General features: G+C 50.3%; 2 protein-coding genes across 2 annotated transcripts; both read right to left on the bottom strand.

The window, feature by feature from the left end:
• Positions 1–25,536: 25,536 nt before the first annotated feature.
• SRXN1 (sulfiredoxin 1) lies at positions 25,537–32,627 on the bottom strand. Its single transcript, XM_061437143.1, has 2 exons — positions 32,203–32,627; positions 25,537–27,876 (listed from the first exon to the last, which is right to left on the bottom strand). Exons 1-2 carry the CDS (start codon positions 32,413–32,415, stop codon positions 27,673–27,675), a joined length of 417 nt encoding a protein of 138 aa, XP_061293127.1. The 5' UTR covers positions 32,416–32,627; the 3' UTR covers positions 25,537–27,672.
• Positions 32,628–43,457: 10,830 nt separating this feature from the next.
• SCRT2 (scratch family transcriptional repressor 2) lies at positions 43,458–57,997 on the bottom strand. The gene is made up of 2 exons (XM_061437142.1): positions 57,054–57,997; positions 43,458–46,137 (listed from the first exon to the last, which is right to left on the bottom strand). The coding sequence occupies exons 1-2, from the start codon at positions 57,184–57,186 to the stop codon at positions 45,353–45,355; spliced, it is 918 nt and encodes a 305-aa protein (XP_061293126.1). The 5' UTR covers positions 57,187–57,997; the 3' UTR covers positions 43,458–45,352.
• Between the last annotated feature and the right edge of the window lie 12,581 nt (positions 57,998–70,578).

Below are 70,578 nucleotides of genomic sequence, written 5' to 3'. Positions count from 1 at the left end.
TCATTTTGGTGTTACAAATAAATTTTAGGGAGCAGGCCAATTCACGAATACGGAATCTCCAAATAATAAGGATTGACTGTATTATTTGACAGGCTCAGGGTTTGCAGTCCTGATTGATAATTGTAGAAAGTAAGGCATTGAGCAAGTGAAGACGAGTCCCAAGAGCCTTGATTTTGTCATGTAGTCAAGTGTGGGTGATGATACCTACCCTGTCGGGTTTGTGGAGGGGAGGAGGTAGTCATAATAACAACTATCATTTATTGAAGGCTACATGCTAAACACTTTACATATCTGATCTCACTGATTCCTCACAACACTCCTATGAGACAGATCCTATCATGAAGCCCATTTTACAGATGAGGAAACTCTGACCTAGCAAGGTGAAGGGACTTAGTCCAAGATCTTGCAAACTGGAACAGGCAAAGCTTGATCTCAAACCCATTTCTGTTCACATCCAATGCCCATGTACTCAACCACCTCACTCCAGACTTCTCATGAGCCTGTGTTTACAAGATGCTGGCATGTGGCATGCTCATGGCAAGTGGATGCTTTGCGGATGATCCTAAAGGGGCTTTGGGGTCTTTGAGGCAGTTCTGCAAAGGGAGGAGGGGAAGCTGAGCCCCAGGGCAGGGTAAGAGCCGCTGAGGAAGGAAGGGAGCCAATGGGGTGGGCAGGCAGGGCAGTCAGCTAGGAAGATCGTGAATCAGACCCTGTGGTCCCCTCCCACAGAGGGTTAAAGCAGCCCAGGCTCCTTCCAGCAGAGCGGAAATCACATTTTGAGAGCTGAGCAGAGCTCCAGAGGGAAGTTTTCTTCTCCATTTGTCTGTTGCGGCTGGCCCATAAAATCTGCCGGAACTCTGTGCTGGACTGAGGAATTCCTGCTGAATGGAGATGCAGAGAAAGGAGCAGAGGGGAGCCCTTACCAGGCCAGCAGTCACGCCCCCTCTTCAAGGCCTCACCTCTAGATCAGGTGATCCCCTTTGGAGGCCTCACAAGATTTCTTGGATGGGGCACATACAGGGAAGAAGTGACACCCCCTGTCTCAAGTGAACTTGTGGGGTCGGGGGGATGTGAGGAGTAAGAGCAGACAGGGAGGGGTCATAGGTCAGGCTGTGGTAAGTCAGTGGGGGTGTGGTCCATGTCCTCCTCTTGGACGCTGGGTGGCACTGGGCAAATCTCTGCCCATTTCCTCTTCTGATCCCCAGACAGCCTAAGCCGCTCACCTTTACCTGTGGCTTCCCAGTCAGAGCTGACAGTTTGAGGGTTGTTGTTGTTGTTGTTGTTGTTTTCCATCTAGAAGGCTCCTTGCTACATTTTCTCCCTTGAAGATAGCACAATTATTATCACACCTATTTTACAATAAACGGAGGCTCAGAGAGGCAAGGTGTTCTGCCCAATGTCACCGACTAGGAACGGCAACCTGGAACTCAAACCCAGACTCCATCTCTCAAACATTCACGCTCCTGCCTCTCAATGTGAGCATCCCTAATTCTCCCTGTCCTGGGATGCCCGATGTCATTTCTCTTGGTTGATCCTCTCACTTTTTAAGACTCAGCTCATCCATTGCATCCTCCAGGAAGCCTGCCCTGATTGGCCAAGCTGGACTGGAGCTCCTCTGGCTGCCTCTACCCCGAGAGGTAACTGTTTTGGTCACAGGGCTATGAACCCTGGGTGAGCAAAACCACTTCTGATATGGCTGTCCTCTGTGCCTTCTGCATCAGCCAACAAAAGAAACTTTCAATTTGCATGCAGATGCTAAGTGTTCGTGGTGGTTTTAACACATGGCCCCATTGAGAGGTCGGGTCCACGTCCTTTCTTCTTGAGTCTGGGTGGGTTTGTGACTGCTTTAAACAATAGATCATGGCAGAAGTGACTCTATGTGACTGTGGAGGCTAGGTCATGAAAGGCAAGGCAGCTTCAGCTTGTTTACTGGAACACCCTGAGCTGTTGAGTAAGAAGTCCAAATGCTCTGAGACCTCCATACTGTGAGGAAGCCCAGGCCACATGGGGAGGTCACATGTAGGTATTCCTGCTGGCAGTCCTGGTCTTCAAGTCATTCCAGTCCAGGGACCTCCAGATGATTCCAGCCCTCAGTTGTTAATTCCTATTGATCTCTGAGTCTACCCAGTTGAGGCTCAAGATACCACTTCACAGAGACAAGCTATCCCCACCACACCAGCTCTGAATTCATAAGTATCACCAAATAGTAGTTGCTTTAAGCAGTTTGGGGGGAGTTTGTTCTGTAGCGGTGGTAACTGGAATAGTGCTTTCATTTCTTGCCAGGATTACTGCAACAGTCTCACGAGCAGCCTGGTTCCTTCCTCTCCCCTCTGCCATGTGCCCTCACATAACAGCCAGACAAGTCCTATAAAGCACAGATGAGACCCTTCTCACCCCACCCCTCACCCCTGCTCAAAACCCTTGCTTGGCTCCCAGCTCGCTCAGAGCAAAAGCTGAACGCATACAATGACCCACCGGCCCCAGGTGATCTGTTCCCTCTCCTACCCTCTCACCCCTCTGTCCTAACTCCTACCCTCTTCCCTCACTGACTCCTCTGCAGCCACACTGGCCTCTTGCCTTATACACAAGACCTCCACCTCAGGGCCCTTGCACATGCTGTGGACAGTGCTCCACTGCCTGGAACACCTGGAACACTTCCTCCAGGTGTTGCCTGGTTCAGGTCTCTGTTCAGATGTCACCTTCTTGGCGCTGCTGAGCTGCTAAGTCACTTCAGTCGTGTCTGACTCTGTGCGACCCCATAGATGGCAGTCCACCAGGCTCTGCCGTCCCTGGGATTCTCCAGGCAAGAACACTGGAGTGGGTTGCCATTTCCTTCTCCAGTGCATGAAAGTGAAAAGTAAAAGTGAAGTCGCTCAATCGTGTCTGACTCTTTGCGACCCCATGGACTGCAGCCTACCAGGCTCCTCCGTCCATGGGATTTTCCAGGTGAGAGTACTGGAGTGGGGTGCCATTGCCTTCTCCAACCTTCTTGGTGAGGCCTGCCTTATTTAACACCATGACCCTCCCTCCCCACTCCCAAACCACTTGCCTTGCTCTCTTTTTTATTTTGCCATGATCCTTATAATTACCAAACATGTTACATCTATAATATTCTTTAATTTAATTAATTAATTTTTTTAACACCAAAACATTTGTATTGGGGTATAGCTGATTAACAATGTTAAGATAGTTTCGGGTGAAAAGCAAAGGGACTCAGCCATACATAAACACATATCCATTCTCCTCCAACACCACTGACCCCCCCATGCCATCCAGGCTGGCACATAACATTGAGCAGAGTTCCATGTGCTATAAAATAGGTTTCTGTTGGTTATCCTCTCTAAATATAGCAAACATGCTATATATTTTACTTAGTGTGTTTTGTATTTACCATATTTTCTCCACCCCAGAATATTAACACTACAGAGCAGGGATCACTGTTTATTCATGAATGTATCTATCCCCCTTGCATAAAATAGTAGTTGCCACTTAAGAGTGGTTTGCTGAGTGAATGAATGCGCTGCCGAAGCCCAGATAGGGGGCTGTCTGGGTGGGGAGGCAGACAGGTCTCAGGAAAGCGCAGGGGTGGAGAGGCCAGCCTGAGTCAGTGCGGTCAGGCAGGGGATGTACCATGGAAGTGACAGCTTGCTGCTCCTCTGGGGAGTCCTGAGGATGGGCAAGGCTTTGAAGATGCACACATGGGCCGTCTCCTGGGCCTCCCTCCTTCCTGGTCTGGTGTGTCTCCGGTCCTGCCAGTAAACAGGATTTCTGGGCAACTGCCTGAGAGCCCTGCCCCACACCCCAGAGGCCTTGACTTGCTCCTTCCTGAGCTATAAATCGGGTCCCTTCCAGCTGTGACATCCTGGATGCTGCTGGGGGAGGTGAGGCAGGCAGATTGTTTGGAAAGAGCTGTGCGTGGCCTTGAGCAAGGGCACTGCTCCTCAACATTCTTATCAGCAAAATGGGAACGAGAGGAGGAGGATGGACTTCAGGGCACGACTGTGATGTCCAATGAGATGAAGGTGTGAAAGTCCCTGCTAAACTGAGGTGCTCCAAGGACTCATGGTGGGCAGTGGCACAGGGGCCAAATCCCAGCTCCACTGCTGAGCTCAGTCTCTTCACCCGTAAAAGGGGGTTAAGTGAGTCATTAACTTCTAGGGTTGTTGAGAGATTCAAAATGCAGAGGAAATTCTTAGCACTTAGGAGACGTGTAATAGTTGTTAGCTGTTATTGATGGTAATTATTCTAATAATGATAGAGATTGGAATGTTATTGAAAAGCCATCTGGGAGTCAAGAAGCCTTGTTTCACACCCCAGAGAGGACCATGGACTTGACACAGCACAACTTCAGTCATGCAACCTTGTGTCCATCCTGGGTATAGGGTGTGGGGGGTTCATATCCAAGCCTCACTACTCCCCAGCTATGGACGTATAGACATGTTATTTAATTGCTTTAGGCCTCAGTTTCCTCATCTGAGAAAGGAGAATAATTATAGTACGTGCCTCTTATAGTGACCATGAGGATCAAGTGAGTTAAAATGTGCCCAGTATCTGGCCCTGCACGGGGCAAGCAGCAAGCAGACCATATGCAACAGTGCTGTTCTGTTCACTCCACCGATGGGTAAACTGAGGCTCAGCCAGGAGAGCACACTTGGTCCAAGACGTCAGTTGTGATGTTCACTGGGGCTGAGATGGGACCAGCTTCAGTAGAGCATTAGAAACCACAACCAGTGAACTCATTGTTTGTGAGCTCTCCCCTTTTATCTCAAGGATTTTTCCCGCTAAGTGGGAGTCTATGCCAATAATGTTAGAAGAATGGATAAGGGAAAAACTCAACACTGAGAAAAATCTCATCCATGCACTTCTTTCCAGAGAGCTGGGGAAACACTTAGGACTGGTATTAAAAGGTCTTGGGTTCCAGTTTGAGATGTGCCAAGCAAGGTAATGGGCAGTCCTTGAAGGTTCTTGAGCAAGGGAGGATTTAACTTAAAGGCTATGTATCTGGGGGGCTTTCCAGGTGACTCAGTGGTAAATAATCCTCCTGCCAATGCAGGAAACACAGGTTCCATCCCTGGGTTGGGAATATGCCCTGGAGAATGAAATAGCAACCCACTCCAGTACTCTTGCCTGGGAGATCTCATGGACAGAGGAAAGTGGTGGGCTACAGTCCATAGGGTCACAAAAGATTCAGACATGACTTAGCGACTAAACACCAACAATGTGTATCTGGGAATACATTTGGGTTGATTCCAGTTCCTGAGGTCTGTACATTGCTGGTGGTGAGTGAATTGGCACAAATCTCTGTGGAGGATGGTTGAACTCCACAAATATCCCAGATATGTTTGTAGAGCTCTTCCTCAATGCCAGGTACTGAGCAGAGCTGATGATCTGCCACTGCCCCGTGCTTGTGATCTGGAGAGGAGACAGACAATAAAGGAACATACAACTCCCCATACTACATGTTGGAGGAAGAACTGCTATGAAGAAACCAACACAGGATAAAGAGAAGAGCTTGACTGGGAGGGGTGGTGTTCGAGGCACAGATTGAGTAGGGAGGAGCCATGGAGACCTGCAGGGAGAGAGCATTTTGGGTAGAGGGAACATTGACTGCAAAGGCCCTAGGATGGGAGCATGCCTGGGAAGTTCAAACTCCTGCCAGGAGCCAGGGGTGCGAACATGCCAGGTGGGTTAAAAACCCGGTGGGGCAGAGAAGGAGAACGTGGAAGGCACCAGGTGAGAGAGATCACCGGGGCGGACACACAGCGTGTCAGAGTCATCGAGAGAATGTATTACTCTGAGTAATATGCGAGATCAGCAGAGGCTTCTGAGCAGAGGAGGGGCAGGATCTGACTCAGGTTTTAAGGGAATGCATCTGGCTGCCTGTGGAGAATGCACTGTGGGGGCTGGAATGGAAGCTGGAGCCCAGGGTCACCAGGAGGGTGACTGGTACCCGGGTGGTGAGGGCAGAGGTGGTGAGAAGTGCCCTGGATTTGTTATGAAGAAATGGAGCTCAGAGTTGATTGAAGGATTGGCAATATCTGTCAAAATTGCAAATGCACATATCCTTTGACTAGCACGTCTGCCTCTGGGACTTTTTCCTACATTCACACTTGCTTATGGGGAAATGACCCATATGCAAGAATGCTAGCTGCATGTAAAGGAAGAACTGAACAGGCTGGATTCAGCCAAGTGTGGGTGGGGATGTGGAGATAGTGCTGGGGAAGTGGGGGCTGGAGCTGCCATCTGGAGAACAATCTGTTGTGTTAAATATATATATCAGAATGTGTAAAAGATGGCCACCACTTCTCTGACACTGTTCCCATAGAGAGGTGAGGTCTATGCACCTGCTCTCTGAATCTGGGCTGGCGCACGGCTGTCTCGACCAACAATTATGGCAGAAGGGATGCTGTGTCAGTTTCTAGGCCCAGATCTTAAAAGACTAGCAGCTTCCAATCATTCTTGGAATGATTTCTTGGGGAGAAATCAGCTGCCAAGAAAGAAATCCAACCACTGTGAGACTGCCATGCTGCAAGGAAGTTCAGGTAGCTATGGAGAAGTGTCCTTTAGGGTGAGATGCCAAGGGTGGGGAAGCAGAGAAAAAGAAAGACAGAGAGAGCGCAGCCAGGCACATCAAGGCTGCAGACACGAGTGAAGATGCCATCTTGGAAGGGAACCTTCAGCCCCAGCTGTCTCAGCTGACACTACATGGTTCAGAGCTGAGCTCCCTAGCCAAGCCCTTTGTGAATTCTTGACCTGCAAAATCAAGACAAAACAGTGTTGTTTTACGCCTCTCAGTTGAGGGCAAATTTTTGTCGTACAAAAGATAACCAGAATACATATAACCAATGAACCAGTAATTATACACCTATTTGTCCACACAAAATTCTCATGCCAGCCCATCCAAGGACATAGCAGTGCTGTTATGGTGGTAGACTTAGAGACTACCCAGTGCTCATCACTGGAAAAGTAAGAGAGAAGAATGAGTGTGGTGGATGCAAACCAAGGAGTCTTGGTCAGCAATTAGAAGTCACAGGTCAAGTCACAAACTATATCAGTATTAAACAGGGAATCAGTACTGGAGCACAAATAAATTAACAATGCAGAAAACACAGTAACACAGAAAGCAACATCACACATACAAGCACACTGTGTTCATTATGTTCTACAAGGAGACTTACACCCCAAAGAACACACATGGAACCCAACAGAAAGGGTCTATGGAGGTCCCAAAAGTGGGAAGGGGAGGTAGGATAAAAAGGAATAGAGGGAGAGAAATAAAACACAGGAGGGTCATGCAGGGGCCAACACTGACCATCAGCCATGAACTGAGGAGTGGTTTTCTTTGTTGTTTGTTTAACTTAGGTCTCTACATTTGAAGCTTAAAATGTAGTAATAAAGGTAAACAAACTAAATGTCTATAAATAGGAGTTGGTTGAATAAGTTACAGTACCTTCACGTGACAACAAAATCATGAAAAAGAATGGAGAAGCTTGCTATGTATTAGTTAAATTTGTAAGAATCGCCAACATACCCTGGCAAGGAGAAAAAGTGATGTAGAAGGGTGTGTATAATACACCTCCACTGGCGGGGGCAGGGGCGGGGGGGAGGAATAAAAATGTATGTATTTGTGTTTATGTTTACAAACAAATGGGGTCTCTGTGTAAGAATGTCACAAAAACTAATACTAGTGGATGCTTCTGGGGAAAAGAGCCAGGTGTCAGGGGACAGAAGTGAATGGGAGACCTCAGAAGAGCTGGTACCCAGGAGGTGTGTTCAGAGAAAGAATCATCGCCCGCACTGGAGTCATCTTCTCCAGGCAGGCTTGCCTGGTGCAGGGGCTCAGAGGGAAAGCAGACCCCATCCTGACCTGCTCAGGGTTCTGACTCTGCCGCATCCATGACAGGACCTTGGCCAACAAGACTCTGCATGGTTGGGGGGCACTGCTCACCGGTTGCCGGCCTTGCCTTCCTTACCACTCACCCATCACAGCTCCCCTTCTCTACTCCCCATCTCCTGCTGTGTTTTTAAACACTTAAATAAATACAAAGGCTAATATAACAAAGCTCCACGTTCTTATCACCCAGTTGAAGGAAGAAAATATCCAACATAATTGAGTATAGTGGTTTTTTGTTTTTTGGGTTTTTTGCACGTGGTGTGTAGAACCTATAATTCCCTGAGCAGGGTTCAAACCCATGCCCCCAGCAGTGAAAGCGCTGCGTCTTAACCACTGAACCACCAAGGGAAGCCCTAAGAGAGTGTAGTGGTTTTAAAATACATCCACAGATCCTTTGAAACACCTTGCTTCAAAGGGGGGCCCTAGTTTCCCTTACCTTTGAGTATTGGGTGGGGCTTAGTGACTCCCTTCTGATGAAGAGAATGGGGTGGAAGTAATATTTAAGGCTAGGTCCTAAAAAGGATATGGCTTCAGCCCAGATGTCTGTCAGTGCTCACTTTTGGAGTCCAGTCCCCATGCTGTGATGGGGTTCAGGTCACATGGAGAGGAACTGAGTCCCTCTGCTCTCCCTCCCCTGCATGCCCAGCAAACAAGCAGCACCAACCTGCCAGCCATGTGCACGAGCCACTTTGTCAGCAGCTTCTCCAGCCCCAGTCAGGTCTTCAGATGACTGCGGCTCCGCTTGACACCCGAATGCCAACTCTTGAGGACCAAAACCACCAGCTAAACCACCCCTGACCTGCAAAAGCTGTGAGAAATAATGATAAATGAAATAATAAATGACTATTGTAGCTTTAAAACATCATGTTGTGGGTTATTTGTTACGCAGAATAGATTGCTAGTACAGAAGGCCCCTGATATCCTTTCCCAACAACAGTCTCCCTCTCCAACCAAAAGAAACTCCTCTGTTGGTATTTATTATTCTCAGGAATGTTTTAACTTTTACTGTGTCGATACAAATCATTATACAATGTATAGGACTGTATTTCACTCTCAAAAGTGTATAGACGTGCCCATGATGTAAAACATACATTTGTATTTATGATATGTATCCTGTCTCACTTGCCTTCTTCTCTTCCATGGCATGTTTTGGGGCTTCCCAGGAGGTGCAGTGGTAAAGAATCTGCCTGCCAATGCAGGAGACACAGAAGACGCAAGTTTGATCCATGGGTCAGGAAGATCTCCTGGAGTAGGAAACGGCAACTCATGCCAGTATTCTTGCTAGATTTTTCCCATGGACAGAGGAGCCTGGCAGGTGGAGTCCATGGGGTTGAAAAGAGTCAGACGTGACTAAGCACCCCAGGCACGCTTTCGGGATACATCTGTGTTGAGGCAGGCAGCTGCAGGTCCTTGTGGCTGCTGTACAGCGTCCCAGTGTATTAATAAACCACAGTGTATTATCCAGAACTCCTTGTTGGTGGACATTCAGGTCATTTCTGGGTTTTGCTATTACAAACAACATTCTCGGTAACATCTAGTTACCCTCTACTCTTCTTCATGTGGGAACTTCTTGTTTGAAATCTCAGCTGTGATGTCACCTTGCTGATCACCCCTCCTAGCTGTTGGGTTCTTTAGGGCTCCCCAAAGCTGGTCTCTATTGGTGCTCCCTTGACTTTTCCTTCCAGTATCTAGTGTGCTTGGTCAGCTGTCAGGCCTTTGGTCCTTTCCCTGAACTGGATAGTAGCTCCATGAGGAGGGCTTTCCTCCCAGTTTCCCCTCTTTCTGCCCACCCCCACCACACACCCAGCATAGGGCCTGAAGCACAGTAGATCATCAACAAAAATGTGCTATATTAGAAACAGCTGAGAATAGCTTCCTCACTTCGGGCCTCAATTTCTCCATCTGCATGGTAAAAATGTTAAATCAATTTTGGGGCGACTTTCATTCAGCTTTTGAGAGGGGCCTCTGTGGCCACCGCAAGGTAGAGAGGAGAGAGCTTCAGCTTTCGCAGAGCCCCCATTCTTTCCTCATGTCCTAGCTTGGTCTCCACGGGAGATTTGGTTTGCAAGGGAATAGCTACCATTTACTGAGCCCCTGCTATTTATCCGTGACAGGCATGTTCTAAGCCGGCACAGGATTTTTCTCATTTCAGCTACTCATTAGCGCTTGGAAGTAGACACTATTACTCTCCCCTTGCTACAGAGGAAAACTGAGGCAAAGAGAGGCTAACTAACTTGTCATGGGATTAGCAAATGAGGGATTGAGATTTGGGCCAGAAGAGACTAGCTCCAGAGCCGATTGTCTAACCACTAACCCACCCTGCCAGCTTTAGAGAAGGGTAGGGGCAGAGGAGGAAGAAGGAGAAGGGCAGGGCAGAGAGGAAGGTAAACACAAGGCTGACAGTCACCCTTTTGAAGCCTCCGCCACCGAGAGTATCCTGGTGTCCCCAGTCATTTCCCCAGCCCCCTGTCTCTCAGCCCTGATGGCTTTAAAACATCCTGCCTCCCCCCATTTGGCTCCCTGGCCCAGATCCAAGCCTCAGCAGGGTCCTGCTGTGCTTCAGCAGCTCATAGCTCTTCCCCCGCATCTCCTTCCAGGTGTCTGGACACTAAACCCCAGAAGTTGGGGTCTGGAGTCACAGCCCAGCTCCAGCAACAGGACAGGGGGGTCTTTCCAAATCAGTTCCTATTCAATTGGTCAGTCGTTTCCAACTCTGCGACCCCATGGACTGCTGCATGCCAGGCTTCCTTGTCCTTCACCATTTCCCAGAGCTTGCTCAAATTCATGTCCATTGAGTCCATGATGCCATCCAACCATCTCATCCTTTGTCGTCCCTTTCTCCTCCTGCCCTCAAACTTCCCCAGCATCAGGGTCTTTTCTAATGAGTCAGTATCTTGTACTTTCCCAGGAATGTCAGAGGAGGGAAGTATGGTGAAATTAAAAGGGCATCTGACTTCCCTGATAGCTCAGACAGTAAAGCATCTGCCTACAATATGGGAGACTCAGGTTCGATCCCTGGGTCGGGAAGATTCTCTGGAGAAGGAAATGGCAACCCACTCCAGTACTCTTGACTGGAAAATCCCATGGACAGAGGAGCGTGGTAGGCTACAGTCCACAGGGTTGCAAAGAGTCAGACACAACTGAGCGACTTCATTTTCTTTCTTTCTGTCTCTCTGGACACCTGGGCCCCAGGGTGAGTTGTGGAGTTGGGGTGATGCAGCTCATAGCTGTCTCAGTCTCAGGGGATTCTGGTCCAGAATTGGCAGCAGGGTGGGGGGGCGGGCCCTGGATCTGGATGGTACCTGCTCCCTGGCAGCCAGCATCCCCAGGGACTAGGACGGAGGCGCCTGAATGTGAGTCCTGAAGGGTCCCTGGCAACTTAGGATTCTGGTGTTCTTTTGCAGGACTTCTGAGCTTGTCAGCCTAGCTGTCTTCCATCTCTTTCTCCCTTCTTCAATTTATTTTCAAACTGTATGTGGTTCCAGGCATCGACCCTTCCTTTTATTCATTCAACAAATCTTTACCAAGGACCTACTGTGTGCCAAGCACTGGGGAAACAGCCATAAGTGAGCAAAACTGACAAATATTCTGACCCCTATGGAATGTGCTCTCTCTTTGCAACAGAAAATAGGAAAAATAAGTAAGTCAGGAGAAAAATTAAGAAGAGAAGAAGGTAGCAACTTTTGGGAAGGGAAATAAGAGGGAGAGGTAGTGGCAGGGGAGAAAGAGGAGGAAGAAGAAGGGGAAAGTACTTTATTTTTCCTTTTTTAATTAAAAATTTTTAATTTTATTAAAATTAAAAAAATGTAATGCAACTTTTAAGGGTTACACTCCATTTACAGTTATTACAAAATATTGGCTATGTCCCCATGTTGTACAATACATCTTTGTAGTTTATCTTATACCCATTGTTCTGTGTCTCCCACTCCTCCCTGCCTATATTGGTGCTCCCACCCCTCCCCCACCCTGGGAAAAAGTCTTTAGCTGGCCTCCTGTGGTATAATCATAGTTATGCCAGGCACCCTCTTGTCCTGGCTTAGGTTGCCGGTGTGCCACAAATACTGAGCCTGAGCCTTAGAGGCTGTGAGCTGCAACTACTGAAGGCTGTGTGCCCGAGAGCCTGTGCTCTGCAACAAGAGGAGCCACTGCAATGAGAACCTGTGAGCCGCAACTAGAGAGGAGCCCCTTCGCGCCACAACTAGAGAAAAAGTCAGCAACAAACGCCCAGTGCAACCAACCATCCAGACAAATCCACTAAAGCCTCTCTCCTCGGTGAAATTTCTTCCTGCCTTCCACTCCTTTGGGCTCCCACAGCCCTTTGCAGCTCTCTTTTCTGGTTTGGTTGGCTTCCCTGCGAGTCTCCCTCAATGGCCAGTGAGCCTCTGAAGGGCAGAAGCTGGATGTGGCTCATCTCTTCTAGTCCTCATGCCAAACCCGGAGTCTGGTACGTGGTGGGCATTCCACAAGGGCAGGGATCATCCCATTTCACCTTTATAGCTTCAGGGGCTGGTTGAGAGGAAGTGCTTGATACATGCTGTTGGACAGATAAATGAATCAATGAATGCCTGATTGAAAGCGTGAGTAATGATATCAAGGCTACTTTTCCAATAGCAACAAAATCTCAGTGCTGGGAAAACAATCCAAAGCCTAGAATCCTGATTTCTAGGCCCTTCATTCCTAGATCTTTAGAATGTTGTTGAAGAAGAGTCCTTGTCATCACTTCTTCCAACTGGGTGAACTTGGGCAAATTGCTTCCCCCTGTGCCTGGGTGCCTTCATTTGCTCAAAAGAGGAAACAGTTACATCTTTCTCATGGGGTTGTTATGAGGATGAAATCTGACTGTGTGCGCCAAGCACTAAGCACAGCCTCTGGACACCCATGAGATGTTGGTTCTTCAAGTCTACACTTGACTTTTTATTTTGAAACAATTTCAGATTTACAGAAAGTTTGCAAAAATAGTGCAAAGAATTCCTGTATGCCCTGCATTCAGATTCCTCAAGTGTTAACATTTTACTACCCTTGCTTTATCCTTCTGTCTCTGCATGTATTTTGTCTAAACTGCTGGGAATGAATTGCAGACAGGACACCCTTTTATCTCTAAATGGTTTTATGTACATTTTCTTAAAAACAGATGCAAAAATTAGGAAATTAACATTGTAGGTAACTATTATCTACATTTAGACCTATTGAAATGTTGCCAATTATTCCACTCTTGCCCTTTAAAGCAAACAAACAAAAAACTTTTTTTCCTGACCCAACATCCAATCCAGGATATATGTTCTATTTCGTTTTTGTGCCTCTTTACTCTTTTTTTAAAATCTGGAACAGCTCCTTTTTCTTTGACTTTTGCGACCTTGACATTTTTGAATCTGTATAGGCTAATTGTCCCTTTATTTGGAATCTTTTTGATCTTTCCTTATGAATAGATTCAGATCAGGTGCTTCAGGCAAGAAGACCACAGAAGTGATGCTTTTACATCACTTATGGAGGGGCACACAATTTCACTTTGCCCAATTACTACTGATGTCCTCTTTGATCACTTGGTTAAGGTGGGGTCTGCCAGTTCGCCCACAGTAAAGTTACTCTTTTTCTCTTTGTCATTATCTGTGCGTGTGTGCCAAGTCGCTTCAGTCGTGTCTGACTCGCTCTGTCCATAGGATTCTCCAGGCAAGAATATTGGAGTGGGTTGCCATTTCTGTCTCCAGGGGATCTTCCCGATAGGGAGATACATTAAGACAATGAAGATATTCTGCTTCTCTTCATACTTCCTACCCACATACATCTTTTGCATTAAATGTAGTTCCTATTCGACTACAGAATACATAAACATGGACCAAGAATTCAACAGGACAAAGGAGTGTAAGGATGAGTCTCTCTCCCACCCCATCTCCAGACACCACCAGGTCTCCTTCATGAGCCATCCCTACTCCTGCTGCTTTTTGTGTCCTTCCAGAAGTGTTCTAGCAGGTTATACACTAGGCAGACTAATACACACAGGTCCCTCTTTGAGAGCTATATGCACCCGGAATGTAGCTGAATACACCATTGCTCTGCATCTTGCTTTATTTCACTTAACGTTTTGGAGATATATTTGCACATAAAGATCTCCTGCTGATTTTAGAACCTTATTTCCACCTGAGATACAATCCCTTCCCTTTCACAAATAAGGAAACCGAGGCCCAGAGTGGGGAAGGAACAGGTCCCCAAAGTTAGAAGGAGAAGGAGACTTGGAAAGCAACCTGGGTCCCAGGCACGAAAGAGTGGCTGGGTTTCCCCACTGGGGAACCAGGCCTTCCAGGGGCTGCCCCAGATGAGACACCAGGGCCAGGCTCAGGCCCCTGTTCTCCTTCTGAGCTCTCGTTCGGGACTTCTCTGTAGCTCCCTGCTGGGCCGGGCCTTGGGAGCCCCACTGATCCTCTGACAGCCCAAGACAGATCGTCGGCGAGTGTGTGTTCAGGTGCAGGCCGAGCACATGGAGGCCAGATGAGAACGGGTTGGGGGGGTCAGGGGCCCACTTGGGTGGGGGAGAGGCCTGGGAGGAGAGGAGAGAAGGTCCCACAGACACCTGCCTCCTCTCTCCCTCCCCCATTATCCTGCCCTCCTTGGGGCTACTGCTCCCCCAGCCTCTTCTCGCCAGGCAGGGCCATCCGGCAGGGACAGGGACAGGCCTCACCCAAGTCCTCTCCCCTCCTTCTGGCCTGGGAGGCTTGGCTGTAGTGAAGTGGGATATGGAGTGAGCCCGGTTTGGTCCAATCGCAGCTCAGGCTCCTCTATGAAAGACAATAGCACCTCCTGAGCTTCAGTTTCCTTGGGACAAGGAGGAGCAAACATGCTTCACATGGTCCAGTAGGCAGTGAAGCAGGCTGGTGATTGTCTCCACGACCTCCCATCAGCCTCTCAAAACTCCCACTGCTCGTCCCTCTCTAGTTATGGAAGCCCCCACCCATCTTCCCCAACTCACCTTCCTTCCCCAGAAGGAATGTAGAACTGAGCTGGGCCTGCTGACCCAAGAAGGCTCCTGGCCTTCAAGTCCCCTGGGGTCGCTGTGTCTTTGCACTGTGAGGAGCCCAGTCACAGCTGTGAACAGGTCTCTGTCTCTGGGCTCGGGTGATGGGCACTCACTCCGTGGTGAGGTGGCTCCTCAGCCCTGCCTGCTCTCCCTTCTTCATAGAAATCTGCCCCCCTGTGGCTACCAGATGACAGTGTGGACCCCAGAGTGGAGGGGCCTGTCTAGCTGACCTGTGACCACCCTGTCCAGAAGCCCTGTAGATGGCACATGCAGCCCAAGTGGGTACCTGGTAGTGTGCAGTGTGCAAGGAGGTGGGGGGCTCGGGAGGCCAGACTGGGGGTAGAAATGGGCTCAGAGAGAGGGATGGGGGAAGAGGAGTGGGGCTTAGTGAGAGAAGAGGGTCTTCAAGGGAGATGTGAGAGCAGAGACAGGAACAAGGATTCAGTGAAATACACTGGGACTTGGTGAGAGGGGCTGTTGGTGACAGGGACTCAGAGAGAGGCCTGGGGCACAGAGAAGAGGCTGGTGGGACAGAAGGAGAGGGTGCTGTAGACTCAGAGAGGAGAATGGGCCTAGGGCGAAGAAGACTCAGGCAGGAGGCCAGGGGACATAGGGGAGCATCAGTCTGGGGAGGAGTGGGTGCCCACCGTCCCCCTGAAGCTCAGGGAGGAGGAGGCTGGGTCCATGGAGCATAGCCCCAGAACAAAGCCCGTGGGAGCAGTCAACTGAAGCTTCTTCCCAGCTGACAGACCCTGAGCTAATTGTCTTTAATGAGCAGCTGGGCCCGGTTTCCTGGGATTTGCATTTGCAGATATTCGGGGCAGCAGCACCTCTGTGGATGGCAGCCAGACTGGCCTTCCAGGGGGTGATTATTCCGGCAGCTGAGGTAAGATCTCAGGAAGGGCCTCCCCTGCCTTGTGCAGGGCTGGGGAAGGCGTTGATTTGCCCCCCTCTCATCCCCTGCAGATTAGGGGATATTGGAGGGCAAAGTCCACTGGAGGCAGGGGGCTGGCATCAATTATCCATCTTGGCCAGGGCCAGAGGTGTGGGTCCTGGGGAGGGGACCAGGGTTTTAGCGCTTGCAAATCTCAGGACATTAGGCTTGGAACCCCTTAGATCCTGAAGTAGCCACCATTGCAGAAACAAGAGAAAGAGCCAGAGAGAGTAGGGTGCTGTGTAAGGTCACACAGTACAACAGAAACACTTGGGAGCCTGTCTGTGCCAGACCCTATCTGAAGTACGTTCCTGAATCTCACTAGCAACTCCATGAAGTGCTGGTAAAACCAGTGGTCGCTATTAGTAACCCCATTTTACAGATGAGGAGACAGAGGCACTGAGCCCTCACATAGCCCAGAGGCCCCACAGCTGGGATCTGAACCCAGTCATCTGGCTGGTCCCTGCAGGGTAGGGTAGTGGGGCTCGGTCCTTGGCTCCCCCTGGCCATGGGGCTGACAGCGTCTCTCTCCCCCTCATTCCCCTCTCGGCAGGGATGCCAGTATGTTTTGTGCCCCCGGCAGGGTTGGGAGGTGAGACTTAAGTATAAATAAATAAACAGGGAGCAGATGGTGGGGGGGGGGGGCGGTGGGCAGGGGTAGGGCCAGGGCCTCCTACTCTTCCCTGGGAAAACACTACTGGGCCAGAGCAAATGGATTCCAGACTTAGGGCCTAGGGGCCCCCTCCCCAGCCCTGCTCTCTGGTCTCCCAGTCTGGGACCTGGCTGAGCCCTTGGGATAAACGGTGGGCTGGGGCTCCGAGTTCTAGGCTCTGCCCATCCCTCATTTCCTCTCTTCTTCCTATGTGACCTTGAGAAAGTTACCTGTCTGTGTCCCTGTTTCCTGACCTGTCAAATGAATGGAAGATGGTGGTCAAGTTTCTGCTCAAGGGCCACCTTCTCAGGGCAGCCTTCCTTGATTGCCCTAGGAAGACATTGTTGGAGCAACAGCTTAGAGAATCAAGGAGAATGTGACTGTTTGTGTCTTTTAACCCACAATGATCCATGCAACAGGTATTTGCTCACAGTCCACAAGGTGTTGGCCACTACGCTATCCTCAAGGCTAAGAGTGTCTTTCCTAGCCCCAGCAGCTGGCTCAGTATGGCTGCTAACACTTGTTTTGTAAATAAATGAATGAGTGGGTGGATGAAAGGGGAGATAAGGAGCTGCCATGTTTCCCGAATATGGAATCTGTATCAGTGGGGTCATTGTGGGAGTAGACCAAAGATGATGTGGGTGAATAACAAGGTATTAAAAAAACAAATACACCATGAAAAAGTCATTCTTTTTTCAGTATCTTCCAGATTTTCCAATAGGCCAAAGAGAAAGTCTCCAACGATACTGTTAACATCTTTTGAACACCCGTGGATCACGTGTGTGCTCTCCCAGTCTCTTTTGCTCTCTCTCTCACCTGGACAAAGCTGATCTTGGACCCAGAACTTCTACAGACAATGGTATCCAGCTAGAATTTGAGAATATTGTTTTGTTTCCATTTTGCTCATTTTGGTCAGTTACTTTTTATTTGTGGTAAGGGATTCTGATTTTTTTTTTTTTCTGTTTGGATATTACTGGTGGGAGTACAAAGTGGCCCTGGAGAAGCTATGGAGAAGTGTTGGCATTTTCTGATAAAGTGATTGTCTGGGACCAGGCTGGTGCTGGGGGCCTGATGTTACAAGGGAACTTGTGACGGTAATGGAATGTTCTGTTTTGACTGAGGTAGTGGTTATGTGGGTGTGTATATTTGTTAAAATATGTTGCACTGTGCACCTAAATAGATGCATTTTATTCTGTATAGATTTTACCTCAATAAAGTTGATTTTAAAACACATATTTAAATTTTAGTCAGCCTCCCAAGGCTGACTGAAGACATTATGTACATAACATATATATTAAGATATTAAACACAGATGCCCTGTGGGTGTGGCCAAGTCATGAAGGTTGTCCATCACACAGCAGTTTGGGAAACATGGAAAGCAAGACACGTGTAAGTCAAAGTCGCTCAGTCGTGTCTGACTCTTTGCGACCCCATGGACTATACAATCCATGGAATTCTCCAGGCCAGAATACTGAAATGGGTAGCTGTTACCTTCTCCAGGGGATCTTCCGAAGCCAGGTCTCCCGCATTGCAGGTGGCTTCTTTACTAGCTGAGCCACAAGGGAAACCCAAGAATACTGGAGTGGATGGCCTATTCCTTCTCCAGCAGATCTTCCCAACCCAGGAATTGAACCAGGGTCTCCTGCATTGCAGGTGGATCCTTTACCAACTGAGTGGAGTCAATGAATAAATGGATAGATAAAAGAGAATAAATGAATGGGTAAATGAGCAAGTAAATGAATAGCTACCCCATTGATAGTAATCCTACACAGCCCCAACATACCAGGGGCTATCCTATCTCAACTTGCATAGCCCCTGTGATGGGGAGCTCACTACCCAATGACATAGCCTTTTCTAATGTCCAAATGTTAGGACTATGTGAAAGACTTTTCCTCACATTAAATTGGTCTTCCTGGTGACCCCTTGCCCTCTATGGCTCCACAAACACATCTGCTTCCCTATCTGGGGACAATACAAATGCCCCTCCCCCAGTCTGCTCTTCTCTGGGCTCTTCACCCCAGATGCTTAGTTGCTCTAAGCTAAACCACTAGGTTCAGCTTAAAGAGCTTACATCATAGCAGTGCAGCAAGATACAGAACAAGTACACAGGTAAATAAAACAATTACAAGCCATGAAGGAAAAAAAATGGTGAGAATATTGGGGAATCTACGGGGGAGATGAAGCAGCAAGGGAAGCCTCTCTAAGGATTTGATATTTGAACTGAGTCCTAGAGAATGTGCGGGAGCCAGAAGAACCAGAGGAAGAGCATTCCAAACAGAGTCCATAACAAGTGCAAAGGCCCTGAGGTCAGAAAGCAATTGGAAACTGTGAGGCAGCCAGCCTGGCTGGAGTGGGATGAGGTGAGGAAGGGCAGGTCATTCATGGCATTGATGGCGAGGAACCTGGAATTGTTTTCTAGATTCGATCCTCAAATACTGTTAAGCAAAGGTAGGCTGCAGCCCATGGGGTCGCGAAGAGTCGGACATGACTGAGTGACTTCACTTTCACTTTTCACTTTCATGCATTGGAGAAGGAAATGGCAACCCACTCCAGTGTTCTTGCCTGGAGAGTCCCAGGGATGGCGGAGCCGGGTGGGCTGCCATCTATGGGGTCGCACAGAGTCGGACACGACTGAAGTGACTTAGCAGCAGCAGCAGCAGCAGCAATAAATGTGTACTGACTTAAAATTAACTGAAGACTCTTCTAGTTCCAGTAATTCAGCACATTCATAGTGATAATAATATGCCTTCACGTGACAAGGAATGGCCTTCAGAACGGGCCTGACTAGGTTTGCCTCTAGGCTCTGCCTCAGCCCTGCTGTGTGACTGTGGGCAAGGGGCCTCATCCCTTCGAGCCTCAGCTTCCTCATCTGCAAAGTGGGAATCATAAGTGTGTCCACTGCATGTGGTGGTTGTGAGGATTAAATGCCTTTATACTCGGGAAGCATTTAAATAACATAACAAGTGCTTTTGTCTGTTAAATAAAACAAAAAAAGGTGAGGACACAGAGAGCAAGATGACTAATCTTTTTTCAGTATCTTTGAGTCCAGGAGAAAGTCCTGAATTGGTGGGGGTGGGAGAGAGAGGGAAGGAAAGAGGGGAAGGAGGGTGGAGAGGAAGGCGGGGAGGGGGAGAGAGAAGTTGAACAAAGTAACAGTGTTATGTTTATACTGTTCACATTGATCATCACATAGTTTTATGTCACCTGCTACTGATTTTCCATTTAGTCCAACTATCTCCAGTTTCTTAAAAAATTTTTTTGTTGTTTAAGTAAAACAAAAGCAAATAGATTTAACAATTCAAAAACAGTGGTTCCTATAGGTGATACTGAGCCCTCCTGTCCCAAGTGGCCCAAATTGTGGAGGAGGCTCTTGATGGGATTTTAGGAAACATGTTTCTAACTTCACCTCCTCTTTGCACTCTTGAGGAACTGGAAGCCCTAATGTCTGTTTCATGCTTGGCTGAGTCCTCCAGGGCACTGGGGACAAAGTGGTTTCACCCCAGGGATTCTGTCTACATTCTGGCCTGCAGTGAAGTTTCTGAAAAGGGCTGGTGGACTCTTAAATCTGGGGGTCACTAGAGTCCTCTCTCCTACCCTCATCCCTCAGATCCAGTTCCATCCATTGGAAAATTCTTGGGCTCTATCTTCAAATTACATCTGGATTCTGGTCACTTCTCTCCACCCTGATCCAACCCACTGACCAGAACCTGGGGCCCTGGTGACAGCAACAGGCTCCCCTTCACCCCCTTTCCAACCCTGCTTGACTCAGCAGCCAGAGACACCAGGTCCCTCCTCTGCTCCAAGCCTCACATGGCTCCCAGTCAAAGTGCCAGGCTGACAGTGCCCACCTCTCCCACCTCATCAGCTGCCCAGCCCAGTCTTGTCCCATCCAGGCTGCCCCTCCCACACTGGCCACCCTGCTGTTTCCTGGACAATCCAAGGGGCTCTCACCTCAGGGCTTTTGCACGTGCTGTTCCTTCTGACAGCCATAGGGCTTCTTTCCTCTCTGTTCAGGTTGATGTCCCCTCCTTGGAGAAGCCTAACGCCTTAATGAAACTGACGTTTCCCATCTCCTTCTTTCTCCTTCCCCTGCTTTTCCCTCGCAGCACTTAACACTATCAGATACTGCAGTTTACATGTCATACATGTTCCACGTGTGTTTCTTGCTCATCTCCTGCGAGTGGACTTCAAGAGGATGAGAGTTTCCATCTGTTTTGTACTCTAATATTCTCAGCACGTGGAGCAGTGTCTGGTGCCCCATAGGTCCCCGGAAGAAGGAACATCCAGGGAGTGTGTGAGGGCTGGGGCAGCCACTCCCAGCCCCTCCTGGCTCCTTGGTCCCCTCTCTGGACATGGCATCCCCACCTCCCTGCCCTCACCTCCTCAGCCCTCAAGGGCAGCACAAGATACGGAAGCTTATCTCTCAGGGGAAAGGTTTCCAGCTGCAGGCAGACACTCCTCCCTCCCCCACGAGCCCAGCAGTAACCAGCAAGAGCATCGCCCTCTTTGAAGAGTCCTCTAAAGACAGAGGGTTTGGGGACAGACCCATGTGGTGCTCCTGAGCAAGCCAGGGAGCAAGCCATTCCCAGCCCTGCGTCCTCAGTTGGAAGGAGGTAAGACCAATAAGAGTGAACAGCTCTTGGGGAGCTATTTTGCAGACAGAGAAACTGAGGCACAGGAGTTGAATGCGTCTTCAGGAAAGCTGGGGCCAGGGTTCCTTTCTCTGTGAAAGAGGGGTGATAATCATCCCTCCTAAATTTGTGGTGAGGATTAAATGAGTTCATTGGCTCAGACAGTGAAGAATCCACTTGCAATGTGGGAGACCTGGGTTCCATCCCCTGAAGAAGGAAATGACAACTCACTCCAGTATTCTTGCCTGGAGAATCCCAAGAACAGAGGAGTCCGGTGGGTTACAGTCCATGAGGTCGCAGAGAGTCAGACACGACTGAGCGACTAAGCGCAGCACAAAGCCTTTGCACTTAGGGTCTGGCACAAAATAGGTGTTCAAGAAATGCTGGCTACTGTTGCTGTTGTTCTGAGAGGTGACCGTGCTCACGAAGGTTCCATGGCCAGCAGGTGGCAAAGACAAGATGCAAACCTATGTCTGTGAAAGCGACTCCCCCTCACAATCACAAAATACTTAACAATAATAGTAATGGCAACAATAACAATAATAGTAACGCAGTCACCTAGACTTTCCACCCGGTGTGGCAGCACTCAGCTTGTCAGCGGGCAGCACCTGCCTGGAGCCTACAGCCGGGACCACTGGGGCTGGTGCCTCGCCCTCCCGCTCCCTTCTCGGGGACAGGTGGGCGGCCCTCGCCACCTCCCGCTGGGGGCGCCCCCGCCCATCCCGCCGCCCGGGGAGCCCCACCAGGCGGGCGGGGGAGGCGAGAGCAGCTCCGGGGGCTCTGCGAGGAGCCGCGCGGGCCTGGAAGACATTACACGGCTGTCGGCCGGGGGGCGTCGCGCGGAGTTCCGGAGGGGGTCCCGGCGGCGGCGCGCCGGGGGAGGGGACGGCCCCACCACAAAGCGCGCTTTGTTCTGCGCTCCCCCCGGGAGCTGGAACCAATGGATTGGCGGCAGCTGAGGTCATCTGTCAGGCAGCGCCGGGGGTCAGGCCCGGGGAAGGGGCCGCCGGGGAGGGCGGGGCGGATGGGCGGGCGGGGATGGGGCGGGGGTCCCTGTGTGCGGTCGTAACCCGGCTCCCCCCGCTTCGGGTCTCAGTTTACCCCTCTGTCCAACAGGGAAGATCATTCCCTCTCTGTCCAGTTCTTGGGATGGCTGCATCAAGTATGGAGGTGCTGACGGTGGAGCCTTTCTGTAATGAGCATCCGCTATGTTCCTGCTCTGTGGAAGAGCTAGAGGTGGGATTCGAACCCCAAAGGCTGCCTGCGAACACTGGAGCAAATATGGTTTGGGTGGGAGGCAGGGAGGAACGCCTTGTGGTGTCCTTATCTGGCCCAAGGGACTCAAGGCCTCTCTCTGGTTCCCAGCTTTGACCCTGGATGCCAGACTTGGCCTACTTCTCACCCTGGCTGACAAGTGGAGCTACCCAGACCTACTCTAGAGAGCCTTTGGATCTGGTTCTCAGGGGACCCCAGGGTCCAAGATAGAGCAGGGCTGGACGCCCCCACGCCTCCAACATAGCTGTTTTTTTCTGACTGGAGACAGATCAGGGTCTGAGCACTTTTATCTACCCTCACAAAGCTGCTGCTGCTGCTAAGTCACTTCAGTCGTGTCCGACTCTGTGCGACCCCAGAGATGGCAGCCCACCAGGCTCCCCCATCCCTGGGATTCTCCAGGCAAGAACACTGGAGTGGGTTGCCATTGCCTCACAAAACTAGAGCCCATTTATTCATTTGTTCACACCCCTACCTGTGTGTGCCTCATTCATTCCTGGCCATGCAATGAAACAACTAGGATTCTAAACACTGGATCCAGGACCTGGGGGATAAGACCTTTAAATCCAGGCATCCTCAGAAATCCTCAGATTTGTGTGTGTTTCTGGAGAAGGAGCTCATGGCTGTTTTTCAGATTCTCAATTGTGTTCATCATCCAAAGCAGGTTAAGAAACACTGGCTGGAGTGCAGGGACAGAAAGCTGACCCCCACCCCTACTCCAAACTCAGGGAAAGGCACTTGGAACAGCCACTCTGGAGAGCAATTGGCCAACACCCATGCACAGGCCAGGCTGTGCCACTCCTGTGTACAAAGCTGACTGAGCACAGAGCACGATGGCAGAAAGCGTTTATAGTAGCAAATAACAGTAACCCCTCAGTCATTAACAGAATGACTAATACATGGTTATATGAAGACCCTGGAACACCAGACAGCAATGAAAAGAATAAGCTAGACCTATATGGACTTTACTCATTTAGCATTTTTATTGAACATTTATGTGTCAGGCAGCTTTTAAAAAATATTTATTTATTTTTGGCTCTGTCAGTTCTTGGTTGCGGCATCTCTAGTTGTGGCGAGGGGGCTTAGTTGCCTGTGGCATAGGGATTATAGTTCCATGACCAGGAATTGAACCTCAGTCCTCCACATTGTACTCCCAACCACTGGACCACCAGGGAAGCCCCTGTCAGGCAGTTCTCGGCATTGGGCTTACAGTCAAAGGACAGATGAAGTCCTGCCTCAAGAACTTACATTCTAGTGCATGAGACAGTCATAAACAGATGCAAAAGATAATTTCGGGAAGTGTGACAAATGCCATGAAGAAAATAAAACCGAGTGCGGTGACAGAATGATGGGAGAGGTGACACCTTAAACGGTGATAAGAAAGGCCCCTCTGAGAATCAACCAGGGGGTTTCTCTGGTGGCTCAGATGGTGAAGAATCTGCCTTCAATATGAGAGACCCAGGTTCAAACCCTGGAGCGGGAAGATCCCTCTTAGAAGGGAATAGCTACCCACTCCAGTATTCTTGCCTGGAGAATTCCATGGACAGAGAAGCCTGGTGGGTTACAGTCCATAAGGTTGCAAAGAGTCAGACACGACTGAGCGACTAACATTTTCACTTTGCTTTTTTCACTTTCAAGAAGCAACTAGAATGAGGGAGACTCTGGGAGAAGAATAAAGGCACTCATGGGGTGGAGGACTAAGGCACATCACTAGCGAAGAAATGTGACCTGCAAAATTAAGTAAAAAAGAAAAACATTGTATATTCACACACATACACCTTCTAAGTTAGAAAAAGGTCTGGAAGGGTATATGCCAAATTCATGAAGGTGTTTAACCCTACAAACAGAGAGGGCAAAGGGACAACCAGGACTAGGAGTCATGGTGGATATCAGCTTGTCTCTCATATTTTACTTTGTTAATATTAATTATTTAGCATTTTGCTATCTTAATGTTTAAAAGGTAAATATACACACATTTACCTTGTGAAAATAAAACATTTAAAAAGCCTACCATGGTGAAAGGGGTTCATCCCAGGGCAGTAAGGGAAATAGGAGGTCCCAAGTTCCCTGGAGCAGTGGTTTGTTTTGGGAGGGGACACATTTTTGGATCAGGGGGAGCCCAGAAGAGGTAGGGAGCTCAGCCTGGAGGATCTGGAAGCTTCTTGCAGGAGGTGAGTTTAGGATAAATTGGCCCAGCACACCCCGTGTAGAGACCCTAGTCTCCTATGACAGGCCTGGAGATGCCATGATGTGTGTGGGGCCAGAAAGCAAGATCCGACAAGGGTAAGTAAACCTGAAACTCCAAACTCCCAGCCAGGTCTCCTTCTCCTGCCTGAAGCCCTGGCTTCCCTGGGCAATCTATGGGCATCCCTCACAGTCAGACCTCTCCATCTTTCCCTCTTCCCACAGCAGTTATTCTGTAGGTCAGAGGCCCAACCCCGCTCGGGCAGCCAGAAAGCAGCGCCATCTGCTGGCCCAAGCGGGAAATGCAGCTCTTAGTCTCCACTGACAGCAACCAGGTTTGACGCTTCAAAACCCAGCACCTCTTCTTAAGAACCACCAGTCCCTCCCGCAACAAGTCTGCTCTGCAGCTTCCTCTCAGTTCCAAGTAGTACCCCTAGTGCTGCCTGCTTGGGCCTTATCTGTAGGAAGGGAAATCGTTCCAAGAAGGGGTAACCGCTCTGTTACTCAGTGGGTGCAGGTGTCTCACATGAGAAGCAGCAAGTCATGACAGCAGCTTATAAAGCATGTCCTCAGCTACCCTCCACCCCGCCCCCAAGTGCCTCTACAAACCTCAGGGGTAGACAGTCCATTAGACAACTTGGAAGAAGCCCCAGGAACGGGCTTGTCCAATGTCATATGGAGTGGGTGCACAAGCTAGTTCCAAACATGGATCTCCTGGGACCCAACTCTTTCTTCTCCACTGGAGGTGCAGGGCTGTCACCATACTTGAAAAGAAGCAACACAGTCTAGATCAGTGGTTCTCAGCTTGCGGTCCCTGATCAGCAGCGTCAACATCAGCTGGGAACTTGTTGGAAAAGCAAATTCTTAGGCTCCACCCTAGACCTTCTGAATTAGCAACTCTGGGGTGCAGTCTGATCATCTGTGATTCAGCAAACCCATTTTGTGAACCAGAACCATTGGTTTATCTCAATTACCCCTCTCTTTTTATTAAATAAACTTTTATTTGGCAGTGATTTTTGATTAACAGAAAAGTTGTGAATACAGTACAGTGTTCCCATATCCTCTGTACCCAGCCCACCCCAATATCAACATTTGGATAAATTAACTAACATCCAGACCTTCTTCAGATTTTCAGTTTTTCCATTAATGTCCTTTTGTTACTGTTGTTTCAAGTTCCAATCCAGGATATCACACTACATTTAGGACTATGTCCTTTTAAATTCCATTGGTCACCTCAGTCATCAATCCCTGGGACAGAGAATGGGTGGGAAAGCGGTTGTCTTCATTACTGAGCTGGAGAAAATGAAGTTTGAAAATGCCAAGTGGTGGAGTTCCCTCAGCAGTGCAGTAAGAGGAAGGTCCACCTCACTCTGCACCCTTCCTCTGCCTCTTTGCTTCCCCGCAGGACTACAGGATTTCAGAAGCTCCTTTGGAGTGTCCTACCTGGCCTACCCACCCACCCTAACCCACTAGAGTACAGATGTTGAGGGCCCTCCCAGAGTGGGCCCAGCCCTAGGAGAGCCCCATCCACCGCCCCTCACTTCTTCCCCTCGGCAGGGCCAGGACAGTGTTTAGTGACTTCAGCCTGGACAGAGCAAGGCCCCATGCACGAGAGAAAGAAACAAAGAAACACTGTTATTTGCTATCCAAAGTCATTTGTGATAGATAGAAAAAATGCCACAAATCATTTGTAGTTTCTCCACGAGGTATAGTCTGTTTCCCCAGCCCTTGAATATGAGCCAAACTTTTGATTTGCTTTGACCAAAAGGACTTAGCAGAAGTGACGTTACACCAATTCTGGCCTAGAACTCAAAAAAGCCTTGCAACTTCTCCTCTCTCTCCATCTTTCTCTCTCTTCCTGTCCCCCATGCACGTCCCACTTCTCTCTCTCTCTCTCTCTCTCTTCCTCTCTCTCAGCCCTGATGCCATCATGTGAATAAGCCTGAACTAACTGGTGGAGTGGCCACCTGGAGGAGAACCAAGTCACCCAGGCAACAGCCCACCTACTGCCCAGACAAGGGAGTCAGGCTATTTGAAACCATCCAGGCCATTTTGGGTGACAATTGATTTGCATACAACCCCATGAGTGACCTCAGGCAAGGTCAGCAGAACTGCCCAGATGAGTCCAGCCCAAATTGCTAACCCACAGAATTGTAGACAAATAAACAACTTGTATTTAGCTGCCAAGTTCAGGAATTGTTGGTTTCTCAGCAAAGGCTAACTGATACACAATTTCTCATCTCTCTCTTGGCAATGGGATTCCAGTATTTTTTAGGAGGCTGTGTGACAGTTCTAGGAGATGGGATATGATTGATCTACTCAACTGTGACAATTGTGTTCCTGCTGTCTTAGTTTTCTTTGCAGCTAGGGGTGGCTTCTGTACCTGGTTTGGGCCAAGGAGATCTAAGTAGAAATACACGGGGGAAGACAGCAGGAAACAGGCCTCTGAAAAAGTCCTGAATTTATGATAGAAGCTGATCGGTCCAGGTGGCTGGGCCCTTTCTCCTCCCTGACTCCCTTCTTCCTTGGACATAGCCACGATTGCTGGAGGTACAGCAGCCATCTTGTGACTGTGAAGTGATAAGCAATGAGGGAAAGGCTGAAAGGATCAGAGATGTGTGCCCTAACTTTGCTGAGTGGTTTAACCAGTACCATTAGCCAACAGTCTCCAGAATTCATGCTATGTGGAAAAGCAAACTTCTCTTTGTTTAAGTCACTGTAACCTAGGTTTTCCTTCACTTGCAGATGAATGAATTCACATGATACAAGGACAGAAATGCAGAAGGACCTTTGTCCTTGGGAATCTGGAGCCAGGGGCATATGACTCTCCAAATCCGTCTCCTTTCCCATTTCAGCCTCTCAATAATCTCTCAAGAGCAAACACAGGACCCCATTTTCCCCAAGGTGGGAAGTGGGACCCCACACTGTTCAGTCATGAGTCCAAGGTCTTAAAGCTAGCTAAGAGGTGCTTCACGCCAGACCCACCTGCCACGCACAAATGGAACGCACTCCTGCTACACCTTTGCACGGCCTAGTCCACTGGAGGCCAGGTGTCTTCCAGCTTCCTGGTAGTGGTGGCAAGTGCCAAAGAGGCTGCTACTGCAAGTCCGGCGTGGAAGCGCCCAGGTACACCCTTAGGTCCGAGAGGGTGGACTGGACAAGCTTGGCGGGGATGGTCTCTCGCTGCAGCTGCTGGTAGGCTGCATACCGGTGGCAGCCCCCAAAGGAGTAGAAGTAGTCACCGCCCTGGGCCCCTTTGATCCAGAGGACGTCGATCGGGGGAACGCTGTCTGGATTCTCCTGGCGGCAAGAGGACACAGGGTGAATGAGCGTGGCATGGTGTTGGACAGTTAACCTGGGCTGAACTCCTCCAGGTGCTCACGCTGGTTTGTGAAAGGCAACAGTTACATGGTCAGTTTTGTGAGCTGGCTGACCTTGGCAGCATGAAAATCAGTCATGGTAAGAGTATTTACACCAAGGAAATTGGCAGATACTACAAATCAGGGCTTCTTCCCACCCCCAGGTTGTTAACCATTTATCACACCACATGTATATTACCTGGCACTGTTCTAGACTCTGGGAATAAGGTACAGACACAGCCCCTGCCACCATGGGGCACATGGATGCTAGAGTGATAAATGCTAAGAAGACAATAACACAGGTTGTCATGACAACGATGGGAGTGACAATGAAGCAGAGACCTGAACACAGAGAACTCCCCTGGGGAAGACAGAGAGGTAGAATCTTTAGAGAAAGAGTCTGACTGCCAAGTTCAAATCTCAGCTCTGCTACTTAATTGCTCTGTGACCTTTGGCAATTCATATTTGTGCCTCAGTTGCCCCAGATGGGGATGAAGATGACACAACCACCTCATAGAACTGTTGGGTTTAATGAGTTAACAGACATACAGTGCTTCAAACAGCACTTGGCACATGGACTAGGCTCAGTAATGCACAGTGTGTATTACCCGTGGGAAGGGCGTTCCAGGTAGAGGGAATAGCAAATGCAAAATGCCTGAGGCGAGAACAAGCTCGCTGTATTGCAGGCATGGCAAAGAGGCCAGTGTAGCCAGAAGAGACTCAGGGGTCTGTGGAGCAGAAGAGGCCAGAAAGGTTTTATTGAGATAGAACTGATGTACAGCACGGTATAAGCAAAAGGTATAAATACAATGATTTGACTTAAAACATCATGAAATGATGACTACAATAAGTTCCGTGAACATCCATCATCTCATATACATACAAAACTAAAGAAATAAAAAACTTTTTTCCCTTGTGACTAAAGCATTAGTCTCTCAGTTGTGTTAGTCTCTCTCTTTGCAACCCCATGGACTGTAGCCCGCCAGGCTCCTCTGTCCATGGAATTCTCCAGGCAAGAATACTGGGTTACCATTCCCTTCTCCAGGGGATCTTCCCAACCAAGGAGTTGAACTCAGGCCTCCTGCATTGCAGGCAGATTCTTTACCATCTGAGCCACCAGGGAAGCCTCCTTGTGATGAAAGCTCTTAGGACTTACTCTCTAAACAACTTTCATACATAATGCACAACAGTGTTTACTATATTTATCATGTTGTACTTTATATCCCTGGTACTTACTTATCTTATAATAGAAGTTAGTGCCTTGTGACTGCCTGAGTACAATTTTCCTTCTCTTTACTCTCCCCCTCCCACCCCTACCTCTGGTAATCCCAAATCTGGCCTTTTTTCTATGAGTTTGTTTGTTTTTGAAGTATAATTGATGTACACCACTATGTTAGTTCCTGGTACACAACGCAGTGATTGGATATTTCTATACATTTCAAAATGATCATCATGATTGAGTCTAGTTACCATCCATCAACATACAAAGATATTACGTAGTTTTTGACTATCTTTCCCACACTGCACATTTCATACACGACTCATTTATTTTATTAATGGAAGTTTATACCTCTTAGGTCCTGGAGTGTTTTAAACAGGAGAGGGTGACATGATATGAGGGACATTCTAGAAAGGTGTGATGAGAAAGCAGCCTTGGTGAGGTGGACAAAGACAAAAGCAGGGAGGACAGAGGCGAGTCCCCAGCAGGTACTCAGCAGAGGAGGCTGTCCTGGGTTAGGGCATTCAGAGGACAGGGAGAGATGGACAGGTTAGCGACATGTTCAGGGGGCAGATCCCAGGGGAGGGGTGAATGTGAGGAGAAGAGGAAGAAGAAAATCTAAGCTGACTTCCTATTCAGGGCCTTAGTAGCCAGATGGAGAGTGGGTGGACCTCTACATAGGGATAGTCTGGGGCAGGGTGGGATGGAGTAGAGGGAGATGGAATTAAGTGAGTTGCTAGAAGGCCTTCCACACTGGCCCTAAAGCGGTCTCTTCTTAGGCTGCATTGATGGATTCGTTTTTCCATTTATCCCAGAAGTTATTATTAAGCAGTAAGGCCCAGCAGTTATGAGCTGGGGTTCTTGCACAAGGCAAACCTGAATTTAAATCCCAGCTACTCCACAGAGCAGCAGGAGGGGGGAGGGAGGTGGCTGGATAGGGAGGGAGGTGTAAGCAAGGGGCCTTGCCACTGGGCATTGTTCCTTATCTGTAAGATGGGAATAGATACCCTATAGGCTGTTGATGAAGTTGGGAAGCTGATATAAGTTAGGCGTGGAGCACAACCTGCCTGACAGTTCAGCAGCAAAGAGAGGCAGTTGTGCCAGGCAAGCCTTGTGCTGGGTGTCAGGGCTGTGATGATGGGTGGGCAGGATAACAGCCCCCAAAGATGTCCACATCCTAATCCCCGGAACCTGTGAATATGTTACTCCCAAGGGATAGGAACTTTCCAGATGGAATTAAGTTAAAGATCTTGAGATGGGGATATTATCCTGGGTTGTCCAGATGAGCCAAAAGTAATCACCAGAGACCTTAAACGTGGAACAGAGAGGAGCAAGAGGAGATCTAATATTGCTGGCTTCTGAGGTGGAGGAAAGAGGTCATGAGCCAAAATGTGGGTGGCCTCTAGAAGCTGGGAAAAACAAGGAAATGAATTCTCCCCCAGAGACTCCAGAAAAGAATGCAGCCCGGCTGATACCTTGACTTTAGCCCAGTGAGACTCGTTCTGGACTTCTGAACTATAGAACTATAAAGTAATAAAATCTTGGCTTTAAGTCACTAAGTTTCTGGAATTTGTTACAGTAGCCATAGAAAACTAATACATGCCATAAGCAAAGACAGGCCTGGTTTTTGCCTCCCAGAAGGTATGGTGCTGGTGTGGAAGACAGGTTTCTGAGGCCATTACACCCCAGTTGTACCGGATCAGAGGTGTGCTGACAGGTATGGAGGTGGCTGGGGGCCATCAGGAGGCCCCTAACCTTACAGGGGCTGTCAAGGAAGACACTGACACTGACAGAAGACTAAGAAGGAGTTAGAAACAGTAAAGAAGAGATGAAGGAGTGTCTCTGGCAGGGGGAAGCTTGTGCAAAGGCCCAGGGGTAGGAGAGAGTATCCCTGGACAGATCTATCACAAACAGCCAGGCACCGTGCCCGTGCTATGACCAGACAAAACCCCAGCTCCTTGGAGTTCAAATGAGATGGGGGAAGGGAGACAATAAAACACAAACACACAGATAACATAACTCAGGCGTTATCCTGAATTATGCTTTCAAGGTGAACTACTCAGGTTAATGGGAGACCTAGAGAAGCCAGGGCTGCTGGGAGGCAGGCACCTGACCCAAGCGAGGGACCAGTCCCTGCGGCTCTCTGGGAAGCAGTTCCAGACAGTGTAAGCAGCAGTGTAAACTCTAGGACTGAAAGACAACAGGCAAGCAGTAGAGAGGTTTTGTGGGGCCTCGGGGTCTCCTGTGGCCACTTCTGAGGGTCTGGGGGCTGGGGATATGATGCTGCACAGGCCTAACCTGACACTCATGTCCCCTCCCTCCAGGATCACCCCGACCTTCCTGAGCTCTCTCTGAGATGTGGCTGACCCCATTCTCTCCCAATTCCAGTTCAAACAAGGTCTTCCCAGCACAGGACACCCCCAGTCCCACTGCCAAAGCCAGAAGTGACCACACAGGTTATGTGGTGGCCATGCAGCTGGGCACTGGGCCAGGCTGTGCCACTTTCTAAAATGCCTGACCTTGGACAAGCTGCTTGGATCCTCCTGGGCCTCATTTCCTTGTCTGTAAGAGGAACAATAGTAGTATCTACCTTACAGGGTTGGTATGAAGAAGCTGCTGCTGCTTAGTCGCTTTAGTCATGTCGGGCTCTGTGTGACCCTATGGGGTGCAGCCTGCCAGGCTTCCCTGTCCATGGGATTCTCCAGGCAAGAATACTGGAACGGGTTGCCATGCCCTCCTCCAGGGGGTCTTCCCGACCCAGGGATGGAACCCGGGTCTCCTGCATTGCAGGCAGATTCCTTACTGGGAGCCACCAGGGAAGCCCATATCAAGTGCTATCTTTATAGGAGTCAGAGATAGTTATTTTAATGACCTCCTCCAGTCTCCTTGCTCCATGACGAAATAGAGGCCCAGAGAGGCCCAAACTCTTGCTCAAGGTCACAGAGCAAAGGCTAAACTCCGGCTGAAACTGAACTAGTCCCTTCTCGCGTCCAGCGCGACTTCCCTCCTCCGAAGCCTTCCCAGCAGCCGGCTTCCCCGGGGCCTCACCCGGATCGTGTCCACGAGGCTTTGCACCTTGGCTTGGTCCAGCACAGACGGCAGAGGACGGATGAGCACGCTCAGCGGCACGTTGTGCACGGCGGTGATGCAGCCCGAGTGGATGCTGCCGCCCTGCGCGCCGCCGCTCGGCCCAGGTGCCTCGGGCGCCCCTCGGCCCGCCCCGGCTCTGCTCAGCGCTCCTCCCGCGCGGAGACCCATCATTCCGCCGCCGCCGCCGCCTGGGCCGTCGCGGGACGCGGCCCCTCCACCCCCGGGCTTTAACCTCGGCCGGGCCGTACCATTCCGCGCGGGCGGAGGGGGGCGCAGCCGGGCAGCGCGGAGCGTCTCTCTCCCCTGGCCCCAGGGTGGTCCCGCCCACCAGCGAGCGCCCCTGCGGGACCTCTGCTCCGCTCGCCCCCGGCTGCCCGACGCGCGCGGGGCTTCGGCCCTCCGCTGGGGGGCGCCTCGCCGCCTGCCCTCCGCCGCGCGGCGTCCCGGGAGTGGAAGCGGCCGGGCAGGCTGACTCAGGGTGAGTCTGCAGGTCGTGGAGTGGGAGGGGTGCGGGTGACGCACATTCCGGGGTGACTCAGGCCCATGGCGGGGGCATCGGGTAGAGGGGGCCGGACCTGCCCAGCGAAGGTGAGTCGGCAAAACTCGCCGCTTGGCCGCCCGGCCCTTGGATTGCTATTGGTGATAGCTGCAGAGGTGGTATTAATACCAAAGACAGTCATACTAGGAATCTGCTGAATGTGGTGCTGTGTCAGGCACTGTTCTAAACACTTAGCATGTACATCACCTATTTAAACCTCAAACAACCCTACCAGCTAGGTATGATTATTATTTCCATTTTACAGATGAGGAAACTGAGGCACAGCGAGCTTTAAGTGGTTTTCCCCCAAGGTCATGGGCTTAGTAAGTGGCTGAACCAGGGTTCCAAGGAACATTTTGTAAGTATTTATTTGGCTGCTTTGGGTGTTAGTTGCAGCATGCGGAATTTAGTTCCTCAACCAGGGATGACCCAACCAGGCCCCTTGCATTGTGCCTGTGGAGTCCTAGCCACTGAATCACCAGGGAAGTCCCAGGGAGCCTTTTGGAAGGGTGCTGACAGTGTGTGGGCACTGCCCTGAACCTCCACAATAACTGCTTTCATCCTCACAGCGCCTTGAGGAAGTTGACATGGTTGTTGAAGCACTTGTCCAAGGTAGGGCCCTGGAAATGAAATGCTGAGCTCAGAGTCTCAGGCCACTAAACACCTGCTTACAGATGAGGACACCAGGGCTGCAAGGGGTGGTGGTGATGTGAAGTGAAGTGAAAGTCGCCCAGTCACGTCCGACTCTTTGCGACCCCATGGACTATAGAGTCCATGGGATTCTCCAGGCCAGAATACTGGAGTGGGTAGCTGTTCCCTTCTCCAGGGGATCTTCCCAACCCAGGGATAGAACCCAGGTCTCCTGCATTGCAGATGGATTTTTTACCAGCTGAGCTATCAGGGAAGCCCATGACTTAGGTCCACACATGCCGACTGGTATCCCCACTCTCTTCTGTTTAAAGCTCTCTATTTCCTTGATCCCAGATTCAGCACCCAGTGTCCTCTGGAGCCAGAGGGAGGCAGGCAGAGGCTCCCGGTTTTAATTTCTGGTGTTTATAGCATCTGTGGCAACAATAAGACTTTGGCACAGACTGGCCTGGGTTCAGATCCCAAATGGCACTCCCTGGCTGTGTGGTCTCAGGGAAGATGCAAGAGCATCAGCCTTCTCTTTTGTAAAATGATAGTGAGGGAACTGTGAAAACATTTGGAGATAATGTGCATTAGAGGGTGATGTGCGTGCTAAGTTGCTACAGTTGTGGTTGACTCTTTTCGACCCTGTGGACTGTAGCTCACCAGGCTCTCCGTCCATGGAATTCTCCAGGCAAGAATAATGGAGTGGGTTGCCATCCCCTCCTCCAGGGGATCTTCCTGACCCAGGGTTCGAACCTGCATCTCCTGCATTACAGGGGGATTCTTTACCACTGAGCCACCAGGGAAGCCCAAATCAGTGCTTACAGAGTGATAATCAAGGAAGGTGACAGGTTTCATCACGACACCCAGAGTGCTGAAGGAGAACCAGGAAAGGCTTCCTGGAGGAAGGGTTATTCACACTGGAAAGCGGCTTGGTTCTGGAGAGGGAAAACAGGGAAGAAGCAGGTGATGGTTTAGGGTATAGGATCTGCAGTTACTTGAATGGGATGGATTTAAGTCCTGGCTCCGCCACCGACTAGCCAGTGTGGTGTGTGTGTGTGTGTGTGGTGGGATACCCAACTTCTCTGTGTCTTGGTTTCCTTTCTCAATTGCCAGGGAGAGTAAATGAAAATAACATATAGTGTTTAGAAAGGAATCTGGCACGTGTGTGTGTGTTCAGTCACTCAGTCATGTCTGACTCTTTGGGACCCCCATGGACTGTAGCCTGTTGCCATTTCCTTCTCCAGGGTGTCTTCCCAACCCAGGGATCAAACCCAAGTCTCTTGTGTCTCCTACGCTGGCAAGTGGATTCTTTACTGCTGAGCCACCTGGGCTTCCCCTCAGCCCCCAAATTACTGGTAATTAGAGAATTTCATAAAGAGGGAAGTTGTTCCTTTAGAACCACTTCCTTCTTTCAGAAAGTAAGAAGAAATGAGGGAACAGCTTCTGGGATGGAAAAATGGAGAATTGTCCTGAATCTTTCATCATAGTTTGCCCAGTGAGAACCCCCCACTCCTGGTAACAAATTCTGTATGTTGAGACACCTGTAGTTCAACTCAAAATTGAATTTTAAGCCTTAAGAAGACTTGTATTTCCACATAATTAAGATTTCTGGAGGCAGATATATCCATGATTGGTAAAGAGGTAATTGAACAATGTCAGGTTCTTTCCAGCTTTTTGTGCCATCATCCTCCGTGTTCTTGTTTTTATCCTCATGCTTGCCCCTCATGGTCCCAAGATGTTTTGCTGTAGCTTCAAGCATCGTATACAACGGCTTTCAAAGGTGGAAGTTAGGACATTGACATCCCTTTGCCCCTCTTTTTAAGACTGAAGAAACCTTTAGTAACCATCCTCTGCCTGCCCACCCTTCTGCCCAGGAGTGTTTTCCTCATGTCTCATCGTACTTCCATGCCTAAACCAGTCCCAGGCAAGGAGACTGGAACTACCCTGATTGTGTGCATGCATGCTCAGTTGCTCAGTCATGTCCAACCCTTTGCAATCCTGTGGACTGTAGCCCACCAGGCTCCTCTGTCCATGGGATTTCCCAAGCAAGAATACTGGAGTGGGTTGCCGTTTCCTCCTCCAGGGGATGGCAGGAGGAGGGATCTTCCCAACCCAGGGATTGAACCTGTGTCTCCTGCATTGGATTATTTACCCCTGGATTCTTTACACCTCGGAAGCTTTACACTGATTGGTTTAGCTTAATTGGTGTTCACCTCTGGGCTCAAGAAAGTTTACCCTCCCCTGAAGTTCATGGCCTCTGATCCCTGAACAGAACTGGCAAAGCCTGGTACTTCAACCTTGTTTTCCTGTGTGGTTTTGGGGAAGATTCCATGAGAAAAGAGGATTGATGGGGGAAGAGGACCTGGCTAGTCAGCAGTTCTATTATTTTGGCCCATCTATCCCTAAACTATCCATGGCATCACCAATGCAATGGACATGAACTTGGGCAAACTTTGGGTGATGGTGAGGGACAGGGAAGCCTGGCGTGCTGCAGTCCTTGGGGTCACAAAGAGTCAGACACGACCCAGTGACTGAACAACACCACCCATAAACTAATGACATGAAGACCTGACCCTTGTGTTGGGATTAAGATGAGGTACCTTCCACTGAGGCTAATGTAAGCGTGCGACTGGAAGCTGGAGAAATTCTGGGATCTAACAATATTCTTTTGTTTTAGTTTGGGTTCTTCCAAAAGTAGACTCTGAGACTGGGACTTGTGTGCAGGCACTTTCTTGGGGAGCTGCTCTAGTTATTATATCACTGTAACACAAACCACTGAAAAATGCAGTGGCACAGTTCAGTTCAGTCGTGTCCGACTCTTTGTGACCCCATGAATCGCAGCACGCCAGGCCTCCCTGTCCATCACCAACTCCCGGAGTTCACTCAGACTCAACGTCCATCGAGTCAGTGATGCCATCCAGCCATCTCATCCTCTGTCGTCCCCTTCTCCTCTTGCCCCCAATCCCTCCCAGCATCAGAGTCTTTTCCAATGAGTTAACTCTTCTCATGAGGTGGCCAAAGTACTGGAGTTTCAGCTTTAGCATCATTCCTTCCAAAGAAATCCCAGGGCTGATCTCCTTCAGAATGGACTGGTTGGATCTCCTTGCAGTCCAAGGGACTCTCAAGAGTCTTCTCCAACACCACAGTTCAAAAGCATCAATTCTTCGGCGCTCAGCCTTCTTCACAGTCCAACTCTCACATCCATACATGACCACAGGAAAAACCATAGCCTCGACTAGACGGACCTTTGTTGGCAAAGTAATGTCTCTGCTTTTGAATATGCTGTCTAGGTTGGTCATAACTTTCCTTCCAAGGAGTAAGCGTCTTTTACTTTCATGGCTGCAGTCACCATCTGCAGTGGTTTTAGAGCCCCCAAAAATAAAGTCTGACACTGTTTCCACTGTTTCCCCATCTATTTCCCATGAAGTGATGGGACTGGATGCCATGATCTTCGTTTTCTGAATGTTGAGCTTTAAGCCAACTTTTTCACTCTCCTCTTTCACTTTCATCAAGAGGCTTTTTAGTTCCTCTTCACTTTCTGCCATAAGGGTGGTGTCATCTGCATATCTGAGGTTATTGAGATTTCTCCCGGCAATCTTGATTCCAGCTTGTGCTTCTCCCAGCCCAGTGTTTCTCATGATGTACTCTGCATATAAGTTAAATAAGCAGGGTGACCATATACAGCCTTGATGTACTCCTTTTCCTATTTGGAACCAGTCTGTTGTTCCATGTCCTGTTCTAACTGTTGCTTCCTGACCTGCATACAGATTTCTCAAGAGTCAGGTCAGGTGGTCTGGTATTCCCATCTCTTTCAGAATTTTCCACAGTTTATTGTGATCCACACAGTCAAAGGCTTTGGCATAGTCAATAACAAACGACCATTTTTATTATCCTCACAGATTCTGTGGGTCAAGAATTCAGGCAGGGCACCGTGGGCACTGGTTGTCTCTTCTCTGCAATGTCTGGGCCATCAGCTGAGAGGTGATTCAATGGCTGGGGGTGACTTGATGGCTGGGGCTAGAATCATCTCGAGGTGTCTTCACTTACACATGCACTGGACCATCCTGCTTGTCAGCCGGAACACCTCCACGGGGCCTTTCTATGTGGCCTGGGCGTCCTCATAGCATGGCAGCTGGCTTTCAAGAATGAGTGTCCCAAGAGAACTTGGCAGAAGCTTCATGGCCTTTTCCAGTCTAGTCTTGGAAGTCCCATGGCATCATTTCTGTGGTGTTCTATTTGTAGGAGCTGTCACACCACCACCCTGCCCCCAACCAGGCTCAAGGGAAGGTATGGAGATTCCATGTCTTGATGGAAAGAGAAGCAAGGTCCTAAAAGAGCTTGTTCCCACAAACGAGATATTGTTGGGACCATCTTTGGAAGACAATCTGCTGTAGGAAGTGAGCCCAGGAAGGACTGGGGAAGGGAGAAATGCCAGTATAGAGGACACTGATGAGCAGTTAACATGATGGTTAACTGGGGTCACTTCTGCTGGAGACCCTGTGAGGAAACATCATGCATCAGAATCATCCCACCCTCATGACCTAATCACCTCCCCAAAGTCCTACCACCAACTACCAGCACGCTAGGGATTAAGCTTCAACATATGGACTTTTGGGGGATATAAACATTGAGTCAGGAAGCAACAGTTAGAACTGGACATAGAACAACAGAATGCTTCCAAATTAGGAAAGGCTTACATCAAGGCTGTATATTGTCACTCTGCTTATTTAACTTATATGCAGAGTACATCATGCAAAACGCTGGGCTGGGTGAAGCACAAGCTGGTATCAAGACTGCCGGGAGAAATCTCAATAACCTCAGATATGCAGATGACACCACCCTAATGGCAAGAAGCGAAGAGGAACTAAAGAGCCTCTTGATGAAAGTGGAAGAGGAGAGTGAAAAAAAGTGGGCTTATAACTCAACGTTCAAAAAACTAAGATTATGGCATCCAGTCCCATCACTTCATGGCAAATAGATGGGGAAACAGTGGAAACAGTGAGAGATTTTATTTTGGGGGGCCTCCAAAATCTCTGCAGATGGTGACTGCAGCCATGAAAGTAAAAGACACTTATTCCTTGGAAGAAAAGCTAATGCCAACCTAGACAGCATATTAAAAAAAAAAAAAAAGCAGAGACATGACTTTACCAACAAAGGTGCATGTAGTCAAAGCAATGGTTTTTCAGTAGTCATGTATCGATGTGAGAGTTGGACTATAAAGAAAGCTGAGTGCCCAATAATTGATGCTTTTGAACTGTGGTGTTGGGAGAAGACTCTTTCAGAGTCCCTTGGACAGTAAGGAGATCAAACCAGTCAATCCTAAAGGAAATCAACCCTGAATATTCATTGGAAGAACTGATGCTGAAGCTCTAGTACTTTGGCCATCTGATGCAAAGAGCTGACTGAATGGAAAACACCCTGATGCTGGGAAAGATTGAGGGCAAAAGGAGAAGAGGATGAGATAGTTGGATGGCAGACTCGGTGGGCATGAGTCTGAGCAAACTCCAGGAGATACTGAAGGACGAGAAAGCCTGGTGTGGTGTGTAGTCCATGGGGTCACAAAGAGTCAGACACGACTGAGTGACTGAACAACCACCACCCGGACGTACCATGTGCTGAGTTGCTTACGTATGGGTGCTGGAACCTGTCACCCACTGGGATGACTCTGATTGGGTTGGAGGAGACCAATCAGCCACACCCATGGGGTCAGCCCCCTTTGAGCCCCCTCGATGGGTTAAGTGATGAATACATGTCTGAACAAATGTGAGCTTTGTCGACAAGGAAAGGGTAGACCAAAGACCTGGATATCAGTGGGATGTCCCCTTGGCCTACTTTTGATCTCAGCTAAAATTGTGGTGGGAAGTACTGTGCAAACCCAGACTCACTAGCACTGCTGGCTTCCCAGCCAAGGCTTCCGGTGTCTTCCATATTTTCCATCCCTGTGGGAGCCTCCTAGAAGTGTTGAGGTGTTCACCAGTGGCAACCAGAGCTGGTGAGTAAAAGTGTGTTATGTTGTCACAGGTGGAGAATTGTGAGAAACATCCCAGACCGTTTGGACCTTTTTAGGATCCTTCTCAGAAAATAGCAGTACCAGACCCATTGCTACAGCCACAACCCCACTAACACACCCTCTGTCTCATTCTTCTTGCCCCTGCACTCCTGCTTCCTGAAATCAACTCCCAAATAAACTACCTGCACTCAAGACTTTGCTACTGGGAAGTCAAAACTAAGGCAAGGGGGGAGTTTCATGGATCATCCTCAATAGTTCTGAGCCTTGCCTGTGTTAAAATTATACATGTCTTGTTAGACGGCCATGGACCAGGCACCTGTCTGTGCCTTGTTTTCCTAACTTTCAAAATGGCCTTCATAATGGTGCCTAACTTGTAGAGTTGTTGAGAGAATAAAGAGATGATGTAAGTAAGGTTCTTAGAACGGTGCCCAATGCACTGTAAGTGCTCAATAAATATGATAATATGTCGATATCATATTGTCAAATATCAAATCAAATATGTTTGGTAACATTTTAAATTTATAATAGATCTCAAAGGTCTCTCTGTGTTTGCACTTTTAGACTAGTCCCAACGTATTAGCCCAGACTCCTGTTTGCAGGTGTAGAAAGCCAGCGTGAATCAGCTTAATGAAAATGGAACACTTGGCCACTCCCTTGACTGCAGGGTGGAACTAGGCCTTAGAGAAAAGTGGGTTCAGAGACTTTTTTCTGTCCCTCCCTTGGCAGAGGGATTACCTCTGTGTGATAGGAACGCGGCTATCAGCAGGGGTTATCTTTGGCTTTTAGTAATAGAAACCTGACAAGCGAGGCTTAAAATGCCCCAACACGTTTCCTCTCAGGAAAGAGAATCTGGAAGTGGGCAGTCCAGGACTGGGGTGGCTGCTCCACCGTCACTAGGGGCACAGGCCCTTTCTATCGTCAACTCCATCCTTTTAGAGTAGGGTCACCTCCTAGTTCAAGGGTGTTGCTGAAGTGCCTGCCTGGAAGAAGGTGGAGAAATGGAAAGGCAAAGGATATGACCCCCTCCTTTTTCGGGTGTTGTCTCAGAATTCCATGTAACACTCTCCTTGTGTGTCATTGACCAGAATTTGATCACATGGCCACCGCTGGTGGCAAGGGCAGCTGGGATATGTAATATTCCACAATATGCAATATGGCAATGTGCTTGGCAAACAATGGAGTTCTCTTACTAAGGAAGGAGAGGGTGGATATTGATAAGTAGCTAGCAATCTGAGCCACAGCTCTCAAGTTACAGGTCTTATGATTTGGAGAGAAGGAGAGAGGAAATTTCCAAGTTCTAGTCAGATGCACAAATCTGAACCAGTCATCTATGGCCATGAGGGAACAAGACTCTTTTTTTTTTTAAAGCATGCTGCTGCTGCTGCCAAGTCGCTTCAGTCGTGTCCGACTCTGTGTGACCCCATAGACAGCAGCCCACCAGGCTCCCCCGTCCCTGGGATTCTCCAGGCAAGAACACTGGAGTGGGTTGCCATTTCCTTCTTCAATGCATGAAAGTGAAAAGTGAAAGTGAAGTCACTCAGTCGTGTCTGACTGTTAGCGACCCCATGGACTGCAGCCTACCAGGCTCCTCCGTCCATGGGATTTTCCAGGCAAGAGTACTGGAGTGGGGTGCCATTTATTGATTATGACTTCAACGTGTGTAGTTTATTAAAAAAAATTACTGGTTATCTGCTTTGGCTAGGTACTGTGGTAGACCCAGGAAATTTAATGACAAGCAAAAGACGGTCAGTCCCTTTCTCATAAAGCTTATAATCTAATGGGGGAGACAGAGAATAACCAGATAGCACAGTAATTAATGGAAAAGTGTACATTATTGGTAAGTGCTGTGAACCAAGATTGTGTGGTCCTTGAGGAAGTGATCATCAAGCTGGGAGATGAAGACTGAAAAGAAATAACTAGTCAACAGTGGTGCTATTGGCTTTGCAAATGAAGTCTGTTACTGGTGGTCAGAACAGCTTATGCAAAGGCCCTGTGGCAGTGGGGAAAGCAAAACTGCTAAACAGAGGTGGCTGTAACTCAAACAGCAAAGGGGCTTATGTCTGAAGATTCAGCTAGAGTGATGGAAAGAGTCAGACTGGGTAGGTTTTTGAAAACAGCTCCCTCTCCCCATCCCCCACAGTGAGAAATCATTGAGGCATTTAAACACAGAAGAGGAACAGGAGTGACATAATCAGATCTGCATTTTAAACAACATCCCTGTGGTCACTATGGAGAGAGGAAGGGAGGTGGTGGAGGCAGAATGGATCCAGGGTCACCAGTAAGAAGGTAAGAGATGATGGTAGCTATGGTCTAGGGTGGAGACTGAGAAGGCAAAGAGAAAAAAATAAACAGAACCTGATGGATTAGATGGAAGGGTAAAGGAGACAGATGCAGGAGAGAACCACATCATGGCTTCAGACTTGGGCTGGTCTGTGGTACTTTGGGGATATCCATGTGGAGGTGGTTTGCAGGGAGATGTGGATTTGCAGCTCAGAGAGGAGGTCAGAATTGAAAATGTAAATTTGCAAGTCATCTTCATGTGGGTGAAAATTGAAGCCATGGGTGTGATGAGATTGCTTCATGAGAATACACAGTGAGAAGAGGAGTCTAGGAGAGACCTTGAGGAGCACAGACCAGGACAGAAGAGGGAACAGGAAGTAGGTTCCTTACTTAGGCACAGGAAGATGAGTCTGCAAAGTCACTAAGTGGAGCAGCCAGACAGGGCAGAGGAGAGCCAGAGTTGCATCCCAGAGGCCTTCTTTTGAGAGGACTGTGAAAAGCAGACTGGATATATGCTAATTGAGGTGCTCTGGGATGCAGGTAATGGGGACATGGGCTTTCCCATGTCTGCTCTGCCATCCAGGCTATGGGCTTCATGTAAGGCTGGTTCCCTTTAAGGTCACAAGATGATACATGAGATGTTTATTAATATAAGATGATATCTAGAGTGGGTTCTGGTCCCTGGTCCTGAAACAAATGTAACGGATGCAGTAAACAAACAGGAGCAGTGTGGATGGCCAGGGAAGGCGTCAGGTGCCTGGGCCAGTCCGACTCCCTCTGCAAACTTTGTGGGGGATTTCCACACTGCTGTCATTGCTGGAGACACCTAACACATAGCTCAGGATGCAGTCAGCCTGTCCAGAGGTATATGAAAGGAAAGATGGACAGACACCAGGTTAAGGGTATAAAATTTGAGTGCCCTGTCTATAAAGGGAAGAAAACTGAAAGGTGACTCAAAGGGAGACGCAGTTCCAGCTATACTCCCAAGCCCCCAGCCTGGCATTGGGTCCTCGGAGCACACCCGCACCCTGTGAGTCTGTGCTGGGGGTTGGAGTTAAATGGCACGATGCTAGTGGTCCCCAGTGAAGTCGTTTAATAAGGCGAGGAGAGATTTGCATTTTGAAAGCTCACCAAGCCAGCTGGCAAGTGGAATGGTGCTCCACCGGCTTACTGAACACTTTTGGTGACAGCCCACAGGCTCTAGGGGCAGCTCCTAGTTTTGGGACAACGTTGCTGAGCCAAAGTCAACCTTTCTGCATGCCTGCATTTACCACTTGTATGACCAGTAAGACTGGCCAGAACCCCTCCTCCCCTCCCCCCTAGAGAGAAGTGTGAAAGTGGGGAAGAATATAGGGGTTGTAAACTGGCTGTCAAGGGACAAATCTGGCCCACAGTTGTATTTGTTTGAGAGGTGCAGTTAATTTGAATTGCAATGCTTTAAGGTGAAACATGCTGTTTTCAGTTGCCAGCATCCCCTAATGTCTTAGGGCAGCCTGCCTCATTCACTTATGTTATTAATCTGGGTCTTGAACCCTTTCAGTTTGCAATCCCAGTAGATGAGGACCATTTAGGACTGAGGATGCCTGGAACCTTGTGGATGTCAAGGGAATCTTGAGCTGTGTGACTGCTGGGGACAGCTACAGGCTGGTCAGGCTGGTGGGGCAGGGAGGGATTGAGTGGAACAAAAATCTGGCTGCTTCTTAGATGTCCCCCCACCCCACCTGTCCCCATCAGAAGGTCTAGAGGCACTGATGAGTGGCCAAAGTCCCTTTAATATCCCTGAATTGCCTTACAAGTAATACTGCTGAAGGTGAGGAAGGGATGGGAGTCTGGGGTGGAAGATGGGGGAGGAGAAGGGAGGGAGAGCGCCAAGCGCTCATACAAAATATGGCCAAAAGGCTTAGCATGCATGGAAAATTATTGCTGTCGGAAGTTCCTATTTACAGGATCAACACCCTCCGTAGTTGCTTCTGCACCCCCTCTCCCTCCCCTCATCCCTGCCGCCTCCCTTCCCAGGTTGGCCTGGAGCTGGGAAGCCCTAGAGAAGTGCACCTGCTCCCAGTGGGGGGCCCCCTCCAGGCTCCACCCTCATTTGCGGCTTAGGGAAGAGGGGGGAGGGTCAGAGATTCTGGGACTCCTGCCCCCAGCTGGGCGCCTAGAGATGGGGCAGAGGCGTGTGCTTAAAGCAGAGGGGGCCAGGGCCCAAGAGCATGGAGGTGTGTGCTTCGGTCCTCGCCCGGGCATGCAAAAGCGCGGCGGGGGAGGTAGTGGCGGCCAATGGGGGCGCTGCTGGGAGCCCCGGCCCCTCTGCCCGGGGAGTTGCATAGACGTGGCGGGAGGGAGAGCTCCTCCCGGGAGCGGAGCGGAGCGGGCCGGAAGCCCCAACGGGTCCGGGGCTCAGTCGGTCCCTGGAACTTGGGGTTCCTCAAGAAGAGGAATGAATAGGAAACATATCGGGGAGGCTCCTCTCTCGGGTCTCCCTGCAGTGGGAATAGAAGGCTCAGGAGGGCGGGGACCTGCCCCAAGACTGACCTCCTGATGTCCCCCCACCCCCCCAGTTGAGGGTCAGCAGGCTATCCCTCGCATTCTCACGCCCCCTTCCCCAGCAAGTTCAGGCTCTGATGAGGGTAGGGCTTCTCCCCACTCCCCGAAATGGGGTGTGTTGGGGTGGGGGACAGCCCTCTATGGCCTTTGCTGTCCCTCTCCTTGCCTGGCTCCCTGACCTCCCAGTCCAGCTGGGGAAGCCAGACCATTACTGGGTGAGGGCAAGTGATTAATTAGAATAATAAATAAATAAATACACAAATAAATACATTGGAGAGGCCCAGCCGGATGGGGAGAAGGGCATTTGTGAGGTGCCCCAGACCTCTCCCCAATACATAAAGAGGGTACCTGTAGTCCTGTGGGTAGGGAAAGTGCTCAGAGAATCTGCAGGAGAGGCTGGAAGCCCAAGGAGGGGCTGTCCCAGAGTGAGAGAGGGGCTACATTAGGTGGCCGAGCCCTGAACTGGCCCTTATGTCTGCCCCAGGTCAGGTGAACTCAGAGGGTTGAGAGCTGCTAAGTGGGATGAGGGGTCTGGAAAGAGTAGGGGTGGGAATGAGTGAGAAGGTCCCCCAGAGGATGAGGAAAGTGGTGTGTGAATGGCTAGACTAAGGCCAAGGTAAGGGCAGGGGGATCTGGGACAGGTTGGGGCCTCCGAGAGTGAAGATTAGATTCCTAAGGCCTGCGTCCTGGTGTGGATGGGGAATCCATGGCAGGCGTGAGAGTCAAGGGGAGGTTTAGGCCTTAAGAGTGGGGGGCTCCAGTAGAGAACCGGCCTGAAATGCAGTTGGGAAGTGAGAGGAAAGGTCTGCAAGTTAGGGAGACTGCAGGGTCTGGATGGGAGAAAATTCCGGCTAGGGGGCCCGGCAAACGTGCGGGCCTGGTGCCTGAGTTGGGAGCCTTGAGGGCGCGGACAGCGGGTCAAGGTCCGAATCTTGGTAGCCGGTAAGGACGAGGCGGGTCGGGATGTACTTGGGGAAGACAGTGGCGGAAGCGAGTTCTGGGTTTGGGGGTCGGAGAGAAAAGTTCCGGTCTGGGAGCAGGGTCCCCAGGAGGGCCGTGGGCAGGGGGACGCAGCTGGGGGACCGGGGAGCGCGGTGGGAGGCTCAGCTGGTGGGGCCGGCGGGCGGCGGCGGCGGGGGTGGCTCGGCCCCCTTGACGCAGGCGGCCTCGCAGTGCTTGTGGAGGTAGGACTTGAGCGCGAAGCTCTTGTCGCACTGGCGGCAGCGGTAGTGCTTGAAGGCCGAGTGCGTCTGCATGTGCGCGCGCAGGTTGGAGCGGTCGGCGAAGGCCTTGCCGCAGTGCGCACAGCCGAACGGCTTCTCGCCGGTGTGTGAGCGCATGTGGCCCTGCAGCAGCCAGGGCCGCGAGAAGGCCTTGCCGCACACGCCGCACTTGTGGCGCAGGTTGTGCGTGAGCACATGCATGGCCAGCGCGGGCATGGACACGTACGCCTTGCCGCACGTCGGGCACTTGCGCGCCAGCTGGCTGTCCAGGCTGCGGTGCGTCTGCTTGTGGCGGCTCAGGTTCGACGACGTGGCGTACGTCTTGCCGCACTCGGCGCACGCGTGCCGGTGCCCGCCGCCCGCCGGCGTCCCCGCGCGCCCCGCGCGCCCCCCGCCGCTCCCGGCGTCCCCCGCGCCGCCCGCGTCCCCGCCGCGCCGCCGCCGCGAGCGCCCGTCCGAGATGAAGAAGGCGTCCATGGAATAGCTGTCGGTCACGGCTGCCTCCCCGCGGAAGTAGCGCGCCGACAGGCTGGACTGAGGGCTCTCGGGGTCGCTGTACTCTTCCGGGGCCGCCGGCGGGTACGCGGGCTCGGCCGGCGCCAGCTCCAAGCCTGGCTTCTGGTCCGCATCGTAGCTGCTGGGGGGCAGGCAGTGCGGAGCGTAACCTGGAGGGGATGAGACAAGGGCAGGGAAGGTGAGGCGCCCAGGAGGCGTCCCCGTGGCCTCTCTTTGGGAACTGAAGTCTGCTTGTATAGCAGCAGCCCCTGTCCTGCTTCTGTGCTTCTGGGGTCAGGATGCCCAGGTTCAAATCCTAACTACGTGGGCCACAATAAAAACCACCCAACTCCATCCTTGTGGAGCACGGTGAGGTCAAATTCTACTGATCTGGTGTTGACTATCTTCTTAAGTGCTCAAGGCCACGCAGGGAAGGTACTGTTGTAGGATCTGTACAGAGAGAGAAACTGAGGTATATAGTCCAAGCCCACAAGTATTTGGTGGAGCCAGGATCCAAACCTTGGCAGCCTGATGCCAAAACCCAGACTTTCTTTCTTCCAGCAGCATTCTGCCATTCCAGTCCTTTGACTCATCTGAGTCTCAGCTTCCTCATTTGCAAAATGGAACTTATGATCCTTCCCAGGGTCTTTGGAAGGACTAAGTGATGAAAAGAGCCATGCATTAATTGTTCCTGTGCACCAAGCTCCGCCTCCATGCTTTACTCTTGTTAACTCATTTAGTCATCACTGACCCTATGAAGTAGATCCTGTTTTAATTCTCATTTTACATATAAGGAAGTAAAGAAAGAGCACACAGCAATTGCTATATAAATGTTAGCTGTTACAATTATGCTTTTTACTTGCTTGAAAAAGCGACTTCGCTGAAGATTATTCAATTGTCTGCCCCCGCCCCCCCACCAGACTGTGAGCGTCTCAGGGTGACATCTGTGTGCCCAGCACGTGCCTGGTTCAAAGGAGGTGTACAAAGAATAGACATTGCATGAACGAATCACAGTCCTGTTAAATCCAACTCCCAGGGTTGCTGGGGGATTTAAGAGGTCAAGTATGTAGCATGTAATAAATGCTCTAAGAAGGGCATGTCCTTGTAACTTGCTCCCAAGCCTGTTTTGCTCCCTGCTCCACTGGAGGTCTTCTGGAGTCCCCTTGTGAGATTCATCCCCCCTCTGAGCCCCTCCTTCCTCTCTAGATTTGGACCAGAAGTCCTGTCCATTTTGGGATCTAATGACTGTTGGGTGGGTGGGCTGGCACCCTCCCAGGACATTCTACAGGGGCTTTCCAAGGGCAGGCACCACCCTGATTTGACTCTGCCTCCCTGGGCCTTGCCTGGTCCCAGCACCTTCCCTGAGGGCCCTGGGGCCTGGGCTCCCAGGAGGGTTTCTGGCAGATATTACACAAACTTAGCAACCTGGCACTGAGATACCAAGTATTTCCCTTGTCCTTTGATTGCAAAAAACAATGAGGGTTAGGCTTCTTTACCCAGAGTGGCAAAGCGGGAAATATGACCCTCCACCACCCCCAGCATCCTTGATTCAAATGAGCAGGTGGAGGAGGGCTTTGTAAGCAGGGAGCTGGATTCAGAGCTTTCATCCCCTGAAACAACCTGCCTGATTCAGCCTTTGTGCTTTTGCCTCTCATCTGGCCTTTCGGATGGTCACAGGGTGAAGTCTGTGCAGAAGGCACCCGGGCCCAGAAGGTGTACCTTTATTTTTTAACCCTGTCCCTTCAGCTGCCCAACAGGGACCTCTACACACAATGACTGGGGGTTGTGGAGGTGGAAGACTCAGTAGGGAGGGCACTGGTCAGATGCAGAGAGGGCAGTGGTGGTGGCAGTTTTATAATGGGGCCGGTGTACAGCCTCTCAGCACCCCATTCTCCCCTCCTGTCTGCCTTTGGTCTGGAGGTTCCCCTTCCTCCCACTCCAGGAATCAGGCCTGGTACTAAAGCCCCCAAAACTTTCAAGGAGTGTTGTTTCAGACTGAGTCAAATACCTGTTAGGTATGCCTAGACTCCCTCTTTCTTCTGTGTTTCTTCCTATTGTGATTATTGATGATAATGATAATACTAGCTGATATTTAATGAGCACTTACTAAGTACCAAGCTCTGTGCTAAGTGCTTCACTCCCATCACCTTGCTGAATCACCACAAAAATAACCTGTGTTACAGATAAGGAAACTGATGCAGAGTGGTGGTGGTACTTGCTCAAGGGTGGGATAAGAGTTGGAACCCACTGCACTGCTCCTCTTCCACATGCTGGGAGGAAGGGGCATGGCTGGGTTGTTCATCTACTGGCAGAGCCCCAGCTAGTGAGCACTTGATAAGTATTTGTGAAATGGGTGGTGAATGGGTGATAAAGATTTGCTAGGCCAGCCTCAATCCCTAGTGCAGCAGGGTCTGCCAGGACCATGCTGTCTACCAGATCTTGGGACAATTTGATTTCCTGACACTGATTCTAGCTGGGTGACCTAGAGCAAGTTGTACGTCTTCCTGCATCTCTGCTCTGTTCTCTGGGTATGGGGATAGTATAGCATCCATTTGGAGGGCCTCACTGATCATGTGACCTTGGATGTGCTATTATTAAGGATGGCATATTGGTTAAGAGCACAATTTTGATACCAAACTACCAGGATTGAGTTCCAGCTTTACTATTCCTGGCTGTGTGATCTTAGACAAAGTGTTTGACCTCTCTATGCCTCTGTTTCCCCAGCTGTGAAATAGGGGACAATAAAAGCACCTAACTCACACAGTTTATAGTACAGAGTCCATGAATAAACAAGCAAATAAGTGAGAAGTGAACAAATAATAACCAACATTGCCAGAGCACTTTAGTGTCTGATACAATTTAAAGGTTTTACACACGAATGCATCCCACCCTCATGGCTCTGAGGTTGGTACCATCTTACAGATGAGGAAACTGAGGCATAAAGTAGTTGTTAAGCAACATGCCCAGGGTTGTGCAGCTAGTAACTTAGAGCCAGAATTCCAACCCAGTGCCTGGCATGGTACATGTTGGCTGTTACTCTGAACAATAACAATCTCCCCAGGTGGGTTTCTGTGCTGGAAACCCACAGTGTTCTTGGCATCCGCACAGACACATCTTGCACCTCCAACCTGGGCCACTGTTTCCTCACCCAAGATGTGTAGGTTCTGGCTCACGCTCTGATGAGAAAGCTGGTGATCCAGAGAATTGGTAGCCCCTCAATGGTCTGGGCAGTCCTCGCCCTAGCGGGACTCTCTGTTGTGCCCTCTGGTGGTGACTTGCAGTACTGCAGCACTCCGGTTGCTGGGGGTCTCTATGTAAATACTGGCACCTCAAAGGCTGAGCCTCTGCTTAGGGACAGATGCGGAATTGCCTTCCGGTCAGGAATTGTGGGGTCAGACATTGTGGTCAGCAGCTGCGGAGTTTGGCATGAGTTGTGGGGTGGGGGTGGAGGGTTGTATGAGAGTTTATGTGGTCGTCTTGGTGGAGGTGGTTCTAACTTGCTTTGTGATTGTGATCAGGTTGCCTGACCTCTCTGGACTCTGTCTCTACCTGTAGAAGGTTGACTGAGATGCTAGAAAGACCCTTGTTGCATCGTGGCTGAACCAACTCCTCAATGATGCCCATTGTCTTGTCCCCTACCCCCCAATCCCTATCAGCTCCATCTCATTCTCGTCAGACTCACAGACCTCTCCCTAGCTATGTGACTTTGAAAGTGAAAGCTGCTCAGTCATGTCCGACTCTTTGTGACCCCATGGACTATAGAGTCCATGGAATTCTCCAGGCCAGAATACTGGAGTGGGTAGCTGTTCCCTTCTCCAGGGGATCTTCCCAACCCAGGGATCAAACCCAGGTCTCCCGCATTGCAGGCGGATTCTTTACCAGCTGAGCCACCAGGGAAGCCCATCTGACCTTGGGCAAGTTACTAAACCTTTTTGTGCTGCATCTGGATAAAGGCACTTATAAAAGGACTGACTGAATTAATGGTGTATAATGCTTAGTAATGCCTGGCACACAGTAGCCTCTCAAGCTGTTATTTAATTGTCATTATTATTGTTCCTACATTTTCTAGTGATACCCCCTAATCTGCTGAAGAGTGAAGGGGACACACGTGGGTCATCTCAGGCTGCTGCGTTACCTTGGGCAAACCGCCTCACTTCTCTGGACCTCAACCCTGGAGAATCCTTTAGGACACTATAGGCAGCGCTTTTCTGACTCTGTGCGTGGAACTCACACAGGTTTTAGATGCCTCCCTCTGTCCTACAGGTGACTATAGAAGGATGAGTTACCTGTCTCCCTGCTGACAGGGTGAGATAGGCCTCTCTCGTTTGGAAACAGATAGAGGCAGGGAGGGCCAGGGACCCAGGGAGAAAAAACTGACTCTTTTACTCATATTCCAGCTGTGTGACCATGGGTAAGTCATAAAGCCTCTCTGGGCTCCAGTGCCCCATTTGAGGGATAGAACAGAGCCCTTCCAGTTGCATGGGGCTATAAGGAAGGCTCAGAAACACTTAGGAGAAGTGGAGATGTCATGTACATCACCCGAGAATGACTTTGGATTTTCCCTGCTCAAGAGTTTTGATATTTTAGACTGAAGGTCCAGAATACATTAAAAAATTTTTTTGCAAGGGAATTTTATGAGAAATCAGGTGCTGGGCATTTCACAAACATTGTCTCTTCCAATTGTCTGACCCCCTGGGATGAGGGTGGGGGATTCTCTGAGAAGCACTGCTGCTTCCAGCTACCATTGTGCCCACCCCCTGTGCCAGGCACTGCACTAAGCCCAGAGGCCTGGAGAGGGCAGAGGACTTGCTCAAGGTCACTGGAGGAGGAGTAAGGCTTGAAATCCTCCAGAATCTGTGTTTTTTTTCCCCAAACCCCTGAGCAGGCATGGAGACCTGTTGAGGGAAGGAAGATTTTCAACTGGTGGGAGGCAGGGGCAATGAGTTTCTTCAAATATCACCACCTAGTTGGCCTGTGTCTGATGTAATGATGGGGTATTGGGGGTGGGGAGAAGCTATTCTTCTAGAAAATGCACCAGCCCTTTGTAAACCTTTGTGAATAATTAATAAAAGTAATGACTAACCCCGCTTGAGCACTTACTGTGTACAAGGCACCCTGCTCGGTATTTGATGTCTGTTAGCTTGTGTCTAAGGGAACGTAGTGGTCACTTGCTCCAGTGCCCTACTTCCGAGGAAGCTGAAGCCCAGAGAGGGGCCTTTACCAGGTCACAAAGCAAGTTCCCACCAGAGCTAGGCTGGCCCTCTGCCTCCCAGGCCAGTGCTCTTTTTCCCAGTCTCCCTCAGGTTCTCAGTGTCCCAGACTTCCTCCAGGGAATCTCCAGTCCAAATCCCGCTTCCCTGTCTCTAGTTGGGTAGAAGAGAGGGGCCTAGTGATGGGCCAGTTTCCCAGGTAGCCCACTTTTCCGAGGAGGGCTGGGCCCTGCTAGGTGGGGGGCTGGAGGGGCTGCTGCATGAATATATTTAGAGCTGCGTCTTGCTGTGCCAGGGCCTCGGGCCTTGAGAATCAGCTCCAGCCAGCTGAGCAGAAAGCCAGGTCTGTCAGCAGCAAAGCGGGATAAAAATAGTTTCTCCTGTCTGCTCACAGAGCTGGGCAAAGGGGCTGGTGCCTCCCCCTCCCCTTATTATAGCATCTTTGTTCGCAGTTCCCTGGGCACTGGACCAGAAATGACACCCAGCTCCTCCAAGGGCCTGGCAGCTGGTACACCTGCCCACTGGGGAGGGGGCCCCTGAGTCCAGATGAGGGGGGACAGAGTGGGGTCTGACCCAACATGATCAGGGCTGTAGGGTGTGGGGCTCGTGCCCACTGACTCAAACCAAGGGAATATTGAGAGCACTCCAGAGCCTCTCCCCACTGTCCCCGCCTCCTGAAATCCCCCATATTCTGGTTTCTCCTGACTGTGACCCAATTCCTGTGGCCCACAGGGAGGTCCACAGCTCTGCAGGAATCAATAGGAAAGATTTTTCAAGGGGTTGTGGAAATAGGCCTGGTGGCTGAGGGTCTGGAGTTTCTTAGCACTGGTCGGTGGACCAGCCTCCTGTTCCCTCCCAGGCACCTCTGGGGCCCTTTCTGGGCCTCCTTCTGGAGACCTGGTGTCTCGTATAATGTACGTTGTCTCTCTGGGCTCCCTGTTTCCTGCCCTACCCTCTCTGTGCCCCAGAAGAGGCAGAGGGCCCATTCCAACCTCCCTTCTTAGCCAAAGGCTGGCAGCGGCTACTCCATCTCAGGGGAGACCACAGCTGGAAGGAAGCCAAGAGTTCTGGGGCCTCATCTCTCCCAGCAGCATCTCACAGGCCCCCCCACCCCACCCCGAGAGCGCCTCTAGGCTGAGGGGGTCCCGGGGACGTGTATGAAGCACCCACCTGGGAGGGGTGGTGCAGTGCACCACTTACGCCCTTGTCATCGCAGGCAAGTCACCTCTCCAATCTCAGCTTTGCCTCTGGAGGTTGAAGCTAACCTTCGCCTGCACTCTGAGCTTGCTGCCCTGTGCCCACTCTGTGTGTGTATGCGTGTGTGTTTGGGATGTATAAATTGCTATGCTGCCGTAGGGACTTGATATACTCTCCTGACCTCTATCAGGCACCAAAAACTGAGACTGTCTGAAGAGTGGACATTCAGCCTGGTTCCTTCATGTCCCCCTTGTGACCCCAGGCTCAACGGGGGGCATGGACCCTAGATTCAGTATCCCATCCCTTTTATTGCACATTCCCGCTGACAGATTTTTAAGAAAATCGAGTTTTGGGTCCCTGAAAGGCCAGAGCTGAAAGAGATCAAGTTTGACTGCTTATTTTTGTAAGAGGGAAACTGAGGTTCGGGCAAGGGAAGATTAGTTCAGAGCTTCAGAGGAAGCTGGCTCTAAGTCTTGAACTGGCCAGCTTTGAGAATGGACCTGGACATGACCTTGGACTAGAAATTGGATCTGGATCCAGATGCAGATCCTGGAGCATGAATGTTGACTTGGACATGGATTGAAACTTGAACATGGATTTGTTCTGAATTTTGAAGTGAGCCTGTAACCTGGGACACTGACCTTGGAACTAGACTTCAGACCTTGTCCTAGAATGAAGGTTGGACATGGACTTTGAACCTGAACCTCTGCCATGTCTCTAATCTCGACCTTGGACCTGGACCGAGACCAAGATGCCAGGGGCAGAGGTGGTTAAAGACACTCAGGCGGGCCTGCTCTGTGTCCTTTGACCCCTCTACAGCCCTCTCTGAGCTCCCTCTGCCAAGGGACCGGGGCTACCCTTTTGCATCCCTGCACCCCAAATAGGCTTTCTAAAGTGTAGGGTAGACATGTGGCAATTGGGGACTTTGAGCAGATTCCCAGGCCTGGCCTGGGGCGACTCATCGGCGCCATCAGAGGGAGTGAGCGGAAGCGGGTGTTGGTATAATGTGGTCAACTAGAGAAGCCCATGGGCAGAAGTAGGAGTGCTTCCTCAGCTGCTGGAGAGGCTTAATGTAGCTGTGGAGGGCAGACAACTGCGTTATCGGATTGGCATTGATCCCTCATCTGCCTGGGTCGGATGCACTCTGAAGGAGTATGAGGGCAGGACGTGGTGGGGGTTAAGAGGATGGAGGACCTGGCATCCAGCTGGAGTTCAGAGTTAGGTTATGTGGAGAGGTCGATACTCCGGGGCCAGTGAAGATGTCCACAGATCCTTGGAGACCACTGGTGTGCAGCTGGGTGGGCACCTTCCTTCTCTGAGATGAATGAGTCCCTAGCATTCCCCAGGATGGGGCCCAGGCCTGGGAAGGGGGAAGTTTGATGGAGTTGGAGGATGAGGTTCTGAGAGGGTTGGGAGGATGTGAATTACCACCTCACTGGGGGACTGAATCTGTGCTCAGAATCACCCAGGGGAAAGGAGGGGAAGGGAGGGCGCCACGGAGGTAGAAAGCAGTGGAGAAGCAAGAGGGGGAGAAAAGAGGCATTAGGATGGAGAGGATGGTGAAATTAGATCTGCTGTCCCTTCTTTGGGGAGCGCTGCAGAGAAACCTGGAACTTGCCCCATTGTGGGGCTTCTTCCCTATTTAGGTGCATTCAGGGGGAGCCTGGAGCCCAGAGGTACCTGCCACACCCTCTGCGGGGCCCACGGAGGCTGCTGTTGTGTGTGTGTGTGTTTGGAGGAGGAGGAGTCCTCCAGGAATTCTCCAGCACTCCCAAGCTCTCCCTGGGCTGGGGGTACTCTTTAATTTGGGGTCTTGCATCTTCATCAGTCAGGGGCCTGTGGTTCCCCTGACCTCCGCATTCACAGGCTCCCTTCCTGCCCCCACCGCCACCCCAGATTCCCCTCCTGTTGGTCTCACCCTGACCCTGCAGCCGTTGTTGCTGCAGGAATGGCTTGTAAGAGGATCTTTCTAATAACTGGAACTATCTCCAGCCCCAGGCTCTCCCCCTTTCCCTCCCTCCTTTCTCCTCCCCCCTCCTCCTCTCCCTCACTCTCCTCACCTCCCCCCCTCCTCTCTTTCTCCTTGTTTACCCAGCACACTTACACACGCTGGGAGAGAAAAACGTCGGCTCAGCAATTTTTCACACTTCCCTCAAATGCTCAGCAAGGTTATTTCCGGCAGAGCGGAGACAACGGACCACTAGATGCCGGCAGGCTCTCCGAGGACCCCCAGCACCCCTACCCACCCGTGGGATGAGGGAGCCTTCATTTCCCGGTCTGGCCACACCCCAGGGATGGAAAAGCACCCCCCCCCCCACCCCGCCCCATAACAGAATAAGGCAGACTCTGTGTTTCCCAGGCGTACTCAGGCTTGAAGGGTCACCCCTTGGTCTCTGGCACTAACCATTTACTGCAGACACTGCCAAAGCAGCCAAGGCAGAGTACCTGTCCTCGTCCAGGGGCTGCCTGCAGAGACTGAAACCAAGAAAAGTGCTTGGCCTCAGAAACTCTGCCATCCTCAGCCAGATGTCGAATGGTGAACGGAGCCCTACAGAAACCCTGACAATGGCCCCCTGCATTCTGTTAGACCCTCATCCAGTCATCTCCAATGCCTCCCACCCCACACTTGACCTTCACAGAAACTGAGCTTGTCAAAGTTGGAAGGATGCTTAGATCATGCCATCCAAATTCTTTCACTGTTGAGGAGATGGAGGATCAGAGAAGGAAAGGCACTTGCCCAAGGTCACATAGCAAGTCAGAGGCCTAGAGCCCAGGCCTAGGATATCTTCCACGCCAGATATCAAACTGTTAGGACAGCCTCATGATTCCCCAGAAGGAGCTGGTCTGGAGCCCTTTAGGGAAGGGGCCAAGGACAGGGTGGTTCTAGGGGGTTAAAGCTGGTAGAACATCCCTGCTGATGGCTTGGCCCTTACCTTGCTTCCCACTATTTGCTCAGAGGCTCCTTTCAAAGCTTTTTTGGACTGAATTCAAGGCAAGGCATTCCTGCTTCCCTCCCGAGGAACAGTCTGCAGTTTTGGCTGTGCAAGAGAAATTCTCTGGGCTTCTCTGGGTTTCCTCAGCTGGCCTGGGACAGGACCAAGGGGCCCTCAGTGGGCAGGAACCCAGGGCTTTGTGTCCATCCTCCGAGGGATCCACATTTCAGGCTTGCAGGCATTTCCATTTCTACCGAGGTCCCCAGCCCTGGCATGGACCCAGGTCCACCCTCTGTCCTGCCAGCATTCAGATAAGCCCAGCCATATCCCTGGGATTCAGTCCTCAACCCCAAGAGGCCCTGGGGTCAAGAAAGAGGACAGTAGAATAAGAAACACGTGGGGCAAAGAAAAAGGAGTTGGTTCTCTTGGAGATCTGGGGGAGGTCAGGGGGTGAGGGGCTGGAGCTGTATCCCTGTTAGCTCCTTAATTTCTTTGACCTTGATGAGGTCACAGAGCATTTTACCCAGCACCCTCTTGCTACCTGGCTTGGCGGAGTGATGGAATGTGGGTGAAGTGCTTGGAAATCCCTGAGGCAGAAGCTCCCACCCTCCTGCCTTTGCCATCTCAGCTACCCCCTCATCTTCAATCCTTTCTTTTCTCCTTTTTCTCTCCTCTCCTCTTTCCTTCCCACTTATACACACACACACACACACACACACACACACACACCACACACACACGCACACCCCAAAGGTGATGCCACATGTGATGTCAGATTTCTTCTGCCAAAGGGATGCCTCCTCTTCAGACACTTGTCCTGGGGGGGACCATCAGAGGAGAACCCTTTTATGATCTCCTTGATGGGGGATGGGGTCCACAGAACCAGTCTCTAATTTTCCCCCACAACCTCCAGAGATCACCCCTTTTTGGGCCTGAATGACCTCTCTTGTCCCCCAAACCCTTGTCACTATAGGAACTTGCTCTGAAAAGAAATAGAGTGTGTTGGGGGTGGGGGACTGACAAGAAACAGCAGGGCTGGCTCTAGAGGGGAGTGAGAAGCCAGAGTGGGGAAGAGGGTGCGACCTAGGAGACCAAGAGCCACTTTGGGGGAACCCCTCCTAGAAATTCCCTCTTCCTCTCAGTCCCCAGGACAGGCCCAGCCTTTGGCAGGCATGTGGCTGAGGGTAACAAAAGAGTTGCTGAGAGAGGGGGCTGAGAAGACTTGTCTGGCATCACCAGGGGGAGCAGACTTGAAGGGAAAGAGGGTGCCCCCAGCTACCCCTAGGGAGCCAACCCTCTCTCCCCAGGGATTGGTGGTCCAGGCCAGTTTACCTTCACCATCAAGGGAGCACTCTCGGACAACCAGCCTCCTTCCCTCAACCAGGAAGAGGGGACCCTTAGAACGCCTTGTGCTTTAGCCCCCCCAGCACTAACCCTTAATGGACACCACTCTCTGTCTCTCCATTCTCTCACCATCCTTCACTCCAGTTCCAATCTAGGGCCACAACTTTCAAAGTCCAGGCTGACGCTCGCTCGGCGGCGGGATGGGCCGACCCTGCGACTTTCCCTTTGTACGGACCTGGCCCTCGCCCCACCTGCCTGGCCCTCGGGAAGCCCGGGAGGCGCACACAGCCAAGGAAATCTCCTCCCGGGGTTCCCTGCCGCGCGCACCCCTCCTCGTGGCCCGAGTTGGGGAGGGCCCGAACTCCCCTCCCCTCTTCTTCCCCCCCGCCGGGTCCCACTCACCGTTGTCCCCGGAAGGCCCCCGGGCTCCAGGCAGCACGTAGGCGGTCTCCAAGGGGTGATAGGTGGGGGCCGGCACCCCGCTGCACTGGAAGCCGTCGCCTTTGATCTTCTTTACCAGGAAGGAGCGGGGCATGGTGCGACTGGCGTGGGACTCGGCGGGGGCACTTGCGAGGGGCCCTGGTCGGGGGGAGGAGGCCAGCCGGGCGCGATTGGCTGTCTGCGCGGGGTTTCAGCACTGGACAGCTCCCAGCGGGCGGCGGGCGGGCGGCAGCGCGGAGCCGGCACCGGTGGCGGCGGCCCCGGCTGTAGCTCTGGCTCCCGCTCGGGCTTGGCGGCGGCGGCTCTCAGACAGGCGATCGCTGAAGCTGTGCTCAGCACTCCGGCTGCCGGCTTTATATGGGACGCAGGCTGGAGGAGATCAGGTGGTCCCCTAGCAATGGAACTGTTCAGCGCTCTAATCCATCAAATGTCCCCCAGGACAATCGCTCCGCACACGTTCCCCTGAACCGGCGGCGGTGGGGGCAGACCAGGCGCAGGGAGCAGCGGGCAGGCAGGAGGGGAGAAAGTGAGGGCGAGAAAAGCAGAGATATAGAGAGACGGAGAAAGGTGGGGGCGCCGGGGGGTGGAACAAGGGGGAGAGAGAGAGAAAGAGAGAGCGGAGATGAGATACACAGAGAAAGACAGAGACATACAGAAAAAGAGAGACACATACACAGTGAAAGAGATAGAAATAGGAGCAGAAACCAAGATAAGGACAAAAAGACACGAGAGAGAGAGAGAGAAAAGAAAGGCAGAGACGGAGAGAAGTAATAACACACACCCACGGGAGAAAAAGAGACCTCCAGATACACAAAAAGAAAGCACCCCAGGGATGCAAAGAAAGGGGAAGAGAAGTGCAAGACAGGAGAGAGGACAGGAGGTAGACCGGTCTGAGCAGGCGGGGTTCAGGCACATGGGGACACAAGGAAGGGAATGCAGAGAGGACTGTGAGCTCGCCAGCGGCGGACCCCCCTGCCTCCAGCCCCCTCCCTGTCCCCTAGTTCTGAAGGGGTCAGTTTGGACACTCAGCTTTAACTAGGGGAAGTCATCCCCCCTCCCCAGCTTGTCCTCCCACTGAAGCTCCCTGTTGGGTTTGGGGTTCAACTTTCTTCTTCCAGAACTGATGAGGGGAGCAAGTCCCCCATGCTGATGCCCAGCCTAGCTCAGCCAGTCCTGTTCCGGTGCCTAGCTCAGGCGGGCGCTGCAAGAGGAAGTGAAAATCGTCCAGTAATTAATTTCCCTGCTGCCGGGGGGTGGTGGTTTTGACACATCCGAGGCTGTGTCTTTCCCTGAAGCGGGGAGCAGACAATAGAGACACGTGGACTGGGAAGGGAGAGGGGGGGAAGGGAGGGGGAGCGGGGCTCCCGCTGGAACTCTTTGCAGGTCAGCTCCTTTGTCTCCAGGAGGATCTCAGCAGAAACCCCCTCTCCAATCCAGCCAAAACCTAGGGGAGCTTCCATATCTGGGTAGGACCAAGGAGCAGGAGAATGCAACCCCCTGCCCAGAGAGGCTGCTTGGCAAAGTGCCATGGTGGTGGGCTGGCCTTAGCAAGTATGTGATGTCCAGAGCACAAGAGTCCCGGAATCAGACTCTAGGAATGTCAAGATGTCATTGGTTAACAGCATTCTGTTTATGGTATGCTAGACTGATGGAGTGGGGTTGTGCTTTTGGGACTGGGTCATTTAATACCACTTGGGAGACTAAGACCCTTGAAGACTAAGAGAGGCCGCAGAGGTGCCCAGGGTCCCACAGGGAGTCAACAGAAATTTCCAGAGACTCCTGTGGTCCTTTGGGACCTCACGCAAATTCTGAGGTGTTGCTTAGAAATCTTAGAATAAAATTTGGACCCTTGATCTTGCCAAGGTCCTGAATGATATGGAGGGTCCTGCCCATCTTCTCAGAGATATTGTCCCACATTTTGCCCTCTGGGACTTTTTTTAACCTCAGTCACAGAGGGTTGAGGTGACCACACCCCTGGACTCATGATGTGCTCAGTATTCCCTGCTTTAGCCACACAAGCCGACTTCTCGTCTTGCAGACTTATTACTCTCTCCTTGGCCTCTGCTCTGGTTCTTCTGTTCAGAGGAACCCTGCATTGGCATAGCTGAGGCCTCACTTCTTCTGGGAAGTGTCCCTGACTTCCTACATGGTAGACTGGGCCAGCTTGCCCATTGGCCCCTGAGCTGTGTGACTCTGTCCTGTGTTTGGCTCAGCATACTCTTGCAACATGCAGTAGGATCTCCCAGCTCCTCTACTTACTAGTCATGAGATCTTAAGCAAGTTATTCAACTTCTCTGTGCCTCAGTTTCCCATCTTATAAAATGGGCTTGCATATAGTAGGTATGTAAGCCTGCTGATGAGCACTTACCTATAGGAGGTGCTCATTCTGTGTGTGTTCTGTAAGTACAGTTGCGCCGGGAGCACTCAGGATTCATCTAACACATGTTTGTGGGGTTCTACATAATAGGTGGTAACCTCAACAGTCCCTGGTCTCCTTGGAGGTGACATTCAAGGGACATAAAATTGGGTGAGCAATGGAGGGTGCTGGTTCCTAGACAGGGTGGCCAGCAAGGGTCTCCTGGAAAAGGTGACATCTAAGCAGAGACTTGAGTGATGAGATGGAGCCAGCCATGGAAGGAGCCAGAGAAAGAGAGCTCCGGGCAAAGGCTTCACAAGTTCAAAGACTCTGAGGCAAAAATTAGCTTGGGCCAGTTCAGGAACAGTAAGGAGTGGGAGGATATGAGGTCAGGAAGTTGGCAGGGCCAGAACCCAGAAGGTGTTCAATAAATCATGAGTGAATGACTATGGGGTGAGTTGTTGTTCAGTTGCTAAGTCATATCTGACTCTTTTTGACCCCATGGACTGCAGCATGCTAGGCTCCCCTATCCTTCACTATCTCCCAGAATTTGCTCAAAGTCATGTCCATTGGTCGATGATGCTATGCAACCATCTCATCCTCTGTCGCCCTCCTATCCTTTTGCCCTCAATCTTTCCCAGCATCAGGGTCTTTTCCAATGAGTCTGCTCTTTGCATCAGATGGCCAAAACATTGGAGCTTCAGCTTTAGCATCAGTCCTTCCAATGAATATTCAGGGTTGATTTCCTTTAAGATTGACTGGTTTTATCTCTTTGGAATCCAAGGGACTTTCAAGAGTCTTCTCCAGCACCACGATTCAAAAACAGCAGTTCTTTGGCGCTCAGCCTTATTTATGGTCCAACTCTCACATCCATACATGACTACTGGAAAAAACCATAGCATTGACTATACGGACCTTTGTTGGCAAAGTGATGTCTCTGCTTTTTAATATGCTGTTTAGGTTTGTCATAGTTTCCCTTCCAAGGAGCAACTGTCTTTAATTTCATGGCTGCAGTCACCATCAGCAGTGATTTTGGAACCCAAAAAAATAAAGGCCGTCACTGTTTCTACTTTTTCCCCTTCTATTTGTCATGAAGTGATGGGACCAGATGCCATGATCTTAGTTTTTTGAATGTTGAGTTTTAAGTCAGTTTTTTCACTCTCCTCTTTCACCCTCATCAAGAGGCTCTTTAGTTCCTCTTCACTCTCTTGTCATTAGAGTGGTATCATTTGCATATCTGAGGTTGTTGATATTTCTCCTGGCAATCTGGATTCCAGCTTGTGATTCATCCAGCCTGGCATTTCACATGGTGTACTCTGCAAATAAGTTAAGTAAGCAGAGTGACAATATACAGCCTTGAGAAACTCCTGTCTCAATTTTTCATTGTTCCAGGTCTGATTCTAACTGTTGCTTCTTGACCTGCATACAGGTTTCTCAGGAGGCAGCTTAGGTTTTCTGGTATTCCCATCTCTTTAAAAATTTTCTACAGTTTATTGTGATCCACACAGTGGAAGGCTTTAGCATAGTCAATGAAGCACAAGTAGATGTTTTTCTAAAATTCCCTTGCTTTCTCTATGATCCAAAAATTGTTGGCAATTTGATTTCTGGTTCTTGGGTGAGATTCAGCCTTAAAAGGTGGATCTATTCAAAGGTAGATCTTTAAAGTTGGAGAATAATGTTTCACTGCTCACATAGAAGTTGTTAATAGTTATTGGTGGTGTAGCCATATTTTCTTGAGTTTGTACTGGGATGTCTGTCCCTTAGTGGTGCTTAATACAGAGGAGTAAATAATGCAAGTGGGCACCCTTGAGTTCACTTCTACCTGCCTGACGATCCTACCGTTCCAACCTTTTCCATAAGAGATGGTAAAACTGAGCCCAGAGAGCTTCCCAGCACAGTGAGGATCCAACAGTGAATTAGGCATAGAACTGGACCGAGACTGGACTCTCCCTCATCAGATCTTCTCAGTGGGCAGGGTGGAGAGGTAATCCCCCCTTGAACTGACAGAGAGAGGCCCACAGAGTGATGTATCCAAGGTCCATAGTTCACTATTGTTGGGTTGAAGATCAGATCCCAAGTCTCTGACCTCTGGCTAGTAGGTGGTGTGGGGGGTGTCCTTAAGCAAGGATGAAATACACAACCTCTGGCATGGTTTCAGCTCTAGGACACCGTGGAGGGCCTTCTGTCTCCCAAACTTCCCCCCAGTACTGGCTCACTGTTTTCAGAAAAGCCATGTTTAGGAATTCATTTCTCCAAGTCACATCAAATAAGGAAAGAATTTTAATCCCAGGCATGCTTGCTACAGCATCAGAGACTGGAATAAAAGCCTCAAGTTGGAGAAAATGGGGAGGAGCTGTGAGGAAAACATTCCCTTGATGGAATATTCTGCAGCCATTAAAAATTATCATATGGAGGAAGACCTTGTCTTTCAATGAAAGATGCAAAATCTTGAAATCCCTTACAGCACGTTTGCAACTACGGGCCAAAATAAAGATAAATATGCACAGAAAAGTGAAGAAGGATGGTGGAACTATGTGTTTCTCCACCTTCTTTTTTGTGTTTTCCAAAACGACTATAAAATGTTTCGGTTCAAGAAACATTTATCTTGAGCACTTGCTAACTTCTCCCTTACTTCTGAAGAGAAGAAATGATAACATTTCAAAAAACATGTCAGGAAACTCATTCTTCTGACTTTTGAGAAGATAGCATTGCCTATGGCAAATTTCTCCAATGACAACAATAGTTATTACTATATCAACAGTGGCTTCACGTGCCTGGCACTGTTCTAAACATCTACCCTTCGCAGAAACTGGCCTTGCCAGAGGCTTTCTGTAGAGGGCTTTGGAATCAGCCTCTTTTCAGTTCTAATCCGTGCTCTGTCATTTCCCAGCTTTGCTTCTCCATACCTCCACTTCCTCATCTGTAAAATGGAGATTTTAAAAGGGATTATCCCCCGTGTTGTGTACGTGCGTGCTCAGTTGCTCAATCATGTCCGACTCTGTGATCCAATGGACTTTAGCCCACCAGGCTCCTCTGTCCATGAGGTTTCCTAGGCAAGAGTACTGGAGTGGGTTGCCATTTCCTTCTCCCAGGGATTGAACTGCATCTTCTGTGTCTCCTGCATTGGCAAGTGGATTCTTTACCGCTGAGCCACCTGGGAAGCCCATCCCCAGTGTTGCAGTGAGGATTAAATGATAATGTATCTATCTGTAAGGGATTTAGAGCAGCGCCTGGCACACAGTCATTTGACTTGATAATTGTTGACTGTACTTTTGTTTATATATCATTTCTCATCTAAGCCTCACCATGTCCTCATGGGAGAAGGCTCTGTTATTGACCTGTTGACAGATGAGGGTGAAATGACTGGCCCAAGGCCATATGGTTATTGTGGGGAAGAGCTGGGGAGGGTCTCACATCCCTGTGCTCTACTGCCTGCCTCTCCAGGAGTCCCAGGCTTGGCATAACTGGTTTAGCTGGTGAAGGCTGCAGGCTCTGTCCTTTCTGCCCTACCGATCTGCTCTGCTGTCCTTCAGATTTCAACCCTGTCTTGCCCATCACGAAGGAGGGGAGCTACTAGTGTCTGGGTGTGACTCGCAGTGCTGTGTAACCCCAGCTAGCTGGCAGAGCCACCTGAACCTCACTCTGGACATCTGTAAAGAGGGGACCAGGCATTATATTCAGGCCTCACTCCATGGTATTAGAAAGGAGCACCGCTCTGGGAGTCGGGAGCCTGATTCTTCTCTCTCTGCTCCTCCTCTGGGCTCCAGCCTTCTGGCCTGTCAAATGGGCATGGGACAAGTTGGTCCCTGAGCTGCCATCCAGTGCCAATAATGGAATTCTGTATGAATTCCAAGGAGGAGAGTGGCTAAATGCATCCACTTGATGTTGATGGGGCTTTTTCTCTGGTAAGCTTCCTTAGTCTGCCTGTTTCTCCAGTGTATTTCTCCAGGCCCTCCCTCTTCCGAGCCTAAGGAAAGAGGGTAGGAGAAGCCTGAAACTGACTTTTCACAGCTCTGTACACCATGACTCGGAGACAGTGGCCCAAGGCCTTGCGGGGGTGGGGCCTCTGGAATCTGATCCCTGTTATATTCTCTCTCTGGTCAATTTGGTCCCCGGAAGCAGATTTGAAAACCAAGATGGAAGTGCAACTTCCCATGGATAACACCTGCAAGAAAAAGAGGTGCGCCTTCAGACTAGGGCACAAGTCTGACATCTGTGAAAGGAGAGAAGGAGACTGGGTAAGAGGAGCCCCAGGCAGTGGTGCAGCTTGAAGGAAGTCTGGCCAGAGCCACAGGGAGCTCTGGGCCCAAGACTTCCTGCAGAGGAATCTCATGCTGGGTGGAATACCAGGCCCTGGTTCCCCACGGTGCCCGGTCATCAGCCGATTGTCCCGGAAGGAGGGTGGCCTCAGCTTAGATGCTGTGGCCGACTGAGAGGGCGCTGCAGTGGGAGCCTGTCAGGGACTGCAGTCCAGAGTGGCGGGCACCTCCCTTCGACTGCTGCATGTTTTTCTTGATTCATTTAATAAACATAGCTCTGGGCTATGTGCCAGGTACTCATCTACACACTTTATAAATATCACCTTAGTTAATCCTCACACTCGCCTTTTGACTCATCAGTATCGTGAGCCCCATTTTCAGGGGAGGAGACTGAGCCCAGAGAGGTTAAGTAACTTGTCCAAGGCTTTACAGCCAGTAGGTGGTGAGCCATGGGTCCAGTCCAGACAGCCTGTCCCAGAGGCTGTGGTCTCACCACTGCCATGCCGCCTCCTCTCCTGGGAACCTTTCAATTCTCATTTTGTAGAGGGCTCCGGAGCTCAGAGCCTCAACAGACTTCAGGAAAGGGCCTGACTAGTGCAGCTGAATGTGTGGCAGGGTCCCACATGCTCCTGGAGCTTCTACCCTATTCCTCAAAGCTTCCCACCTCAGGCCTTTGCAGATACTGTTTCTGCTGCCTGGAGCATGCTTTCCCTCCCTCTTTGCCTAGTTAACCCCTCCTCCATTGCTGCCCTGCTTGACTCCAAGATCTAGCCCAGGACAGAGATGATATGCAGTGGGAAAGAGTGTGTTGTAAAGACACAGATGAGAATAATGCTAGCTGACATTTATTGAGCACTTCTTATGTGCCAGGAGCCAAATCTAACCCTTTCTGTGGATTACCTCATTTAATCATCACAACAGTCTTTGAAGTGGGGGCCCACAGCTATCCCCATTTTACAGATGAAGAAACCAAGGCTCAGAGAGGCAAAGTGACTTGCCCACGGAGATCCAGCTAGGTGTCAGGATTCAAACCCTGATCTTAAATATACAATCCCTCTTTCTAACAGGGCCAGAGGTGCCAAAGGGAGTCTCCCTCCTCCACACCCCCCAGGGCTGACTGCTCCTTAATGGGGGTAGGGGCCCATATCTCTTCCATTCACTGCCACACTCTTATTACCTACATAGTGCTGGGCAAATAATAAGTGCTCAATAAATATGTATCTTAAATGAATGAATAAACTGACTGGAAAAACCTCCTTGTGATGCATCTCCCCCAACTCACCTTGATCCTTTTTGGCCTGAGCTTGGGTTAGTTCATCAGCTCTCAAGGTTTTCCTCTCCTTTGAGGGATGCTGCTGCTACTGCTGCTAAGTCGCTTCAGTCGTGTCCGACTCTGTGCGACCTCATAGACTGCAGCCCAACAGGCTCCCCCGTCCCTGGGATTCTCCAGGCAAGAACACTGGAGTGGGTTGCCATTTCCTTCTCCAATGCATGAAAGTGAAAAGTGAAAGTGAAGTCGCTCAGTCGTGTCCGACCCTCAGCTACCCCATGGACTGCAGCCTTCCAGGCTCCTCCATCCACGGGATTTTCCAGGCAAGAGTACTGGAGTGGGGTGCCATTGCCTTCTCCACCTTTGGGGGATAATTGAGTCCTTATCCTGACTACCACAGTCCTTGACCTTCCCCCATTAAAGCATCTTTCCTTCCAAATTTGAGATGTTCCTGAACCATGGCAAGGTCACCCTTTAAGCAACTCCCTGAAACCTCTGAAAAGGACTGGTTGCAAGAATCTGATCACTGGGCTCCCTGCCAGGTCAGGGGGCCTTGGGACAAGCCCTCAGCATGTGTCAGGGATGGAGAGGCTAAACAGCGTCTCACAAGAGCCTCACATTGAAGCAAATGAGATAGCTCAGAGTTTGGGCCTGAGTCACCCTGAGCCAAGTGTTAATCCCAGCTGTGCGTCTTCAGGCTGTGTGATTTTAGGCAAGTCACTTTGCCTCTATGTGCCTCTGTGTCAACTTTGTAAACTGAGGCTAAATAGGGCTCTATGAGGCCTGGAGCATAATCAGCACTTGATAAATAGAAGCTCTACTTGAACAGGCTTCAGGATATCAGCATCATTCCCTGCCTATCCCTGTTTGGCAGTTGGGGAAACTGAGGCATGGAACAAGCAAGTGCCTTCTTTGGGACTTTTAGGCTTCTGTCTGCCAGATCAAGGCTGGCTCCTTCACCCCACGGTGGCCTCTCCTGCCTCCATCTCTTCCCTACCAGCCGAGCTGAGAACCATCCCTGGCAGATGCTAAGGCGGCTGCCGAAGCTGCAGAGTTGGCATTTCCGGGCTCCCAGGGCTCCTGGCACAGAGGAATCAACCCTTCTCTGCACCCTCTAGCTCTGTCTCCTGCTTCTGCCTCTGCTCATATACCAGCTGGGACCCATCAGCTTCCGGAGAAAGTCAGGCGGTGGCCAGGTGCATGGAGGCAGGGGGCTGTCAATATTCACCTATGCCTGACCCCAGACTAGTGGACAGACTCCTAAGAAGTCAGAACACCCACAGGCTCCAAGTGCACCCCTTCACAGCCTCCCCTCTCTCTCACTCTGGCTGTAGAGGGCCAGGGGAGCAGAGAGGTATAAAGCCTGAATGGCCTGGGTTCAGATCCCTCCTCTGCTGCTTATGGATGAGTTATGTACCCTGGGGAACTTACCTATCCTCTTTGTACCTCCATCTCTTCAGCTGTCAAAGACGATGCTAATGGTACCTCCTTCACAGAGCAGGTGGGAATCCAGTGAGATGTTTAGGATGCTCGTTCACGCACAGTTGGTACTCAGTAACATCAGCCATTCTGAATGTGGAGTTCACTCTCTCTGTTGACCTCTTAAACCTTTCAGGCCCAAGAAGTATCTCCTGTCGACTCCTGAGGCTCCAATGGTCAAGGCCCTGCAGTGAAATCCCACTGACCTGGCACATGGTAGGGGCTCATTAAAAGGTCTTCTTGGCTGTGACACAGGAGCTTCCCTGGTGGCTCAGAGGGTAAAGAATCTGCCTGCAATGCAGGAGACCTGGGTTCAATCCCTGGGTCAGCAAGATCCCCTGGAGAAGAAAATGGAAACCTGCTCCAGTATTCTTGCCTGGACAATCCCACAGACAGAGAAGCCTGGTGGGCTACAGTCCATGGGGTCGCAAACAGTTGGACATGACTGAGCAACTTCTCTTCCTCCTTGGCTGTGATACAGCATGAACTCATGGAATTTTCATGACCGCTTTTGGATGTAGTATGATGACACTCAGGTTATAAAGGGCCACATAGGCACAGACAAGTTAAGAAATTGCCCAAGGGCTCACAGCTCGTAAGTCTTCAGATATTTACTGAGCATCTACTCTGTGCCAGGCACCATGCTCAGAACTGAGGATGCAGCCGTGGACAGAACAAAAACCTGCTCTCAGGCAGCTCATGTCCACCCTACTGTACTGACAGATAATAAATAATAAACAGGTCCATATGCCAGCTTCCTATTTACAAAGTGTCAGGAAGACAAGTGATGTGGGGCAGAGATAGAGTGGGGCTGTTTTAGATGGGGTGTGTAAGGAACCTCTCTGCAAAGATGACTTTTGCATAGAGTCCAGAAGGCAGCAGGTGCTTGGTTGGGACACAGGGAATCCACACTCGCGTTGGCTGTGGAGGTGCAGTCTGCAGTCCTGGAGATCCCAGGTCTGGGGGCACCTAGAACTCACCTGTTTGGGTTGGTGTCAAAGTGGATAGTGATTCCCTCTGCTTCAGCTGGCCCACCTCTGTGGAGGAGTTAAAAGAACAGGGCAAATGACTTAATTTCTCTGGGTCTTTCTTTTCTTACCTGTCAAATGTGCATTGGTAAGCACATCACACCCTGGGGAGAGAGGAGATGCTTAACAGAGACAATCCAAGGAAAGTGCTGGGCACAGAGTCAGGCACAGCAGAGGAACCCAACCCTTGGTGAGTGGAGTGGACAGGTGACCTTCCTTTCAATTGCCCACAACCTTCCAACTACCTGGTCTGATGAGTCCCCTCCTCCCACTAGCAGGGTCAGTACTGGCCTCCCCCATGTCCTCTGTAGCCAGGGGCAATCATATAGTCAGCCCTAAGCCCATGACACACTGGCTAGAGTATGTCAGCCTCTACACTGAGTGTCCAAAAGCACCAGGGACAAAGATCAGGGACTCAGCCTCCAGCGTTGGCCTTGGGGCCCATTTAGCAGGGACATCTCCCTCAGGCCAGGCCTATGACCTATTTTTTTCTTCTTTTTTATTTTGGACACAAGAAGCCTCTTATCCTGGTGTCTGACCCTCTTGGAGATTCTTCAAGTGTGTTTGCTACCATGGATCCTTGATGACTCAGCAGCCATTGTCTGGAAACTCCAGGGTACATGCTGAGTTGCTTCAACTGTGTCCGACTCTTTGTGACCCTGTGGACTGTAGCCCGCCAGGCTCCTCTGTCCATGGGATTTTCAGGTAAGAATGCTGGAGTGGATTGCTGTGCCCTCCTCCAGGGGATCTTCCCGACCCAGGTATCTAACCCTCAGTCTCTAATGTCTCCTGCGTTGGCAGGTGGGTTACCGCTAGTGCCACCTGGGAAGCCAGAAACTCCAGTAGTATTATTTTCCCCAGATTGAGTGGAATACCACAGGTTCCATCCTTCTGGTCCAGAATGGCTCCTCAGGGATAGGAAGACACCCAGTGCTTTCCAAGTTCACTCCAAGGGCCGTGGCCTGGGGCTGCTCCTATTGGTGTCCCCAACTCCCAGCACAAGGTGACTCAGAGGAAAGTCTTAGAACCTGTTCACATGAGTAAATTAGTGGTACAGGATATGCTTTCTGCATATCTGCCCTTCCTGGTTGCTTCCCTGAACCATGTTCCAATTTTTTGATGTTTTTTAGAGTGTGGGGCCCAGAACTGAACACAGAACTCCCCAAAATATATAAGCAGAGCTGAGCAGAAAGCGACTGTCACCTTCCTCACTCTAGATATTGGACTTCTAATGACTTGTCCAGATATTTCATAAGCTTTTTGGTGACTGTTTGCCCGGCTGACGTACATTAGGCTGTTCTGCTTTTATGCTTTCTCCCTGTACTGTTGTTGCTGTTCAGTCACTCAGTCATGTCCAGCTCTTTGCAATCCCATGGACTGCAGCACACCAGGTTCCCCTGTCCTTCACTATCTCCTGGAGTTTGCTCGAACTCATGTCCCTTGAGTTGATGTTGCCGTCCAACCATTTCATCCTCTGTTGCCCCTTCTCCTCCTGCCCTCAGTCTTTCCCAGCATCAGGGTTCTTTTCCAGTGAGTTGGCTCTTTGCATCAGATGGCCAAAATATTGGAGCTTCCTCTTCAGCACCAGTCCTTCCAATGAATATTTGATTTCCTTTAGGATTGACTGGTTTGATCTCCTTGCTGTACAATGGACTCTCGAGAGTCTTCTCCAGCACCACAGTGTGAGAGCATCAATTGTTCGGTGCTCAGCCTTCTTTATGGTCCAACTCTCACATCCATACGTGACTGCTGGAAAAACCATAGCTTTGACCAGACGGACCTTTGTTGGCAAAGTAATGTCTCTGCTGTTTAATGCGCTATTGCTGTTTAATACACTGTTGCTGTGCTCTCCTGCACTGATGCTCGACCTCATTTTACCGCCTCTTTGCCCTTAATCTCATTCTGACAATGGCATTGCCCCCTCCCCACCCCAAGGAATGGCAAATTGACTTCAGCTTAAGAACCCATGTGGATTGGTTGGTAGCTGTAGCCCAAAGCATAGTATTGAGATAGATTTTGGAACTGAGTTTGGGCTCAGTGTGGGAGACTGCTCTAATTGATTAATGATGTCTGCCAAGATGCAGGAGTGGAAATGTTAGTCTACTTGAGATACACTTGTCATTCCCCGTCACAGATGCTCCTAACCTGGGGTCCATAGAAATAATACAGGAGGCCCACCATTAACTGAGATAGAAAAAGGATTGCACCTTCAATTTCACTAGCTTCTTTCTGAAACTTATCATTTCTTCTGTAATGAATGCAGGCCACAGATCATAGTGGCATTAACAGGGCCTGTAACATTGTCACTAATAGAAATCACAGATATTTTCTTGTCACATTACAGATGTTCCAGATAACTTGAAATACCATTTACACTCATCATGACTTGGAAATTGCAACAGTTTTTTGCTAAATCCTTGTGCTATAATGCATAATCAAGAAGCATATAGGTTACTGTAATGTAGATTTATTTTTAATATTTTGATAACTTTAAATATAATTGGTTTCCTTTGTAATGCTATATATTTTATGAATTTAAAGAGATTATTCTGAGAGAGGTCCATAGGCTTCATCAGATAAAAAAGGGTTTCATGAACTCTGGACCATCGGGTTTTAGGAGCTCTCTGCCTTTCCAAGGGAACCTTTCTGAGTTCCCTCCGGTATCCTGAGTCTATGAGGGGAGCAGGAGGGTGAGATGAAGTTCTTCAGGCCAGGAGAAGCTGACCACACAGCCAGCCTCTGGGTCAGCTTCCCTGAAGTGCTGTGAGAGGTGATAGACCAGCAGAAGTGGTGGGAGGTGATGTAGGAAGTGAAAGAGAAGAGGTTGTGTAGGTGACTTCTCGGCCAAGGCTGGGCTATCTTGTCTCGGGGGGAGAAGCTTGTGTTTGCCAAGGTGATGCAAGGGAAAGAGCCTGAGCCTGACCTTCTAGAGGGCGAGGGAAGTTTTAGCCTTAGAGAAGTCCTAGATCATCCTCCCTTATGAGCTCAGAGGCCCTGGAGTGCAGGAACCTACAGCCTGGGAGGGGGAGATGCTTGTCACAGGGGAAAGGGGGTTCAAATCCCTTCATGCAGCACAGACAGCTTACCAGTCATC

The sequence above is a fragment of the Bos javanicus genome, chromosome 13, assembly GCF_032452875.1.
Source record: "Bos javanicus breed banteng chromosome 13, ARS-OSU_banteng_1.0, whole genome shotgun sequence".
Lineage (NCBI taxonomy): Eukaryota > Metazoa > Chordata > Mammalia > Artiodactyla > Bovidae > Bos > Bos javanicus.
This window is presented reverse-complemented; position numbering and strand designations above follow the sequence as displayed.

Coding starts and splice junctions, on each gene's coding strand:
- SCRT2 (XM_061437142.1), bottom strand. CDS start 57,186: ATGCCCCGCTCCTTCCTGGTAAAGAAGATCAAAGGCGACGGCTTCCAG. Junction 46,138..57,053: donor GGGGCCTTCCGGGGACAACG/GTGAGTGGGACC, acceptor CATCCCCTCCAG/GTTACGCTCCGCACTGCCTG.
- SRXN1 (XM_061437143.1), bottom strand. CDS start 32,415: ATGATGGGTCTCCGCGCGGGAGGAGCGCTGAGCAGAGCCGGGGCGGGC. Junction 27,877..32,202: donor GCCTCGTGGACACGATCCGG/GTGAGGCCCCGG, acceptor TCTTGCCGCCAG/GAGAATCCAGACAGCGTTCC.